The sequence below is a fragment of the Colias philodice genome, chromosome 12 (genome assembly GCF_061535455.1).
Source record: "Colias philodice isolate Cphi_HAF_F1 chromosome 12, ilColPhil1 Martin Lab GWU primary, whole genome shotgun sequence".
NCBI classification, from domain to species: Eukaryota; Metazoa; Arthropoda; class Insecta; order Lepidoptera; family Pieridae; genus Colias; species Colias philodice.
The window spans coordinates 7,128,006-7,184,738 of NC_143097.1; the positions used below are offsets into that span (position 1 = coordinate 7,128,006).

At 35.3% G+C, this 56,733-nt stretch overlaps 2 protein-coding genes and 1 long non-coding RNA gene across 10 annotated transcripts; 2 read left to right on the forward strand and 1 right to left on the reverse strand.

The window, feature by feature from the left end:
- Positions 1-1,771: 1,771 nt before the first annotated feature.
- Spn (protein phosphatase 1 regulatory subunit spinophilin) lies at positions 1,772-55,359 on the reverse strand. Of its 8 annotated transcripts, none has more exons than XM_089701669.1 (24): positions 54,928-55,359; positions 48,130-48,224; positions 29,010-30,534; positions 25,741-25,961; positions 24,982-25,178; positions 24,298-24,318; positions 23,644-23,769; positions 22,819-23,026; positions 22,463-22,551; positions 22,043-22,221; positions 21,339-21,475; positions 20,961-21,112; positions 20,012-20,138; positions 19,496-19,651; positions 17,401-17,556; positions 16,864-16,975; positions 16,459-16,723; positions 6,550-6,757; positions 5,186-5,278; positions 4,392-4,482; positions 3,474-3,701; positions 2,794-2,921; positions 2,052-2,420; positions 1,772-1,883 (listed from the first exon to the last, which is right to left on the reverse strand). In XM_089701669.1, the coding sequence occupies exons 3-23, from the start codon at positions 30,502-30,504 to the stop codon at positions 2,184-2,186; spliced, it is 4,626 nt and encodes a 1,541-aa protein (XP_089557795.1). In that variant the 5' UTR covers positions 30,505-30,534; positions 48,130-48,224; positions 54,928-55,359; the 3' UTR covers positions 1,772-1,883; positions 2,052-2,183. The 8 variants fall into 8 exon arrangements, with proteins under 8 accessions (XP_089557795.1, XP_089557797.1, XP_089557799.1 ...); XM_089701671.1 differs by having other exon boundaries at positions 17,413-17,556; positions 25,741-25,964; XM_089701673.1 differs by having other exon boundaries at positions 2,794-2,897; positions 25,741-25,964.
- Positions 7,619-8,944, forward strand: LOC149484130 (uncharacterized). The gene is made up of 2 exons (XR_016316386.1): positions 7,619-7,682; positions 7,781-8,944. It is a non-coding gene; the product is annotated as an uncharacterized LOC149484130 (long non-coding RNA).
- On the forward strand, positions 31,100-47,967 carry LOC149484131 (uncharacterized). The gene is made up of 7 exons (XM_089701676.1): positions 31,100-31,369; positions 31,552-31,636; positions 44,092-44,168; positions 44,556-44,738; positions 45,505-45,676; positions 46,078-46,157; positions 47,630-47,967. The coding sequence occupies exons 1-7, from the start codon at positions 31,144-31,146 to the stop codon at positions 47,821-47,823; spliced, it is 1,017 nt and encodes a 338-aa protein (XP_089557802.1). The 5' UTR covers positions 31,100-31,143; the 3' UTR covers positions 47,824-47,967.
- Positions 55,360-56,733: the final 1,374 nt, after the last annotated feature.

Consider the following 56,733-nt stretch of genomic DNA (forward strand, 5'->3'; position numbering starts at 1 on the left):
AATATCTTGAACATACGTAGCACCGATTGCGCATATTCGTTTGCGGGGCTAATATACCTGAAGTTAACGCGCTATATACTTACTATTTATGTAATTATTTAAGTCGGTGAGCCGTGAGCCTCTCAGTAGACTTAATACGCACACGTTTGTGTATACGGAGACAGATGGTTTATGTCTACTTCTCCCTACCATTTTAGTTCTTGAACGCCCAATGTTATAATGTTATAATCATATGCGTGCGAGCGTATATGTGTATATGGAATAGGCTATTTGACAGTATAAAAAATAAATTACTTTTTTGTGTAATCCATATATATATAAGGTTTTTGAAGCGATTTAAATTAATAAATGATATAAATAATAACTTATTTATTTATAAATCGTCGAGAAAAAACATCATATTTTTTAAAATGACCACGTGACCGAAAACATCCATGATTGGCTGCATCTGCCATGACGTCACAGCGGCGTAAATAACAAGAGATCCCAACGTTTACTCACGTCGTTGCTGAATTTCGCTTTTGGTTTTGTTTCTTGTATAACTTATTTCTTGTGATTCAAGGTGTCTGTAATCAGTTTTGTTTTTTATGTGTTATTTTTGTTTGTCATGGAACCTAATTTCGAAAAAGCAGACAGTAGAAATCTACCTAAAGTGGACGCTATAATTAGGAAATAATATTGTAATACTGTGCTATAATGGTTGGCATGTTCTTTAAAAACAACCAAGATTCTCCTCAATTGAGAAATGTGAAAACAGCTACGTAAGTTAATATTTCAATCGTCATTCACTACCTTTTTAGTTAATTGTACCTACCTACAAACATGAATCACAATAGCACAATAATTATGAAGTATACATTTTTTAGATTAAGTCCTTTATTTTTCATTTCAGCCATCCAGTTTATAGGATTGACGTGTGTGTATAGATTATTTTCAATATCAATACAAACACGTCATCATAAATTTATATATATCACTAGATTTCCGCCCGCGGCTTCGCCCGCGTTTGCAAAGGAAAACCAGCATAGTTCCCGTTCCCGTGGGATTTCCGGGATAAAAACTATCCTATGTGTTAATCCAAGTTACCCTCTATATGTGTGCTAAATTTCATTGTAATCGGTTCAGTAGTTTTTACGTGAAAGAGTAACAAACATCCATACATCCTTACAAACTTTCGCCTTTATAATATATATATTAGAATATTATCTTACCTCAAGCAGGTAAGTAATGAGACGATTTATACTATGTATTGCAAATAAAATAAACTGCCTACTAGGTATTCAACACCATACTTACATCGAAGTGGTCTTCACAAAAAAATATAACTGTTTTAATTGATATATCTAATATCACTTGGATTTCTGCGAGCTAACTGCAACCACTTTCTACGCATTTTTATATCTTTTGGAGCACATATAAATAGTTTGTCAGGGGTTTTAATAGTCGTATTTCTGCATCCAGGAACTACACACCACCTATAAGAACTCATTTTCTGGTTTTTAAACAGATTAACTTAATTATACTATAATTAAAACAAAAACGAACAATAAGTACTAGGAGCAAGTTGATGTTTACGCCGCTGTGACTTCACCATGGTCGCGAGACGCCATATTCTTCAAAATTGTGTTTTGGCGGCGTATTTGAATATCATGTTTTTATTTTCCATTTTCTCAATGAATAACTACAAAAAATTAAGAAACATGTGTTTTGTGTGCTCTATAAACGTATCTTAATAATTTGAGACAGTTTTCAAAACCTTGTCAAATAGCCTATTAATTGATGGGGAGGTTATTTCTCGGCCTTCTTGTTCACGTGACGTTCTTACGCATCGCGGAACAGCACACGTATATAGGGAGTGGTCTACTTTTCCGTGACTTTAAAGTCTTAACGTTCGTACGAGACGGCGTATACGGGAGAGGGGGTATCTACTTGGCCTTAACATCTTTACATAGCTGATTGTTAGGCGGCGCGTTATGCTTAAGGAGGGGATCGTCTACTTCTTAGCCTTCTTCAGCGCCTTGACGTGTTTATCGTGCGCGTTCCGCAGCGACTTTAACATTCTTACGAGATGGCGTATACCTGTTTGTAATGGATGGAGTTAGGGAGAGGGGGTATCTACTTGGCCTTAACATCTTTACATAGCTGATTGTTAGGCGGCGCGTTATGCTTAAGGAGGGGGTCGTCTACTTCTTCTTAGCCTTCTTCTCGGCCTTCTTCAGCGCCTTGACGTGTTTATCGTGCGCGTTCCTTAGCTCCTTAAGGCGGCGCTTCATGCGGCGGCGCTCGTCCCCATTAAGGCCGAGCAGCTTGAGGTCGGAGGACGCTAATGCGAGCAGCAGCGGCCCGTCCACACCGCGCGCCGCGAACGCGCCCGCGTACCGCTCCAGCCCTTCACCCAGACCGGACACCCATTGCCATACCTATACATTTACGTATATTAGAGACATTTAAGAGCCAACTAACTATACGAATGGTACCTTCACATTTAGTATTGATTTTTGTGAAACTTGTCTAAATCAATATTCACAATAAAACTTTATATCTATAGTGATATGAATATATGATAAAATATTCAAGATAAACACAAAAAGAAATCTCAACTTTTTTCGCTATTAAACTTAAACATTTACTTATGTAAAATAACCACTTCATAATCTACATTTTTCATCATTTTAAGAGCTGTTTTAAAATCCATACAAAACGGGCATTTAACTAAAAGTAACATATAAACAAAGTAAAGTCTAATTTTCTGAAACAATCTACAGGTCCTTATAAATGGGAACGCATGGTCACCTGCTGCTTAGTCCACTGTGTGACGGCGCGGCTGTGCGGCTGCGGCGAGAGGCTCGCCTCACTGGGCGCGGCCGAGAGCGGCTCCCACGGCACCTCGCCGTCCACTACACAAGTCGGAGCTTTCTTCACTGCGCACCACACCATTAAGTGACGTGTTATATGACTATTGTTGCATACATACATACACGATAACGGCAAAGTAAAACATAAGGAAAGTAAATTTTGTTTCAAATTAAAATTTTCAAAATTTAACTTAATAAGAGTATAGGGAAATTCCAATATTCAGTGAAATAGATAAATAATTTAATATTAAGCAAACAATCAATAAAAAAAGAAAATAATAAATAAAAAAAATAATAGAGCTAAAATAATACCCATCTCCCAAAATAAAAGCGAACAAATTCAAAGCGTTAACACAATTTGCTTTGCTTTATTAACACAAAAACAAAAATAAGCACATAAAATTATGACTGCACAACAATATAATGTATCGATAAAAGTAAATATATACTTCGTCTTTTCCCTGAAAAAATCTATAATATTATAAACACAATTAAATGAATAATCAAAATATTAAAATTGGTCCTAACCTGAATAAAAGTTTCAGTATAAAAATATTTCAAAAACCATGGCTACCCTAAACATTCCAAATCGAAAACTATCACACTACATTCATATACCTCTCGCGTTCGCCTCGCTGACCGCCTGCCGTATTTCATCCACCAGCTCGTTTGTAAGCTGCACCGGGTCCGGATGGGCTGAATGTGTCGCCGTGGTTGGCACGTGTGACGCGTGTGACGCGTGTGACGCGTGTGACGCGTGTGGCGGGTTGGGCGAGGAGCCCGCCAGCCGCCGCTCGCGCTCCGCCAGCACTTGCTTGAGCTGCTCTGCGAGTGACGCGGCCGGTCCTAACGGTTCTACGTATTTACTAACCTCCTCCTAATTCTTATGTAATGAGCATGCACTAATACTTTATTTTTATACCCGACTTATTATTAAAAAAATGAGTAAAATAAACCTTCTTGGACAAATTTATTATTTAGAATTGAATTACATATTATATGCTGCATTATATTTTACTGACCGTACAAACCATAAAGTAGCATTATTTATATATACATATTTTTAAATATTAACAATGGATGTATATATTTTAAAGTGCATTTTGTTAGTTATTCACAACAACTGTTAAAATCACATATTTGCAAAAGTGATAAATTACGTTAAAGACGTGTTTATAAAAGCACATCAAGTAAAAATCAAATTAGATTGGAAAATAATGTGTACCTTATGAATTCACGATTGATCGCGACACAAATTAGATCAATCACTTGATAGCAGTTTTTGAATGTACAGAAGCAGGAACAATTACAATGTCACTCGCTAGTAAGTTTGCAAAATAAAACCATTATTAACAATAGACAATATTTTCAAATTATCAATTTTTTTATAAACAATATCTTCTACAATCTCGGTATAATAGCTGGGGAAATTATACTGCAAAATAGAATGATTTGCAAACTTTTCAGCGAGTATCGAGCAAAAGCGACATATTGCCACAGATTATTAATATATTTTCGTCTAACAAGCAATGTTACCAGATAACGGATGGTGTCTCGGATCTCGCGAATACAGAGCGTCGTCTGCCACTGAGCCAACTGAACTGCCGCAACTTTGTCGTGTTTCGCGCTGTAAATATAGGAAAAAATATATGAACACAACATTTTTTCAAGAATGTTACACAAAATTAATTAGTATTGGAAATAATTGTATGTAAAACCTTATGAAGCGACCATATATGTATTTTATTTTGGTGTCTGATTGATATACATATTAATAATTTTATTTTCTTACTTAAATGAATACACGGTATTATGTTTACCTTCGCGCATATTGTTAGAAGCATGGACGTATAAAAAAAGACGGACGGTATATCGCCTAAACATTGAGTGAAGCCTAGTAATGGCGGCGAAACATCCATGTGTGTGTGCCATGTTGCCATGGCAACAGCTGTGTTGATGACAATGGCGGCTGTATTTTTTCCTATAAATTTTGCCGTAATAATTTTGTCATTAAAACATAAAAGAAATAACTTGCTTCCCTGTGGAATGTAATCCCTTGTGATTTGTTATTTAAAATTGTACTGTTGCGACACCATTTAACCACGCAAGACGGCATTTTAAATATTTTTTGTGAAACAGTGACGCAGTTAATCAGTCGGTAGTTCACGACGTAATGGCGGCCGACTAGCTTACTATGGTGAGAGTGTGTGCGTGTTCATTGTCTTTACACGATCGCTAGCTTACTATGGTGGCTTCACGTTGTTAGTTCGTAATACGGCGTCCGTCTTTTTTTATACGTCCATGGTTAGAAGTATAATTAATTAACTTACCGACATTTGAGAAGCGTGTGGTGGTGCACCAGAAGTTGATTCGCTTAAGGATTCATCCGCCGAATCATTGTACGAGTCATCCAGTCCGTCATACTGTAATAAATAATTACACATTTGTGAGTATTAAAGTTAAACTTTACCGTGATTTTTTTTTTAATTTGAAGTTCCCGTACACCGTCTTTTTTCTCTTTAATCGTGTCATAAAATTTAAGGTAAATTACTATGCAGTTCCTTGTAAGATAATTTTGTAGTACTTTTTAACTTAGTAGATAGTGATGGCGTGAACTCTCCTAACCATCTTTAAGTACCAATTCTAAAATACAACACGTTGCAAAATTGCGTGTATTAAGGGCCCCTTTTCCCAAATTTATGTTTCTAAATCGTGTTGTTTTCCGAGAAATCATCATATTTAAAATCCTAAAAAAATATATAGTACAGTTAAACGTTTGATCTAGTGACTTTTTTGGATAAAAACACAATGTTAAACATTTAACTCGATCAAAAAAAAAATCGGAAGTAACATCGATTTTGAAAGCATTTCAGTTTTATGAGAATTAGGGGAACGCTATTTTTATGAAAATTTTACATTACTAATCAGGTTTAACAGGGATATTATTGGATAAATTTATAATTTAGCACTTATTTTTTTCTATATAAAATATAATACGTAAAATGCGACTCGCGCGCACCGCGCCAGTGCCGCCAGAGTCCAGCCGGACTTCATCGAGGGAGGACCTGTGCTAGTTTTGCTCGCGACCACGTTGTAGTCGACGCTCGCGGATTAGTACCGAGCGGCGCCTACAAAGGCGAACACACCACAGTATAAATAAATCAGTAGTTTAATTTTATTAGCTATACTAGGAATATTGTTGATAAATAAATTAACTACTTATCCTATACTATTAAACGAGCAATATTTGCATATTTATATATTTTCAAAAATCTTTGAACGCAGTTCTATTTCTTTTTAAAAATAAAGGAATGTTGTTCAGCAAAATTGTCTATCTCCAGTATTTCTAGTACTTTCCCTCCAGGGCCCATCGATAACATCCACACTGTATATATACAAACAAAAATTTAAATAATATGCAAATATTGCTCGTTTAATATAGTATAGGATAAGTATATAATTTATTTATCAACAACATTCCTCGGATAGCTAATAAAATCAAACTACTGATTTATTTATACTGTGGCGTGCTCGCCCGCCTTCATAGGTCACCGGAGTTCATGTCGCGCCGGCTCCTGCGCAACGCGGGCGCGAGCCGTCTAAGTGCCTAAAATGCCTAAACTTTCGGGACAAGGGACACTTAAGGTTAAATGTAGCCATTATGTAGTCACAAATAACGCCGGTGTGCACTCACCGAGCTCGCGTTGCTGAGCGAGTGCGGCGAGTGCGAGGCGTGCGAGTGCGGCGCGTGGTGGCGGTGCCGCGCCAGGTCCGTGCGCGCGCGGTGCGCCGACGTGTCCAGCAGCGACGAGCGCGGCACGGCCGCGTCCAGCTCGCGGGACAGCCCGGTGCCGGACGGACCGCCTTCAGAGGACACGCTGCCACCGCCGCCACCGCTGCTCCTGGAATGTTAGATAATACATATAGGACGGTAGGTAAGGTATCCTTGCTGTCGAATATTAAACCCAACATTATAAAATACTTTACTAAGTACGGGAGGCAGCCTTGTTGAACACATTATTATATACGAAGATATCACTCATAACAATGGTAATACAATTTATTAATGGCGTGATTTTAACAACAGCAAGAATAGATTTTTATTTTAGCGACACACTTTTCTTTTATATAGAATGCCCTTCAGCATTTTCAATATTAAACATCTTCTAAAAACATCTACAAAAATAAACTGTGCTGTCAGTCATATTACTTTTCATAGACAGGTATAATTCGAACTTCAATATTTCCACTATTCAATATCACCATTGACCATATTGCAAAGTATAACCACAGACTAATAATAATATACTACGTATACAACAGACGGTTCACTCCATACAAAAAAATATGCACTATGAATTTACGCAATTAAAGCGCCAGTGGGGAATAAACGTACTACATGTTCGATTATATCTCTTGGTATTTTGCTTTTAACACACTAGATGGCACGTTAAACACAGACTTGATGTTCTTTTCCTTCCAGAGCCACTAGATGGCACTAATGTAAATATATGTACACGTACCTTTTATTTTCAAGTCTTTGGCGTCAAGTGTCAACTGTCAACTGTCAACATAATATTTTGTACCTACTCGGATTTTTAATTAGACAAAGCTGACTCACAGAGTACCTACATAGTACATTATTATGACTGGTATTTAGTTCAGTTTATTTACGAGATTCTGTCAAAACCAAAACGAGAAGCTTTGTTTGTTTTCGTTTTTAATTGTTGAAAAATAAGTGCTAAATATGATTGAATGACTGTGAGGAAGCTGTGAGGTTATGTAGAATCTACAGGCAGAAAAACGGCAGAAAATAAGCTTTATATGGTAAACTGATATTTTCTCTGAACATAAATTTTTACAAACATGATTTTTAATGATTGGTTTATGGATTTGTAACCCAATATAAGATTGTTTTATTACAGACTTATTGCTTACGTTCGCAATAACAAATTTGTTCAAGAGAGGAGAAGAATTAATCCATCCCAAATGTAAATACGATTCTCCACAAAAACATTGTAGACACAAGAAAGGGATTTCTACATTTGCTACTAAGAAGGATATGGGATCATGAAGGATTTCATCTGTTTTAATACCAGTAAAATGGAATGAGCGCCGTGGCCGTGACTGTGTTTGGTACATAAAGAATGACAAACATTCAACTTAAAATTATTATGAGTGCATTACGGGCAAGGGCACAATAAGTTGTCCTTTGACTAAGATGTACTTAATTTTAAGGAACACTAAAATGGATGGCTAGAATAGGTATAATCGCATACATAGTATTTATTTCTAGTCTGTTGTATAAATAATCAAAGACTACAAAATATATAGTGAACTATGTCTTTAATATTAATTCTACAGTTTACAGTGTAGTGTGTAATCTATTGTATGTGTGCGTCTAGAATATATAGTCCTGTTGTTCTACAGTTTAAGCAGTTCAATACAAGCTTACAGTCGAGTCAAGTGTTTCATTAACCACCAACCATTGCATGGCAACCCTGCCAGTTTTGTAAATTGTAGTCTACCTAACCTGACTGTTGGTTTTGATTTGTATCACACAAAGAATACTATACCAAATTTCAAGAAATAAGAATTAAATATTTGATTAACTTTTACTAATATACAGGAGCTTATACATCAAACAAGACCAAAGCAGGGCTTTGGAGAAAGTGTGTATGGACAAAGACCACAATACATATGGTGCGGACAACTGCATGAAAAGCATGCAGTAAGGGACATTAAATAAATAAATAAATAAAACACATTTATTGTCAAGATCACAACACGAGATACATTTATAAACGAAGGAAAAACAAAAAGAAATAAAAAGAAAAATAATTAAATAAAAATAATCTTATTCCTAAGAACTGTAATGTGGCAGTGAGTGACCTGACAAATGGAGCCAACTCAGTATATGATGGCAAGGTGATTAATACCTCACCACCACTGATTTTCAGTGACCCCAAGTGACTATTGGAGTTTCAGTCTAGAATTGTATATAATGATAATTTAACATGAGTATATTATGTGAAAGATATATTTCTATTAATATGATAAATACTAATAAATAAATACATCAGTTAAAACATGATATACATATATATATTATGTATAGGTAGATATAATATCAGTATGTAATTATGTATATACTTAATGTAAATAAATAAAATTAAATTATGTATATGTTACCGGAAATGTATGAAATCAAGGAATTGTATACAAATCCTAGTGGTCTAAGATCCGAATATAAGTCGAAATGCAACGGCGTGATAATAGAATGAGACCAATTTTATAATAAATTAAGTGTATTAAAAATGGTTTGACTGGAAAAATCCTGGACAGGATATTTTTTATTAATTATAAAAAAAAAATATTTTCATTTTTTATTAATTGCAGTTTCGAGATAATAAAACAAACGTTATTTGAAGACTTTTTAACGAATGGGTCTCAAACTAATAGGAAATGTGTACAATGCCGATGCCACTTAGGAAATGTATAAAATATTGTTTAATAAACTATTTAATGCATACAATATATCCTAGTAAATGTATAATCTTCCTTGGAATTATATATAATTCCAATATCGTATTAGGAAATGTATATAAAGTAAATGATTTCTGTAATAAAACACGTTGTTATTTTTTTTATTATAGCACTTATTGAGACAATCGGGTAACAGTCTTACCGTAAAATAATAATAATATTATGTTCATATTATCTTACTAATTAACATTTCTTAAATCAACTTATATTCAATCAAATCAAATTTTCATTTAAGTATTTAAGGGTGCTATTACCGATTTTTAACAAAAAACGCTATTTTACGGTACCATTTTAACTCAAAGCAATTACACGTGAGAACAAAGTAATAAGAAAGTAATATCTTAATTTAAAGATAATATATTCAGATCTACGATCATCTTATAAAAATTGTACGACGTCATACAAAATTGTCGCTGAAATACGATTTTCCCAGCCAGCAGGGGTCTAAAACGGTACAATTTTAAGAAAATAGCGTACTAGAATAGGCATGACGACAGTATCCATAAATGTTCGAATTAGTGTCTTTAAGGGAAAATGTATAATATATAAATTAAAAATAGTGACTTAGAAATATTAAAAACATTAAGATTAATGAGATTATCAATAAAATAAAACATTGAAATTCTGCAGTCGGCCATTTTGACTGAAACACATGTGACGTCACGTCTACGTAAACAACTTCGCGTCAGGTGTATTTAACCGACTTCAAAAAAAGGAGGAGGTTATCAATTCGGCCGGTATGTTTTTTTTTTTTTTTTTTTTATGTATGTACACCGATTACTCCGTGGTTTCTGGACCGATTTACGTGATTCCTTTTTTGTTCGATGCGGGATGGTGTCGAATTGGTCCCATAAAAATTTTATTCGGATAGGCCCAGTAGTTTTTATTTTATGAGCATTTTTGTCTGTATTTGTAAATGTTGCAAGTGCAAGTTTGAAGTCGGTTGTTTTTAACGCAGTTATTGACTTGTTTGTTGTTATGAATATGTTGAGAATACGCATTTTTATTTATTTTCTATTTTTTCACGTATGCTTTATCGACTCAGAACAGAAATATAATTGCGAATTCACGAATATGTGGTTCGGGTTTCTCTGCGTCAAATTTATACAATCATTTCATATTATTTTCTCACTTTAAACAATTACTAACACTTTTTTGGGTATTATTTTTATGTAGATTCACATTGCAATACTGCACACCACTTATTAACTTTGAAATTAGATTCTATAACACTTAATAATTAAATATTTGTTTAATTCTACTTCGCTATGCATACAGATAATTACGGATTTACGTAAGAGTGACGTCACGCCTACGCCATGACACCTGTGAGATGTTTTAGCACAGTTATTAAATATTTTTTGAAAAATGGCTTTTATCTTCGTTAAATTTAAGTATATTAGCGAAATATAGGGTTTTTCTTGTTTAATAACATTATGGAAGAGGTTTTGAAAATCTTTCGTCATGCCTATTCCATTTGTGTTAATTTTAGTTATTTAGGTACTGTCGACTTCTGGGATAACTAAAAGCCTGTGTTGTATTAACTATAATTACATCACCCACCCTTTACCCATTGTTAACACAGATGAATGTAGTGCTTTATTATGAAATGAATGTAGTGCTTTGTTTATGAAATTAATATGTTTTTGGTTACTTTGTTTTCTTAAAGATTCTGAGTTCTGACCACGCAAGACCTCGCTTGACTTCTGTTTCACATATTTCCCCCAAAAATAGCCTTTGAGCTTCTTGTATAGAGGTCGGGTAAGGCCGCCATCTGTACATTGTTAAACTTGTTAGAAAGTTTACTAATTGTTTCCTGTATGTTGTAAAATAAATAATTTTAAATTCATTCATTCATTTCTGTTAATTTCATATCAAAACTGCTTAAAGTTTTATTGACTACTAGCGGTCCGGCCCGGCTTCGCCCGTGGTACATATTTACGTTTTCTCTACATAAGAACCATCCTCGTACTTCAAGGAATATAATAGAAAAGAATTATCGAAATCGGGTCAGCCGTTCACACGTGATGCCGTGACAACGCGAAACGGGTGCGGACCCGCCGCCTTTTTATAGCTCCCGCCGCGAAGCGCGTCGAACGCGGCAACTGATACACAAAAATAATCCTTATGGCATGATTCTGTAATTCACGCGCGATGACATAAAGCGTATTTCATGTATAACTTTGGTGTTTCTTCACCGATTTACATGATTCTTTCACTATAACCTGCCCAGGAGTATGAGGACTAATTGTGCCAAATTTCGTTAAAATCCGTCGTGTAGTTTCTGTTTCTATAACGAATATACAGACAGACAGACAGACAGATAGACAGACAGACAGACAGACAAAAATTTTACTGATTGCATTTTTGGCATCAGTAGCGATCCCTTATCACCCCTTCATAGTTTTTTTTTAAATATATTTCATGTACAGAATTGGCCTCTCTACAGATTTATTACAAGTAGAACATTTTACGAATGTTAATTGGCTGCATTTATCGAGTCTACATTTAGACCGATTGTTTTGATTGCCCTTCACGCATATTGGTAAGTGTTGAGCTTCTTTTAATCTTTTAGCTTCATGGGGAAGAGGCTGCACAAGCCGCCAATACCAAATAATTTTCCATTCCAATTTAAAAGGACGCAATTCCCAGTATCGGTGTGTTATGCAATGACAATAAATAAGGCTCAAGGGCAGACTTTTCATGTTGCCGGAGTAGATCTCGGTGTCAGTTGTTTCTCGCATGGTCAGTTATACGTTGCTCTTTCCCGTGTTAGCAGTTCTAGAAATCTTTATGTTCACGTGCCGGACGGGTCAACTTTCACCAGTTTACCCGGAAGCTTTGCGCTAAAGTATTTTGATTCTATAGGTCCTTAAGCCTCATGTGAACCTGATGTAAATAATATTACCAATACATTTTAAATTAATAATACACAAGGAGTTACACGCTGACGTAGTCGCGGGCACAGCTATCTATACTTTTCTGCCGGAAGTCACTATTCCACGCGGACGAAGTCGCGGGCAAAAGCTAGTAACAAATAAAGTTATTCGTTATTTTCTATATATTTTTCAAAAAACATCCTTAAACACCAATAAATTTACGTAAATTTACGCCATTGAATAAAATAGCGTAAATTAATCGATCTGTTACTGAAATATTTCGGGATTTAAGCAAACTTGCATGTTATATATAACTATAAGAGAAGACTATGATTTCCTTATATACTTTTTTCTTTCTTATGTAAAAAAGTAACCTCAAAACGACATAAACAGTAAACAAATAAAATCAAACAAATATCATACGTATCAAGGAACGTGACCGCGTCACATTGTCTGCAGTTTTTGTTAAAAATTTTAACGATGTTTAAATATCTTTGTATCTCACATGTGAAACAATGTTTGTTTTTTGATATAAAAAGTTATTAACACTGATAACGAGTCACGGCATAATATTGTCTTATTATTTAATCCACTTTATTACTGTTTGTGTATGAGTTCATTACTTGAGGAGAATACTAGAATAGGTACGTAATAATAATAGTACGCAGAAAAACCGAAATGGCGAATTTGAGCAGAAGTAAGTATTATTTTATATTGTTTTTGCGTGTGTTTTTTGTTGTAACTATTTAGAATCGTCATTACACTAAACGTTCACGAAGTTATACTGTATAGATTATGCAATTAAATACATTATTTTGGCACATTTCTTTCGGTATCATAGGTGATACTTTGGGCACTCGCGTCTAAAAATCGTATCATTTTCAGGGTTGCGGGATGGTGAAATTATTCAGAATTTAATGAATTTAGATGAATCAGAGTGTGAAGATATAGATGAAGAAGACGAGGAAGATCTAAATTTAGAGCAAGAAGATATCTCCGAGGAAGTAGTACCTCGGCCTTTAGACGAAAGTGATTGGGATTCTTCTGACGATGAGCCGCTTTTTTCAATTGCACGTGCTAATGCTACGAGAAGGTCAAGAAACCGTCCTTTGAGATGGGATCATACCCCAATACAAATACCCCATGCGAGGCAGAACTGGTAAATGGACTGTACGAGCCATTTATCATTTCTTTGACTTTTCCGCTGCTGCTGCATGGATTCAATACCGAGAAGATGCGACCAAGTTTGGATTGCCACGGAAACGAATTAAGCAGTATTTAGAGTTCAAAATGGACCTAGCCAACCATTTAATCTACGGAAGTCAAACTCCCGCTCCAGAGTCATGTCCAAGTCCTTCGCTGCGACGCATCTCCCGTAATAGCCCTCGAAGTGGTACCAGTAGTCCTGGAGTATGCTCAGAGCCGGAAGAGGATATTGTAGCACTACCTTCAAACCGGAAGCGTAGGCTTGTGCAGCCTCTTCCCCATGAAGCTAAAAGATTAAAAGAAGCTCAACACTTACCAATATGCGTGAAGGGCAATCAAAACAATCGGTCTAAATGTAGACTCGATAAATGCAGCCAATTAACATTCGTAAAATGTTCTACTTGTAACATTTTCTTATGTTTCAATGTAAACCGCAATTGTTTTCTTGAATTTCATACCAAACATGATTAATTTTTAAGGTTCGTTGATTAATGTTTAAGGTTGATTAAAAAGACATTCAATAAATTTTAATGCCTTTTAATACTATTATGATCCCATAGTATCACCTGTGATACCCCCTATTCTGGGGTTTGCGGGAGGAGGGGATTTTTTTAAATATTTTTCCCGTAGTCTCTACATCAATGTCAACCACTATTCCAAAAATCACGAAAATCCTATAACTTTTGGGGTCCTGGGTCTCAGGAGGTTATAACCAGTAAATAAAATAAATATTTAATTAAAGTTTATGTGTAAACTGTAATTCGATACAAATGCAGGGTTAGAACAGGATTTTAAAATATGTCTCCGGTATTGGAAACGAAAATTATTAATATTTGTCAAACTGGTTAAATGGTGGTGGAATGTTGTTCCAACACTTATGGCTCTTTCAATTTATGCGTTTCGTATCGGACCGCTAGTCGCTACAGTGCCGAAGCTGTGCGTTTGTCGTACGGCGCACGGCCGGTCGTTTGTTTTCATACAAAATGCACAGTGCGGCAACAGCGCGGCGTCCGTACCGCGAACGCTCGACAGCAGGACGGCAATCTACAGATCACCCATATTTGGCAATCTCGCTTCACCTAATGGCCTTGACCCTTGTCTGTTTAAGCCGAAATGAATTAATTACCTACTGCAAAAATTAAATAATTTAGATTACCTGGAAAAGACAAGGAAAATAAACTTTAAACAAGTGTTCGACCGATTATTACCAAGTAGGTAAATAAATTAATGACAAGACAAGGTAATTAATGCTAATAATTTCCTAAAGAAAACATTTTTTTCAAAATTTTCACATAATAGGTACTAGTACCTAACTAGACTCAAAAGTTTATGATAAGTCAATGAATGATAAATAGAATATGTTTAAGTAAAATGAAGTAGTTTATTTTACAATAAATTAATCTTATAAATTACCAACTTTCATTCTACGGCTTCAACCGTGTGCCTTATTCAATCCCTGTTCCTACACCTTGAATCCTATTTATGCAACAAAATTGAGATGTCCTTTTTCAACGTAGGTATGTACCGTGTATGTATATCGAAATTTCCGTCAAAATCGGTTCAGACGCGTGCGGGAATACCTATTTTCTTGTGGTCCCACTATTTTCTATTTTGTCCTACTATGACGGAGTAATTTTCGTATTTATCTACAAAACAGAAATGATTTGATTGTTTGTTTGTTTGTATTGGATAGGATCCGAAACTACTGGATTGATTTGAAAAATTATTTCACCATTCGAAGCAAAAATTATACCTACCTGATGAACATAGGCTACTTTTTATAACGGGAAAATACTTCATTCTTATGGGAATCGATGTCGAAATATTTCATTTTAGGCGCATAAAGAAAAAAAACGCAAAGGATCATTCAAAACCTTTTCTACGGTTTAAATCTCAAAACTTTTTGGTTCATACTTCATATAAATTATAAAGGTAATCTGATAGGATTATTTAGAAAATAAAACAAGATGACGTAGGTAGGTATTTAACTTTAGTTTCGATTTATTATCATTATGATGTTTTCATTATGAATTCTTGATATTCTTAACGACGCGGTTGGCGCAGAGGTAAAGTAACTGCCTACTGAGCTGACGGTCCCGGGTTCGATCCCCGGTCAGGGCAAATATTTGTGTGATGAACTTGATTATTTGTTTTTGGGTCTGGGTGTTATCTATATATGTATTTATAAAATATTAAATTATATTTATCGTCGTCTAGTACCCACAACATAAGCCTTAATTGAGATTACTGTGGGACTAGGTCGATTTGTGTAATATTGTCCTTTAATATTTATTTATAATTTATATACTTATAATTAAATGTGACTAGAAATAATATATACTTACTACGGTTTAAGTATAGGTTGTATTATGTATATTATTTTGTAATGAGATCTTGCAATCAAATATTCACACAATCTCGCAAGTTTTCCGACAATTCATTTTTCGTATGAAAACGATCAATACACTAGGTACCTACCAAATATAAGCCGCTACAGGAACGCAGTTAGTAATAATTAATAACGGCTTTAACCCATTTACAATATTTTTTATAGGTACTGCAAAGGCAATGAGGTTATGTATTAAAAACGTAGTATATTATTATTAGTCTGTGGTCTGTGATATTATTATTAGTCTGTGTTAAAAATGTGAAAAGTAACGTAAAAACGTCTGTAGTGCCATCTAGTATTCGTTTAGCATCGCCAAATCGGAGGAGAATAACTTGTTTATAGTAGTTTCATGAGATGGCGTTGTTTTGAATATAAACTTTTCTGTAAAATTAGTTAAAATCGAGTGAAAATTAAATTAAATAGGTAGGTTCCATTTACAAAAGTATGTAAAAAATTATAAAGAGCAATGAAATTGCAATTAAATCTAATTTTATTTTTTGCTGGTTAAAATGATACACTTAGCGGCATCTATTGGTAGACGGATGGCATTTGTATGTAGTGCACCAGACATGGTATAACTTACATTGTATCCGTTAGTGCAGCATTGTTCGGTGTGCTTGTCACAGGCGCGTGTGACGTCACAGGCACGGGCGGGTGTGCGACGGGCGGTGACGTCACCGGCGCTGACGTCACAGGCACGTTCACGGGCTTCACCTCGCTCGCTGTAGTTACAGTCACATCGCCGAGATCGGGAGGCTCTCGCTGCCTTTTCTCTGATTTATCCACTTTCGCGTACTCATCCTCTATAGGTGATAAATCAGATAGATCGCTGTCTGAACTCCATGGATCTGTGAAAAATATTATTTTTTTTTAGATGAAACAGAGAACACAGAGAGCCCAATCAATTCTATTGTATTGTTTAATATTATGTACATGTAATGTTGAAACGTATGTAAGGTTATTGTATTATTTTAATAAAATTAATCACCATTTATAAGCAGTGGATCTGGATCCGGTTTCCTAGGTAATGGCGGTGTTTCTCGTCGTGCAGAGGGCTCGTGCGGCAACATCACTGGGAGACCAGCCTTCTTTTGCGTCTCCTGTTCACAGAAATTAAGGTTATTACGATGAATAATGTGCAATTTTAACAGATTTTAGTGTGTTTGTTATCTGGGTATGGCGATATTTTAGAAAAAATTTCAAGCAGTTCCCATTTTTTTAAAAATAAAGTAATGATTTCGTTGAGTAAAATTTTCTAACTACAGTATTAAGAGTACTTTTGCTTCATATTACAAAATTCCACCTGTATACAAAAAGCATATTGCGAAATTTTAATTTTCTCATCATGGTACTCCGTTTAATGCACTTATATGGTAGTTTGTCATGCGTACTAAGTGTGCATGTTAAGGCTTAGTACATACATCGCGTGGTCATAGCGCGGCGTCAGGTTAGCGCTCTGTTTCACATTACAGCCTTCTATTTGACAAACCGACTAGACTAAAACCCCTCCCCCGTGTATACCAACCAGCAGCAGCACCTCAAGGCGCGCGACACGCTCGTGCAGCGCCGATAGCGCGGCGGCGTACTCGCGGTGCGCGTCACGCAGGGTGTTGCTCCACCACTCCTCGCGCGCGCGCACCATGGACCGCGTGCGACGCCATTCTCGGAGCGCACGACGGGCCTGTACACGTGTACACGTGTTACAAGTTATTGCCATGGACGTATAAAAAAAGACGGACGGTATATCACCTAAACATTGAGTGAAGCCTAGTAATGGCGGTGACACATCCATGTGTGTGTACCATGTTGCCATGGAAACACTATGGCAACAGCTGTCCTGATGACAATGGCGGCTGTATTTTTTTCTATAAATTTTGCCGTAATAATTTTGTCATTAAAACATAAAAGAAATAACTTGCTTCCCTGTGGAATGTAATCCCTTGTGTTTTGATATTTAAAATTGTACTGTTGCGACACCATTTAACCACGCAAGACGGCATCACTACATAGTATAAAACAAAGTCGCTTTCCCTGTCCCTATGTCCCTATGTCCCTTTGTACGCTTAAATCTTTGAAACTACGCAACGGATTTTGATGCAGTTTTTTTAATAGATTGAGTGATTCAAGAGGAAGGTTTATATGTATAATATCATCCATTAAATAGTGGAGAAGTACTGTTATTTTTGAGGTTTCTAATGTGATGTCGTAAAAAATTACATTTTTTCCGCTTACATTGCAAACGCAGGCTGAACCCTACGAGTTTTATCAAAATAATGTAGTAAGTATTATACACATTGAAAAGGTCTACAGAAAAGTCCGCGATGGTATATGTCTATCTCTTATGGATAACCCACAATAACTTTTTTTTGTCATTTACTTTTTACGACAAATAATGGCTAATTTTCGAAGCGATTTTAACCAATACAGCATTAATCCTTAACCAATTAAATATCTTGAATACATTGTTCATTTAATATAGATCTATATGGCCCTTTACACCGTATGATTTAAGTGAATATTTTCGAAGATATTACAGATTTAAAAATTGCGGGACGTAGCGTTTGCGGCGGTACCGGCCGGCCGCCCGGCTATGTATTTTATACCCGTGCGAAGCCGGAGCGGGCCGCTATGTTTTTATATACAACGTTCACAATTTTTCTGTAGTGTATTTAGAATCAGCATTGCACCCGTGCGAAGCCGGGGCGGGTCGCTAGTTTTAAATATTTTTTGTGAAACAGTGACGCAGTTAATCAGTCGGTAGTTCACGACGTAATGGCGGCCGACTAGCTTACTATGGTGAGAGTGTGTGCGTGTTCATTGTCTTTACACGATCGCTAGCTTACTACGGTAGCTTCACGTTGTTTGTTCGTAAAACGGCGTCCGTCTTTTTTTATACGTCCATGGTTATTGCATAAACTTGGAAATCTTATTAATATTAAATTTACATATTTAAGATGAGATATCGGTATCTTTTGAATGCAAACAAGGTTATAAATCGGTATTTTATAAAACATCGAGAAAATTTATATACAATGAAAATAACATTTTCAGAGTTGATAATTATAATAAGTAGCATTCGTTTTTACAAAGATGATAAGCTATTCCTTCTTTTAATATTATTAAATATTTTATTCCTATATGTAATAAATAATAATATATTGGAATCAGCATTATAGCAAAATTTAGCGCCCGGCAAACTTCTTGGCCAAAAAGTAGCGTGGTGGGAGAAGCTTGCGCATATAAAAATGTACTAAAATTTCCCACCACGCTACTTTTTGACCAAGAAGTTTGCCGGGCACTATACCATAATTCATAAATGTGTTTTTGAAGTGAAAACTTCTTTAGCGGCGTTGGGTATAAAATCTTAAACTCGCGTCAGGACACGTGGCCTGATCGAAAAAGCGTAAGACGAATGTATTTTTTTTTAGCCCTTATATGCCATGCGTAAGACGGATACCATTCCAAAATATCAAACATGCTGAACGTTAATAATCAAGTTTTCACTTCTGCCGGCATTTTCGGAGTGCAACCCGTCTTTTTTTTTAAATATAGTCATTCTAAAATCTCTTTGCATATTTTGATATTATTAAAAAAATTAAACATCAACATGTGGTCATCACCTTTTCATACTTGTCCGTAGCGCGGCGGGCCGCGTGCGTGGCGCGCGCTAACGAGTCTCTCAGCGCATCATCGGGCGGGGCTCGCTGCGCCCACCACTCGCGCATGCGCGTTGTTATCTCTGCGCCGCTACCACCACCCGCTTCCATGCCCACCAGCTATTGAATACATTTATCGTTAAGTAATATTGGAAAAAGGGGAACGAAGTTTTAAATATAAATATCTCCTTTCAGTTCAGTTAGGTTCGGTTAGGTTAGGTTCACTTATAGTTGATAACCTAGACGGTTAGAAATTTCTTTATTTTTTTATGCAATATCAAATAATTTAGAAAACAAGAATGTGTAAAATAGTCGAAATACAATCCTCCAGAGGAATAATAGAGTTTACTATGTTACGTTATGCATATAATTATTCTCAAAGTTGGTCCAGTAATTTTTAATTTATTAATCACAAATTACAAATAAAAAACACCTTATATTACCAAGAAAAATGCACTACGACGTCACTAAAACACTAACCTCATTGACTAGCGCCTTTAGCTGCAAGATGTCCGGATGTCGCACAGCCGCTGCAGCTGTCTCAGCGGCCGCCTGCTGCGAATCCTCTTCCTCCACTTGTTGTCGCCGCTGACGTTCTCGAGATGCCCTATAATTATTTATTTTTTATTAAGGGGCCGGCGGACGACAATTTTTCCATACAAACATAATACCAAAATCATTTTCAGTTTGAGCATATTTCCACTTTATTGTGCTGTTATTCGGAATAAGACAGTATTTATCTAGGTTCCCAAATGATTTTTATTGCAAAATACTTAAATACAACGAATTGTAAACAATTTGTATTTCTCACATTTTTAAAGTATAAATGATATGTTTTCTACTCATCAATTCTGTATTAAAACGGCAATATTCTTAATATAATGTAATTCGAAACATGGCTTATATTGTTAAGTTACACAATATGCAAAAAAAATTGGAAAAGCATCGAGTTTTCATTCATCATTTTTGGTATTACGGCACACATTCAAATTAATCACAAATTTTCATCGGTCGTCGTGCTGTCGCATCAAGCGTGGGGCCGGCGGGAATTGTGCAACAGAGATAACAATATTCGAGCGTATTTTGACTACGCTTCGAATTGCAGTTGCGAGTGGCCTCCGCCGGGTTCTTAATATCTTGTTATATGCTGAGCACACGTGAGCAGAAGTGAAACTTCTTTGCCAAGATTGACGGTATTACGCGACCTTGAAATTTAACTCTTAACGCGCATAACTAAAGAAGTTTCATTTCAATAATACGCTTGTGTTATCCTTTATACTTATTGAAAGGATTTTAAGATTATACTAATTCTTATTTGTCTCGTAAAAATAATTAATAATTATAAGTCCTGACAGTACACAATTTACAATTTCTGAGATCAAAAATAAAACATTGTTCAATATATTTTTTAGTGGTGCAATTTGTTTACCTTTCTTCTCTTTCTTTATCAGCGGCCAACGACTGTCGTATAAGATGCGCCACTTCGCTATTCTCAGGATCTTTCTCTCTACCGATGAGAAATTTAACCGGACCGGACGTGTTTCTTAGTACGGATGCCGCATAAGCTTGTGTAACACCGACCTATGAAAAAAAGTAATTTGTTCTTAAAATTATAAACGTTTTAATTATAACATACATTTTATTATAAGTTTTAGTAGTTACTATCAAGTTTCTACTGTATATATTTTAATCCAATATTAACGTAACCATGCTTTATTGTGCTGACTTGTAGTGTATAAATCGTATAAAATTAGTCTTTCAAAATTTATACTCAACCATTTTAAAAGAATTCTATGAATAAACTTACCAAACTCTTCCCATCGACCTCAATGATCTGATCGTTAACTTGTATACGTCCGTCCCGCGCGGCGGCTCCGCTCTCAGTGATCGTCTTCACAAATATGCCCAGTTTCTCTAAGCCCGCGTCGGCGCCAACACCCATACCTGTGACAGATTATCTTTTTAATAAAACTGGCCAAGTGCGAGTCGGACTCCATACTGCGTGTTCCGCACAAACCTGTTTTTTTTAATATTATTGTAACTTTAAATTTATACTTTACTCAATTTTTCTTTTATCTGTGCTAGAAGACGTTGCTTCGTAGGTTTTGATTCCTTGGCGAATGTGGACAATTTACAGCATAAACGGCTGTAGTGGCTTAGAAGTTTGATTTTTTCAAGGCTTCAAGAAACAATTGAACTGATTATTGGGTATAAACCCTATACTTTACAGTTGTATTCGAAGATCGCAACGTTGCAAATCCTATTACTATTATAAAGGCGAAAGTTTGTAAGTATGGATGTATGGATGTTTGTTACTCTTTCACGTAAAAACTACTGAACCGATTACAATGAAATTTAGCACACATATAGAGGGTAACTTGGATTAACACATAGTATAGGTTTTATCCCGGAAATCCCACTGGAACGGGAAATATGCGGGTTTTCCTTTGAAAACGCGGGCGAAGCCGCGGGCGGAAATCTAGTTACAGCAATAAAGTTATCAAAACACACCGATAATGGACAGTCCGAGCCCGTCAGCGCCCTTGACCAGGTCGACGGGGAACACGTGCATCTTCTCCACTCTCTTCTCCAGCTCGTACTCAGCGGACGCGGCCACCGGGTCCACGTCCTCGTTGCGGCGGTCGTACTCGCGCACAGAGTGGGTTGAGAACACGCGCATTGGATCCGTACTGGAAATATAAAGTAAGAAAATGCCTAAGTGAAATCGCATTCTAGTACAAATGTAGAGTTGATAAAGATTTTTTCTCAATTGTCTCTTTTTTTTCGAAATTATTAATATTATCATCGTGCAAAAAATGTGTTCGATTTGGAAAATGGTAAAAACTAATTCGTTCATGTATGCAAACTATCACAAAATGATTGAAAAAAAGCATATCAGTATGTTAAATTGGCAAATATTAAGTGACATACCTGAATTTAACTTTACTACTTTTCTTAACAAATACTGGTGGGTAATAATCGTCATCATCATCCTCTTCTATAGGAGGAAGACCGGCAACCTGCAATTTAACATTATTTCAATTAAAATTGACTCTATATACTCACTACACTTAAAGTGCACTTACCTCTTTAATAAGGGTTTAACATAACTGCTAACATTAATTTATCTAATCCATATGTTTTAATATTGGTGCTCATTACTTAAAAGCTCATTTTACTACAAATATTTTATTCCCATTCTACAACAACAAAAACAACAACAGACTGCACTATATGCCCTTTCTCACGAGCGACCATAACCATATAATATATTTACACCCACTCACTTCCGTATAAAAGTGTCCATCTTCAAAGTAATGTATGCCGTTCTCCTCCGCGAGTTCCCGTAACGCTCTCGGCGGGTAGGACTCGAACACGCCCTCCGGTTCGGGCGCGGGGGGGGGCTCGCGTGTGACGTCACGCGCTCGGTCCCCGCCCGCGCCCGTGTCCGCCTCCAGCGAGACGAACTCGTAGCTCTCGTCCACTGACTGCATGCTGGTGGGACAATGATAAATCTTAATACTATTATAAAGGCGAAAGTTTGTAAGTATGGATGTATGGATGTTTGTTACTCTTTCACGTAAAGACTACTGAACCGATTACAATGAATTTTAGCACACATATAGAGGGTAACTTGGATTAACACATAGGATAGGTTTTATCCCGGAAATCCCACGGGAACGGGAACTATGCGGGTTTATCTTTGAAAATGCGGGCGAAGCCGCGGGCGGAAAGCTAGTGATAAATAATTTTATATTATCGTCGGATAGGACATGACAATTGGTTTTATTGAATTGAAAACTTACAGATATGGTATATGTTAATATACGCGTATAAACTTTGTAACATTTTGACTATGATATCTGTGATCATATCTGTTATTTACGACCTTTAACAATAAAGCTCATAATATTTTAAACTAATGTATGAAAAAGTATAACACAAAAACAAAGTTTGAGATATGTTTATAAGTTCAGTAAGGAATATTATCAATGATTTTGCGTTTTACACGCTTGTGTCACATAAAATACAATCAAGGAAAAAAGCTATTATTACTAGGTATTTTACATTTCAAGCATACTATAAAATAGTTAATATGAATGCACAATCACCTCTCGTACGAGAGCACAGACTGGTAGCTGTCGTTGAGCGAGACGCCGTTGTCGTGCGGCAACGCGTGCGGCGACAGCATCGCCACTATCTCTTGCGCCTGCTCGTCCGACAGCAGAGCTTCTTGCCTATATCGTGATAAAATATTAAAGATATACTGAATATCAGTATTTGTTAAAATCATTCTATACGTATATACTATACAGTGTGCAAAATTTTAATCGTCCAATGCAGGAAAATCTGAAATTTTATGATTTACATAACATTATATTTCTATAGATGTCTTAAATGTACGAATTCTTATCACGTAAATCGAATAATAATAGATCTTCGATATATATTATACTTTCAAGCTTTCCCATACTGATCGATATGAACGTTTCACTCGGTATTTAAAATTCTTAGCTAATAAATTTTTTCTTATCTACTGACATTTTTTTAAATTTATCCATCACCCACGTAAATAATTTTCAAATCACGAATACCTGTTTAATTCGAAAATAATTACATTGTTGCGAAATCAAAAACACAAATCGCAAGACATACAAAGAAAATAATGTCCGCAATCAAAGCAACATTAGAATAAGTAGAAATTACACGTCTACAAAATGGCACATACATGAAAGTAACAGTTGACGAGAACTAACCAAGCTTACCTAAGTTTTTTCTCCAGAATACTGCAATGTGATCGGGCAAGAATGAAGCGTTGTGCAGGCAGCATGCAAATGATAAAAATACGACGTTTAATTCATGTATGAAGCTGGCAGTAGAACTTATGATTCGCAAATAGTATACTTACATGTATAATAGATTGTAAATAAAGAAATAGCGTGCAACAAAAATAATATTATTATAATATAATAACATTTCCTAGCTACATCAACACAAGAAAGTATTGAACGAGAAAGAAAGTAGCGTAAATAATAAGTCTCATAGAAACAGTGAAGCAACATTAAAAGACAATAGAATAAAAAGTATATTACATAACTATAAAGCAGTAAATCGCGGTGTATCATAATTGCAAAAAATCATTAACTCATGTATTAAACATATTATACCATTGAACATTATAAGGCTTAAGAGTCGGTCAGCCGTCGTGCGAAATTATTAGCAACACTTAGTTATTAATGTAAACAATAAATCGTACTGATTATCTCTTGCTGTAAACAAAGAAGGTTACAAAGAAAAACGAGTTAATCAGTGTTCAAAACTGTAACACATAAACATCATTCATATCGCCTTAACTGCGCAAAACCGGCATATTACGGCTGTAAAAGCATGATAAATATTAATTTAGTTTAATTCATTTATCTCATTTATGTTCGGTATGTGAGTCGCACCTGGAGCTCAAGAGTATCTCGGCCTCGTCCGGCGTCATGCTGTCCGGCTGCTTGGCGTCCGCGTCGTCGTAGCTGTCCGCCGCGTCGCCGCGCGCCTCCGCCGGGTTGTCCTCCGACACGCTCCATTGGCTGGTGGTCGATTTGTCGAGCACCTCTATGGAGCCTTGGCTCGCTTCGCTCACTACTACGCCCGAATCCTAGAAATAAAGGGTAGGGTGAGATACAAGCATAGTTTCGGGCATTCTATACAAAAGTTATTATGTGTCAGAAAAGTCACGAAACTAGGTAGACAGAGTTTAAGGGCTATACAATAGACATATGTATTTACAAATATTAGGACATTCTTTAACCCATAGCATATAGGTAAGGGATAATTAAAAAATCATGTTTTATTATAAGCAACTAAACGAAGCCCTTGCAGCTTAGTTGACCATGTATAGTTCTAATATGGGTAAAGTGGTTTATAATCCTAGCAAAGAAACTATTAATCGGCTTATGATGAACTTACTAAGCCTCATACACAATGCTCTTTAACATAATAATTAATATCCCTACATATTCAATAGCTAGGTACATTATTAAATTCAATATATACACATACATACTTAGATAAAGTATAATTAATTATTTAAGAGAGTACCTAACCCAAAAAGATCTCCGCCAATCTTCTTAATACACACATTCGTACGATCATAAGTTACTATATTTCTCACCACCCTATTCAATAACCACCCACACATACATTCCATTGCTACTGACCTGCTGTAAAACCGACAGCGTATCCGGGTCGGATCTCGCGCGTTCCGCATCGCGTATATCGCGGGTGAGAGGCGGCGGTGGTTCCCTGTACTCAGCGGGTCGCAGCCTGGCCACCACCTCTGGAGAGGGCTCGTTGAACCCGCCCTCGTCCGACACGCTGGGCGTGCGGGAGCGCGTCCGACCCGTGACCTCATCCGCCTCTGATGATTTGCGACCGCCGCCTACTGGAATATGCCAATTTTAGAACCTGTAACTTACATGCCACTAATGCTAGCAAAATAACAAGAAAGTAGGATAGCTAATATTCTATCAGCACTATTACATAATATAAATACAAACAAATCATGTTAACATGTGTTTCATTCATTATTCGACGATTCATTTAACGTAAAAAGCGATCGCTAAAAATTTGCTACAGTACCGACCGTCACTTCTCAGGGTTCATTTTAGAGGTCGTCACAATAACAAGATCACTTTTTTTTAATAAAATGAAGAAAGAGTATAATAGTGTTATAATAATATTTTTAAATGTAACGATGTTATTGCTAACACGCGATGTATTTAGGTTAAGAAGAAATTAGGTTAATACTTCTAATTTTGAAACTAGTTCGACCACAGGTACTCGCATTAGGTCATTAGCGTGCAAGTATCCGGTACAATAAACATACATCTCACAGAATGCTATTTCGATATTCCATTGATTCAACTATTTGGTCATGAAGATATTTTCACAAAAGAAAATTTTTGTTCCAATATTCATAAAAATTTTACCGTAAAAAAAATCTACATAGCAACGTCATATTAAAAACGCAACGGATACGTTAATGCCAATGAAACTAATAAAGTAACACAGTTTAATAAGCGATAGGTAAATAAAATGACAATCATTTAGTCGTTATTGGCTAATGTAGTACATTGAGCGGCTGGCGAGCTTCGTATTAATTAACACCAGTGTACGTTCAATGGGAGCTTTGTTTGCTATTAATTTTCTGCCATAGCTACACTAAGATTAGACTTATCGCTGAAAGAAACTACTACGCCAGCGCACCGCTATGAAAAACTTTATTGTTTCTCAGATAAGAAACGGTTGTACAAACTTGAAGCAATACGGCAACTGATGATCTAATGAAAACATTTTCTCATTTTTCTTTTGTATAAGTACATACTTGAGCTCAATAGCTACTTCTTTTCTTATTCATACCACGGCTTTGTGAATAAGTCATCGTTCTGAAATTTTATTAGGTCAAGTTTCCTAATAGGGTGCTGTCATAAAAAATATCTTTTTAACTCGTATTATATGTATCTTAAAACAAGCTCCCATCCTACACAATAGCTATATGGGGCCTAAAGCTATACTGATAGTGAATTCAATGATTTTGAAGAGAAACAATTAATAACTATAATATAATGAAATCATACCACTCGAGACGTGCGAAAGATAAGAACTTTTGTTAAACATTACATTTTTTTCTTATATTTATTTCAGTCCTTATGCTATTACTGATTCAGGCAGACTTATGATTAATGATTATAGCACATATGAACTAATAAATCAAGGTCATTACCAACACAATCATTAATTATTTATTTGTTATTTACTTATTTATTTTATAAATAAATAGATTTTTATACTGCATTAATAAACTGGAAAATACTAAGGGAAAATACATTATACTTATCAAAATACTTTACGAACGTAAGTTTTACCCGGAAAATGTCTAATCAGATCTGACCATTATTTTATATGACCCAGAATAAAGGCAACCTATTTTCCTGAAGCAAGCAACGCCGCAGGCCAATTTTATTTATCAACCATGAAAGTAAAATATGTATGTATGTATCTGAATACATTTAATGAATCAAATCTATTATGTTAATCAAAAGTCACGCACCGATTAAAGCGAAACATTTAAACATCTCACTTGCTTTCATTGAAGAAAGAGCATTCAATATCTATACATCCGTCTCTGATTATATTATGTATATACGTATGTTAAAGGGAACAAAGGTAACAAACCAATGCAACACCCGCAGAGGCGCATATCGCACGGCCGGTGCAGGCAGACCTGCTTCACTTCATCCCCACGCCATCGCGAATCCTGTGTGTCCGCACTACGCACACTCACCCGCACATTTAACTCGAAACGCCGTATTTTGTATAATTTCAATCAACTGCCCGATAATATTCTATATAATACTGCGCGCGCGGTTTGATTTTTGTATATCATTGTAACTCACTTGTAAAACATACACAATTTTCAGAACTGTCTCAGAAGCATTTTAGAGTCATTCAAGCATTTTTTTAAAATAACGTGTTTGGGTATCTGAGATCTCTAAAACATTTGTGTCAAACTGCTTGATACACCATTGAAACAAAATAAACATGAAACGATGTATATTTTGATGTAAGATAATTTTGTAACTTAATAACTACTTGTAATATGAGCATTCACTTTAAATACAATCTTTGGCAAAAAACTATCAAAAATGAAAGAAAATCACAAAAAACTACAAAGATGGAATCGAGTCCGTTTCCCGTAAATGTGTTGCGAAAATTTAGCCGCAGTTGTTTTTAGATATGTATCTCTAACGTTTTGTGAGATGAATGCACTTATTCACAGTTGAATTCAAAGTGTACTTCACAAACAGAACCGTATATTAACTTATAAAATGAGCTTCACGACACAAGCGAACAACTGAGATTATATTAAGTGTCCCAGTTAAATGCAAAGTAAATAGGTAGGGGCGTACAGGACGACGTCGGTCGAGTTACTGCGTCGTCGCGGCGGAGGCGGCGCCGGAGCATCTAAATCGGGATCGACTCGCAAGTCTCGCAACTCAAATACCTTGACTTCCTCAATATTACATTGAACCCGCTGAGCACGAGACCGCCAAACTAACGTCAATCCACACCCACTTATTCCAACCTCTGACGCTAATTTGCAAGTGTTTGATACACTTCTTCATATGATTTAAGATTTTTATCCGTTTATTTTCCAATTTCAATTTGTTTATTTAATGCGAGCGAAGTTTATACACTCAATATGAGAGAGATGAGTTTATTAATGTTAATAAAAAGGTGGCGGCGCCACTGATAAACCGATTAAAACATTTGAATGACGTTATTATCTATATAAGTAATTTTATTTTAATACATTTACGAGTACTTTACTAGCGTAGTTAAACAAAAAAATGTTATGATAGCTTATCGATAACGAGATAAATATATCTTTATTTTTAGGAAAACATCTAAAATAATAAATACTTACATTGTGATGGTGAAACTGGTGTTGGAGAGGTGGAACGCGGCAGACTGTGCACTGGAGATGCTAAAGGTGACGTTAGCGGTGACCGATGGACCTCATCAATGATGTTCACCGGTGACTCCGGTGTTGAGGATCGACGTTTATCCTTTTCCTCCCAATCCGCGCTATAATTGTTCCGTTCATACTTTTCCTCTTCAAATTCAGTCGGAGATCTTGGAACAACATCACACACATCCGGGCGCTGTGGCACAGAAGGTGCAGGTACGTTTTCCTCTAACACTTCTTGAGGAGACGGTATCGGAGACCTCGGTGGTCTATCATATAAGATTGGTTTAATGTCATTGTTATCGGCGTCTGTCTCCAAAGGAGGTGAAGACTCTTCAGTTAAGGAAGTGACAGGAGATATGCTGTCGGTATGTAAGCTTTTGTCTTCGGGTATTGGTGGTGGTGGAGACCTTGGCATTCGTACAGGTGGAGATGGTAAGATTTTGTGAAATTTGACAGGAGAAACACTTCCTTCACCCACTATAGTAGTTGACGTGGTAATTGTAGATACACGTTCCACAATTTTTGGCGAGTGTGAATACATATCAGTGCGAGGTAATGGTTTAATTTCTTTATCAAGCACATCTTGAACATCAGGCGATACAGAAGTCCTTGTTTCCGTTTTTTGAATCACTGTTGAATAAATTTCACCTTTAACGATAGGCGAAGTTTCAGACCTGACGGTGGGAGATATACCATTATTGGATCTAGGGGAAGGTAATACAGGTGCGATATTTTTTACAGGACTAGGTGATTTCGCAGCATGTACACTTCGATTGACTAAAGCAGAAGGCAGAGTTGAAGGACGTTCCAAGTGCGTGTCTCCAGCGCCCGGCGAGAGGGGTGGAGAGTACACACGAGATGGTACAACATATCTATCCGTAGCTTCTGGCGACTTTCTTTCCTGTGCTATATATTTATTTTCTACTTTTTGTTCATTTTCATTTCGAGGTCTGGATTTATTAAAATGAGACGTCCAATTCCTTTGCTTTTCAATGAGTTCCTTGTTAAATCGTCTATCAGGTTTTTCTGGTTTTGGAAGTACACTAGGTTTAACAGGCTTAGGAGGCGGTTGTGAAGCACCATTGGACAGCTTATCTCCATTAACTGCAGGAGGATATACTGCAGTCGGTGTAACACTACACCTAGGGGGACTTACAGAACCTGCGGAACTAGATCTCGACCGAGAAGGTACTCCGGGTGAAACACCACGCGTTCCAGCAAAACTCGCAGCTGCCGACGGGGACTTCTCAATACGAAAACCACGATTTTCTTCTCCTAATTTTTCAAACAACGCTCGGGCGTTGTTGAACCTAGCCAAATGACTTTCAGTTCTAACAACCGACACATCACTTCCACGCATATCTTCGTCGTCTCTTGACGGCATTCCTTGGAATATATTTGCTATTTTTGAAACTTTAGTGCCGTGTACACGTTTCTTGCAGTCCTCCATACTAGCCGGGTACGGCCGCTTCAATCGAATCTGGAAAAGAGATAATCCAGTGTGAACAAATTTTGTACTTTCTCATGACTTTCCTAATAATAAAATAAATAGGCCATTTCTTTCAATGTAAAACTGATATGAAAGATAAGCAAAAGAGCGCAGGTTGTTGGCGCTCGACGCAAACACTAGCGCGCGGTGCTATCACTCACGACCTGACTCTGCCGTGTGCCGTATAATTTAACTTGAGATAGCGATACCACTGATAAGGTCCTTACTCATATTAAACGATTGTGTACGGAGCTGGCATTGTGTTGTTTTATTGTGTAAGGAATTCACTTCATTAAACAAGTGCATAATTATTATTTCTATCAAATGTATTGACTTACGTGGTGAGCCTGTAAGTTCCATTATTTCAATAATGAGATAACAAAAATAAATCCTTAAAATTTTAATAATGAAAAATAATAATGCACACAGATGTTATGTTCACTTAATAAAACTTTATCTACCGACAGACTACACTTTGTGTGTTTGAAATGGATTTCATGATTAGATTATTTCGATAAAACTTGATAATAATTCAATCACTAATTAATCAGAAATTGTTAATGCAAATAGTTGTTTGTTCCATATATTTTTTTTGAAAATATGTATTTTTCTACTTTTATGTTAATTTTTAGTTTTACATCAGTACAAGTGTTAGACGCGCAAAGATGTGAAAAGGCTCAAGTGTGTATCACCGATTTGTCTCAATCAGAATGTGGTGTAGGTTTCACTTTAACACAAAATAGCCACATATTCGGTTGTTGTCCTGGCTGTACGCCGACAGGTGAAATCGATGTGGGAGACAATGACGATGATGATCATAATTTTGGTAAGTATTCCGAGAAACCGAATAATATAACTATACAATATACATCAACATCCTAAACTTGTCAATGATAATAATTCTTTGATTTTCATCGTCTGTAAAGTCGAACCTTTCCTAAATTAATCAATGTATTTATTTTTAGTGTTTATTAAATAGATATTTATAAACGTTCAATAAATTGTTAGATCATCAATGCCGCCCTCCGGCCAACTGCTTAGCGGACGGATGGTATGCGCCTGTGCAATGCAAAGGCGATGTTTTTACTGGTAGGTAAGTAATAATTACAACAATTATAAAATCAGACAAGAAGTCCTTTTTCGAACATCCGAAACATGAAAACGATTTCTATTCGGATTTACGCAACAAAAAGGAATAGCACAATCATTAATAATTTATAGGATATCGATTAAATACTAATTAAGTTATTAATTTTTTCTAGTAATTCCATAAAGGATTTTACTATTGCACGCCTCATAAGCGAAGCGTTGAGGTGGGTATCGGTCAATTAGGGAAAGCTGGCATGTTCACAGTACTCACACTTATGCAATTTCACTTACAGTATGTTCAAAAATAAATGCGACTCTAGTTTCATTTTAGACTTGAATTGTAAAATGGGTGCGTTGTAGATATATACAGTGTAAACTCTATATAACGTCACTTAAGGGTCCGTGCATTTTTCGACGTTATAGAGAGTGGTCGTTAAATGGAGAGAAAGGGAAAATTGCATGATTGGTCCCGAGACAGGAATATTATTTTGACATTGCCTATGAAACCATGTTATCATCGCTTGATCAAGGTCTTCATATTGAGGTTTCTTCAATTTTTTGGCAAATCGTCCATTTTCTTCGGCATGCAGAATTTTTCTTTATTTTTCTACGACTGCATTTCTGAGAATCTTCGGTATGTCAGTAAAAAAGAATGTACACAACTACATTTTCATTGATTTCGGCAACTTAGTCAGCACAACCTAGTCCTAGTTCCTAGTGGTAATGTCTTATTGTGGTCGTTAATTAGAGTGAGCGTGATGCTATATGGAGTGTATTATTGTATAGACAACAATATAAACCAACCAAAGTCGAGAAATCTTGACGTTATGCGGAGTTTGACGTTAAATGGAGTGTCGTTATATAGAGTTTACACTGTATATGCAAATATAATTACTTATGAAAGCTCTCATAATTTACCTGTAAAATTATAATTTAAAAGTAAATCAATTGATGAAGTTAATTATTTATTCTAATAATAATCAATTGGATAAAAGTATTAGTAATCATTCAATTATCAAATAATAATTAAATTCCTGACTTTGGTCGAGTAAAGATATCTAAGAAATATTATATTTGTAGTAAGTACGTAATACCAATACGCGCTAACAAATATGTGTTACATGTTTATTGTATAATTTTCACATTATTGGTTTTCTCAAACTCAAACATTTATACAATTAGACTTCTTCTAGAAGCACTTTTGAATCGTCATAACAGTTTAACAGTTTTAACATTTACCACCAATTCAGAAAGCAGTATCTATAGAGAAGAAGAAGAATCTATTTAATCATAATCGTAATCTTCTTCTTCACTGTAACTTTCATCGCTCGAAGAACTCGATGTTTCGTTGTCGGAATTTCTTAATCTTAATACATACTATTATAAAGGCGAAAGTTTGTATGGATGTATGGATGTATGGATGTATGGATGTTTGTTACTCTTTCACGTAAAAACTACTGAACCGATTACAATGAAATTTAGCACACATATAGAGGGTAACTTGGATTAACACATAGGATAGGTTTTATCCCGGAAATCCCACGGGAACGGGAACTATGCGGGTTGTTACTCTTTCACGTAAAAACTACTGAACCGATTACAATGAAATTTAGCACACATATAGAGGGTAACTTGGATTAACACATAGGATAGGTTTTATCCCGGAAATCCCACGGGAACGGGAACTATGCGGGTTTTCCTTTGAAAAAGCGGGCGAAGCCGCGGGCGGAAATCTAGTGTTATTATAAATGAGTCAGTGTAATTATCTACTTTTGGTTCTAATTGAATATATTTTTCCTCATGTTCTCGCGTCTTTCTCCAAACGTCACTAAACATATCCAGACTAATAGCATTTGCTTCCTTTCTAAATAATTCTTCCACAGCTTTCAAGTTAAAGTTCACATTTTGTGATGCTACTTTCCCTTTAATTATGCCCCATAGTAACTCTATTGGGTTGAGTTCTGGATGGTATGGTGGAAGGCGCAATACACTATGTTCATGATCTTTGAGGATTGCATCAAGTAGGTAAAAATTGTATATAGTTTGGCTTATTTTGTTTAATAATGTGATAACTCTGATTATTAATTAGTAATTTGATTTTTGAAAAAAAAAATGCCGATTTTAGTCAAAATTTATATTTTTCTAACAAGATCCTTATCATTCAAATTTCCACCTTGGTGAGTAAAATTGACATTTCTAATGAAAATGAACAAAAAATTAAATGATTTTATTAAATACTGTAAAATAGTCTATAATTCTTCCATTTACTGTATCACAAAATTCTTCATAGATTTTTAGATATTCGTACTACACCAATTACATCACCCTGTATTTATAAACAATTGCAAAATATGACACATACATAGGCCGGGAGATACTGACACAAAATTTCGGGTCATTTGTAACAGAATGGCGGTTCTACAGAGGTCTTATTACGCAATGACTAAAAGAAAAATGATGGTCACAACTCAGAACGCTGGTACCGGCGGACTAGTCGCGTGGGTGTTAGTCGAACTCGTCGGATAAATAGCGAAAGTCAAACGATTTGTAACACAAAAATTTTAGAATTCACCGATAGCCCATAAAAAAGATGTAGGCAGTAGTGTCATGCCATACTTTTCCGGTGTAACTTACAGCCCCCCATACCGACGCGATGCGTTGATTAAAAAAAAAACAATTCAAACATTTGTACCAGGCTAAATTTTGCACAGGTAATCATCATCGTGCAGACATTTACGAAAATCGCCATGCCATACTTTTCGGACGATTCCAAATGGCCACCATACCGCCGAAAATCTGCAAAAAAAATTTTTTTTTCGCCAAACAATTTGTACCAGTATTGCATTTGGATTTTTGGAGAGTATTTGATAAAATGTGACCATTATTATATTTGCCATACTTCTAGTAGGGGGAAAAAGTGCTGCCATACTTGAAAATTAATTTATTCGTCACGTTGCAAAAATACGACTGTACAATACGTAAAATAATTTTTTACAGTATGGGATCATTATATTCTGTTTGTTTGTATACAATTCTACCTAGAAAAAAAATCGCAGATTGCAAACATGGGGCGGATGATTGTAAGACTTAAGCCAAGACGTAAAAAAAAATGAAAAGAATTGGCGATTTGTACCAGTACGGCATTTTTGGAAAGTATATGATGCAACGTGACCATTATTATATTTGCCATACTTTTAATAGAGGGAAAAATTAGTGCCATACTGCTACAAATCGTTCAAACTACGAATAAAATCTTACAATAAGAAAAAAATCTTATACACATTCGCCACCTCCCACAGGTATGCCGTATGGCATTATCACACTTCTATTTATAATCATTCAGGAGTTGTTGAAAAAAAAATGTAGGGTGGTACAAATCGTTTGGCGAGAAAAAAAAATTCAAAAATTTGCAGATTTTCCGCGGTATGGCGACCATTTGGAATCGTCCGAAAAGTATGGCATGGCGATTTTAGTAAATGGCTGCACGACGATGGTTACCTGTGCAAAAGTGAGCCCGGTACAAATGGTTGAATTGTTTTTTTTTAAATCAATGCATTCACGTCGGTATGGCGGACTGTAAGTCACATCGTAACTGTATGGCATGACACTACCGCCTACATCTTTTTTAAGGGCTATCGGTAAATTCTAAAATTTTTGTGTTACAAATCGTTGGACTTTCGCTATTTATCCGACGAGTGTGACTAACGCCCACGCGACTAGTCCGCCGGTACCAGCGTTCTGACCATCATTTTTCTTTTTGTCATTGCGTACTAAGACCCCTCTAGACCGCCATCCTGTTACAAATGACCCGAAATTTTGTGTCAGTATCTCCCGGCCTAACATGTGCAATGTGTAAATGTGTTGACGTTCCAGCTCTTCTTAATATACCTATACTACTGTCACTTCGCGCAAAACATCTGATTTTTCAAACTTAAAATGTCTTTATGTACTTATCATACATTGCACTTGTAAGATAATACATACACACACATATTAAGAAAAAACACTATTTTTAACGTTCATGATATTTTTGATGTCATTTTTGTTTTGTTATTTAAACTAGTTAAAAAACAGTTTAAAAAAGTTCTGTCTTGGACGTCCGTGTGTCTGTATGTGCGGATCCTTTTTCTTGTTAACACGATAGCGACCGAAATACTTTACTAATCGAGTCTTTTTTTTTCTCTTACGCTTGAGTATGCTCAGGAATAGAACCCTTTCATTTTTCAGGGTCTGATTCGATGTGGTTTAATTGTTATTAAATAAACAAAAATAATAATTAATAAATATTTATTTAAAAAAAATTATGAGGCGTGCACTTTTGGATTTTCCAAATTATTTATTATTAAAGTAAGATAGAGTGGCATTACATATAAAATAACAAAAATAAAACCGGCCAAGTGCGAGTCGGGCTCGCGCACAAAGGGTTCCGTAGCAGCAAATATAATAAATTACAGTTAAATCAACCTATCTCAAAAACTATAAGAGATACTTTGATCAAACCAAAAATCGTTGAAAGAGTTAATTAGCATGCATCACCTCTATTTTTTTTAGAATTTTATACCCCGTAGTTATAAAAATAGAGGGGGGGGGACATACTTTTTACGACTTTGAGAGCTGATATCTCAAAAACCGTTCACTTTAAGAAAAATGTTTTTTAGAAAACTTTATATCATTTTAAAAGACCTTTCCATTGATACCCCACACGGGTATGTACATCGAAAAAAAAAATTTCATCCCTCAGTTACATGTATGGGGGGCCCCACCCCCAATTCTTTTTTTTACTATTTAGTGTCATATTTTTGTAGCGGTTCATACAACACATATTCCCATCAAATTTCATCACTGTAGTACTTATAGTTTCCGAGTAAATCGGCTGTGACAGACGGACAGACGGACAGACGGACAGACGGACATGACGAAACTATAAGGGTTCCGTTTTTGCCATTTTGGCTACGGAACCCTAAAAAAGGGATTCAATATCAGATCTTCTACAATACAATTTTCATGTGTTCATCGTCGGATAAACTCAAACCATCTATACATATAATAAAATCGTAGGAAAGTCAAAACTGTACATTGAATATTTTTTTAAAAGAATACATAATCCATGATCTATAATCGATATAGAAGCCAAAAATATAGTTTTTAGAATTTTTGTCTGTTTGTCTGTTTGTCTGTTTGTCTGTTTGTCTGTATGTTTGTCCGAGCTAATCTCGAAAAGTACTGCATAGATTGACTTCAAATTTTGCATGAATATTACTAACAGGTCGTGTGAGGTTTTTTTAAACATATTATCATGCTATCACCTCCGGGGGAGGAGCTGTGAACCTTTACTTTTCTTACGTATTCCGTGTACTACGACAGCGTACAATCTAAAGACTCATGTTTAAATGTTGTTTTTGAGTAAGCCATGCTATTATCTAGCTTTACACTATAAAAACTACGTCATTTACGTAATTTGGGCAGAGAAACTGTTTAATGAATCTTAGTACTATAAAGACAAATTTGATTCAGCGCCATCTATGAGATTTCGTAAAAATCAAATCAAACACAATGTTAAAAATTAATAATTTAAATATAATTATGTTATTTATTTATTTAACTCTTTAACCCATAATAAATCTTCCCTTCCCTATAAGGTGCGCTTATATAATTCGTGTGAATATACTACATTTTTAAAAGTGAGGGTAGATGTATATTATTTTAAGTCAAACTAGACACCATTACAGTTAATCTAATATTGATTGTGTTCATTGGTTACATTTTTAAAAATCTTCGTGTTTTAATTTTTTTTTTTATTTTTTTATTTATTTAGCATCAAAAATTCGGATATCGTAGATCCATTTGTTAGTAAAAAAATAAACCTAAGTATTAATGTTAGTTAAATTACATCTAAAAAAAAAAAAAAAAACTAAAAACTAAGTCCACCATAGGACACTCTACGCGTAGACATGTCGCTTTGACGCAACAAGTGTGCGCACAAAGTGTCCCATGATTGGCGCACTTACATCCTCCGCGATGGTCCTTATAATACTGTTGGAACTGCCCCGCACTCTCATTAAAAGAGAAGCTGTTTTTTTGCGAATGACGGCCCAAAAATCCGATGTGTGTGCTTGAGCGAACATCCCGGAGGCGCTGCAGAAGCGTGGCAGTTTCAACAGCATTCGGAAGGCATTATTATACAGGACACGAAGAGCATTTAGCGATCGATCCGCATAGTTGGCCCATAGACTGCTCGTGTAGAGATTCTGACAGAACGCCTTAAAAAGCATTATTTTTACGTCTTTACTACAACGAGCAAATCTACGAGCCAACATATTGGCTCTAACCGCCAACGCCCGTCGCTCCCGCTCAATGTCCACATTGTCTCGGAGGTCATCGGTAAGCATATGCCCAAGGTACTTAAATTGTTTAACTCTTTCTATAACTATACCATTAAGAGCTATGGTGGAAGTACATCTAGGATACCTACCGGTGTCCCCAAATACAACATATTTACATTTGTTTACATTGTATTGCAGACCATGTGCCTCAACGTATTTCTCACAAACTCTCAATAATTCAGACACAGCAGAAGCAGTCGGGGCCAGCAACACCATATCATCGGCATAACTGATATTATTAACGCAGACACCTCCTATGCTGCAACCGACACGCATACTGCTGAGCCCGACAATAAGGTCATTGACATATAAATTAAATAGCTTGGGAGACGAAAGTCCGCCTTGCCTAACACCACATTCGAGCCCATACACTTCGGAATATGAGTTAGACCATCGAACAACATTTTTTTGGTTAGCATACCAGAATTTAAACGTATTTAATATGCCTGCCGGTATACCCTTGTCCCTCAGCTTCCTCCATAAGACGTCATACGACACCAGATCAAATGCCCTGGATAGGTCGAGGAAACAAGCATACACAGGAGTCCTACGCTTGTTGTAGTATTGAACAGTGTGCTTAAGACTCAAAATAGCGCTTTCAGTAGAGAGACCGGGTCTAAAACCGAACTGAGCGTCATGGAGGCTTAAAAAGCCATTAAGATTAGCATCAAGCACACTGTCCAACACCTTGGCTAAAATCGTTGCGAGCGATATGGGGCGATAATTTCCCTTATCGGAGATGTCACCCGTCTTATTTTTAATCACAGGCACGACTACAGTTTTCATGAGTGCCGCGGGAAGATAGGCGTGGCTAATACATAAGGTATAGAACATGGAAAGTATTCTCGGCAAGTGACATCCCCCATACTTTAAATGTTCGACACTGAGTCCGTCATGGCCCGGAGATTTACCTCTACTCATGTTTTTTATGATAGATGCAACCTGCTTAGAAGAGACATGAAGCAGAGGCTCATCCCCACACCTGCCGGGCTCCTCGTAAATCGCGGCCGAAGGCCCCAAAGGTGATCGCACTTTAAAATGTTCTCTAAACATATTAGCTATATCTTCAGGTTTATTACGCCCCTCCACACTCACCGGCAAACTTGGCTTAGTATCAAGTTTAGAAGTGGATTTCCAAAATTGAACAAAATTTTTTGAAGCCTGCTGTTCAGCTAGTATGTCCATTTTAATTTGGTCTTGGTTATTTTGACACCATTTAAGTCGACTTTTAAAAATTTTTCGAGCCATAGACATTTGATTATAAACAGGGCCAGAATTCGGACGCTGATGAGATACCCACAACTTGAAACTAAGTTTCGCCTCCCGGTGAGCTTCTCTCACATACCTATTCCACCCACATAATCTATTTCGTCTATCTTTTTTAGGGTGCCTCGCCTCGCAAGACAATACCGCCGCTTCAGATAGACTCTGTACAATTTCACTATAAAGTCGATCTAAAACAATTCTATGCTCAGCCAAGGAACACGACCCGCCACTGCAACTGAACAGCTCCTGGGGGAGATCAATTTCTTTTAAACGGTCGTCACATATCTCGCGATAACTATCAATTTGAGAATCACTTCTTTCACCCCAAATAACCGAACTCCGATGCAAGTCGCGGGCCATGTGCCGTGGCCTCACAGCACCTAAGTCACATTTAATAAATAAAGGCAAATGGTCTGACATATACACACCCTCGTCTATTCCTACGTTAACAATTGTATGCCAGGCAGACTGAGATACAACGCAATGATCCAACCATCGCCTACATCCGTGAGCCTCGCTGATGAATGTGTAGTTACTCGCAGACTCCCCTAATTTAATCACATCAGCACATACTAAGGACTGATCCGTGCAGAAATTAAGCAGCTCTTTATAATGATTCGATCACGAGGCGGGACTCTAATACAAAAAGGTTAGTTCGTTGATAATTATTATTCCTTCGTCATTTACATGTTGTTAGTAAAAATATACTTTGACTGTTAATACTTTTGTTCAGTATTTATCTGTATGATTATTGCTTGGTAATTAATATATTTTCATGTCGTATACCTAATTATAAACATAAGTGTGATGTGAAACTAGCTGGATTTATTTTTACACACTGACAGTCTTATATTTTGTGTTAATGTTAAAATAGTATTATTAGTGTAAATCATAATATTTTTTCAAAGTTAAAAATATTTCCTTTTTTCTGATGGTGTTGCCATAGAATTAAACCGCGCTGTCGTTTCGTTCACAAAAAGTCATGTTATTAGGACCGAATATGTAGCCGCCTCAACTTACGGAAACGAGAGTAACCTGCGTTGTCTGTTAGTTATTATATAGTCGAATTTAACGTTACATGGAAATTGGAATCTAAATATATGTATACCTACTTATATTAAATCTGTAGAGGTCAATTCTGCACATGAAATATATTTCCTAAATAACTATCACGAGGTGATTAGAGATCGACATCGACGTCAAAAATGTTTGTCCGTCTGTCTGTCTGTATAACCGTTATAGAAACAAAAACTACTCGACGGATTTAAACGAAACTTGGTACAATTATTTTTCATATTCGTGAGCAGAGCAGCAACTCCATTTTTAAGCTTTCGTCGCGTGTGCGTTCTTAATGCGTGTATCTTAATGGTTAAAGCTACACAGAAATCAAGTATGAAAGAAATGTTCTCCATATTATATAAAAAATATCTCCCGACATCATAAATGTCTATCTTTTATGGTTGAGCTTAGGAGTTCAAAGCTTTCTGATTATATTTGTCTACTAGCTGTCCCCGCGACTTCGTTCGCGTGGAATAGTGACTATGGGACCTATGACCATGGGCTCAGGGTGGGGCAACAATAAAAAATCATTTTTATTTTCATGCTCCCACTCCCGCGCCCACTCGCACTCCCACGCCATATGCCACGTTCAGTCCCAATCCCACGCCCACGCCCACTCCCCTTCACAATTAGTACCTACCAGATCAAAGCCAGGGTAAGCGCCCCACCCAGCCCCACCGTGGCTACGCCCATGCTGAATTACTACTTAACATACAATTATTGAGTAAATACGTACAACCATACTGTACTGTTGTACTACCATAAATAATTAAAAGAATTGTTATTAAAATTTCTTACTAAACTGAGCTAAAAAACGTACCAAATTATTAAAGAAAATCAAGAAATGAAATGCCTAACCTATACCAAATAGTTACTACATATTGTAATTAAAAATTATGATTAGTATATAATATCGAAAATCAAAAAAGAAATGCCTAACTAATTCTACGTAAAATTTCTTTTAAATTATGTCATATTATTTTTTAGGAACCAGGGGGGGGGGAGAGGAGCAAATTCTATTTCCTTCCTTTCTTAAACGGATGTTTTTAATAATCTATGGTGTAGCCAGTAGCCACTGATCAGCTTAATCGATACTCAGTTTTTATCAAATCCAGAAACAAATCCAAATTAGATCTTTCCTGTCTCACGCACGTAACTAAAGGCTGAAGAGAGAGAGAGCACGTAACTAAACCGTTTAGACGAAGAAAAGTGTATAGAAAAAGGAATAAATAATTTCATAAACTTCCCGACGATCTTTAAAAATAAATTATAACTTTCATTTTTTTCATTCCCACTTTTACCCCTATGTAGGTATAATAAGTGGATGAACCAATTTTGATACACTTTATCTAAGAACCAGCGTCGGAAAATATTCTGCCTAACAAAAAAAACCGCATCTAATTCGGTTTACCTGTTAGCCAGCTACGGTGCCATAGACAGACACACACACACACACAGAAATACATAGCGGTCAAACACATAACACCAGTCTTTTTGCGTCGGGGGTTAAAAATATAATACGACATAATTTAAAGGACATTTTATGTGGAAAATTTACCTTTACACCAGGGTAGATAATTTTTGAAACAAAAAAAAATCGCAGTAGGATGAAACCCATTAGAAAAGGATATGATAAAAATGTAAGGAAAAATAAATTACGGTCAATCGGAGTTCGGGAAGTGGGAGGGGGGAGTTTTAAGAGAAAAAAATGGTTTCTCTCGATTTCTCGATAATAATAACGCACCTGCTAATTTTTTTCTACATATTTTAATTGTACAGACATCACTTTTCCACAATTTTATTATATGTATTGATGATGATGATTGAGATTATAACACTCTTAGTCCGTTTTAATTTTTATTCACCCGCATCAGTGCCACCTAAAAAATCTTTATATATCGAAATTCGAGCAAAGTTAAGAAAATGAGAAATAAGAGTTCTCAAGGATCGTTAGAGATAAGAGGCTTACTATTGACCGAAAACAACATGTGTTATGCCGAACCTGAAACCGCTTCACAACGAGAATTGCGGCTCACAGCTGACCGCGAACGGCATGTACTATCCTGTGAGACCGAAACCTTCACTGAGGGTATATATAACGTCTCACAGCTGATCGCAAATGGCATATTGTACTATCCCGTGAGACCGAAACCCTCACTGAGAGCGAATTACGTCTCACAGCTGATCACGATCGTCCTATTTTATCTCGAGAATTCTGAAACTTTTACTCAATATGAAGACCGTTTGACAAATAATAGGGTGCACCATAATATTATTCGATCTCTCGAAGATGAACATGAGCATAAGCAATGACTAGAGTAGGGACGCGAATATTACCATTATTTGAGACAAGAACGATTAATAAGTTTGTTTAATGAAAGATTAAGAATTGAAACTATTGGTCTCTTTAAACGGACGAATAGCGAGAGGCCCGTCTTATTGCAGACAGATTTCGACATAGTCTTAATGACTTAGAGGTAAACATAGAAGATCAATCTACAAATTCGGTGGTGTGGTCCGACAAAATAATATAAAAGTGGGTTTGCTTATAACCTCACAATTGATTACAGATCATCTTCTGTATAGGCGATATTAACGTAGTATGTTCTTTTTGTAATGCTTTAAAGTGGAGTAAGGAGTCGGCTTTCGTTTGAAGATACGCCGGAACCTTTGAAATCACTGCTTTTAAGTTTTAGAGGAACATGTGCAATCTAAACAGTTCTTAGACAATATTAGCTCTTATAGTATTGCGTTTTAAATGATCCTTTGGTGCTCAACAATTATCAGATGCTCCTTTCATTCTTACTTTTAAGATACAAGGTCAAGTTTATCATTTGATAGGATCCCTTTTGCCTGAAGGCCAACCTAAGTTTCTTTAAATATATTTTGTATTCGACTACGACGAATAATCGAATACAAGAAATCAATATTTCTCGAATTTAAAACTGAACTCATTTCACAATTTTAGAACATGTTAATTCATCAGGTTAATCCGTATATTATATGCGTTTTAAATCGACATTAGAAGCTTTTCCTCAAGATGGTGATATTAATATAAAATTGGTATAAATGCCGATAGACGGAAGTCTATCAGCACTCAGGAATTCCCTGAGCGTGTTATAACGCCCAGGCCGCAGTATCACAATTTTTCCTACAGTAGGGCGACGAATGTATTTTCGCATAGCAACGGAGGGGAACTCGTGGGGGGTAAAGTGACGCGGGCTACGTACCACAAACATGTTTAGTTTGTGGTACCGAGCGCGAAAGAAAGTCATCGTGTTTTTAGTAAAGTTACTATGTAAACTAACGTAATTTATTACTTAGGTACATATTCTATAATGGTGCGCTCAAACTGTTAATCTAAATTTAATTTAGATTATTATTTTAATTACTAAGAAATGTAGAATTTAAATCACATTCATTCGTGTTTTCCTCAGATATTCGATGTCTATGATTTTCGATGATTTTAAGATTTTCTTATCAGAGTATTCAATTTTAATGTAGTTAAATTTTATAAGAGACAATTAAGAACATTCAAAAATAAAGTGTCACGTATTTTTTTTAAACGACGAATGACGAAAAACGACCGAATCGCGGACGAAGTCGCGGGCAACAGCTAGTAGATAGCTAAAATTAAAAGAATAGGTACACATTTATTATTTCACGTGATGTCAGAGTAAACAAAGCCTCAACTCGAACGTTTCACTGCACCAATTCATTTCTATTGACATTAAATGTTTATACATCACAGATGTTTCTGCACGGATAAAAACGGTAACAGAATATTTGGACAAATGTGGAGGAACCAAGCGAGCGAGATGACTTGTGGTAAGCATCTTTTTATATGAGATGATTTAAATTTCTTACCTGCGCCATGATAAAAGCTGATAAGAGGAAAAACTTCAAAGTAATACAAAAATATATATTTTTAATACGCAAAGGATTTCACAGCAAACAAATAAAATAAAAATTATCCTTAATATTTAACTGTCCCACGGATTGAAAATTGAAAGATAGAAAGACATTTCACTTCAATGTCAAATAAACATTTATAGATGGGATATAATCAATTAAAGATATTACAGACAAGACAAATTTTAATTTAGGACACATTTCTACTTCAAAGTTCACATGTATCTAAGCACTAGCTTCAAGACGCAAACGAACTATGCAATCCAATAAAATATTCATAATTCATGTAAAATATTCATTCAGCTTGTAGCAGGAGTAGGCATGAACTAGAGGAGGAAGGGCAAGTTGTTTCACTACACTGTTCATCCAATGGTGATTACGAGCCATTGCAATGTAGCAATGGCATGTGTTGGTGTGTGGAAACAAAAACAGGTCAACCTAGTGTCATCCCTGTTCCAGAGAATGATATGAAGATGTTGCCTTGTTGTGAGTATCACGATATTTAAGTTTCTTTTATAATTTTTGACTCATTTCTTATGTACTTTACGACCACTTATCACTATATGTATAGTATAAAACAAGGTCGCTTTCTCTATCCCTATTTCCTATGTCCCTACGTCTACTTAGATCTTTAAAGCTACGTAACAGATTTTGATGCGTTTTTTTTAATAGATACTAGATATAGAGTTATTCTCGAGGAGGTGGGTGAAGCCGCGGACAGAAAGCTAGTTTTATATAGTACTAGCGGTCCGCCCCGGCTTCGCCCGTGGTATATATTTCGCAATAAAAGGTAGCCTATGTTCTTTCTCAGGGTCTAAAGATTATCAGTGCCAAATTTCATCAAAATCAGTCCAGAAGTTTATGCGTGAAAACCATACATACATACCAACCTTTCCTCTTTATAATATGTATTAGTATAGAATATAGATAAAACCCATACATGGAACTAATTTATATTAAAAATGTAGAAATGGACCCCTTATTTCCATTTGACGGATTTATCAATCACGGAGCAGGAGTAGGATGTCGTCAATTTTTTACAACAACAATCAATTATTGCCAATTAGATTAATATTGATATAATTACATACGGTCTACTTCTGAAGCTGTGCTCTCAGCCTACACAGAATTTTTATTTTCAAAACCAGTACATAATATTATGCATATAAATATTTTTCAGTGAAAACTCGATAGCTGATTTGCTTGCATTTTATAAAATTTTTAATTTCTTTTATTACTATTAACAATTAAGATAGTGCCTCGACGGTCGGTGAACAGTACTTACGAAGGTGCGAAAGTATAGCGTTCGCATTGGCAACAATACATAAGGAACAATCGGAACATGGAACCAATTTTTATGGAAATCCAACAACGTTCTGTGATTACGACGGAAGTTATGGACCATATCAAATTCAGAATGGAATGTAAGTGTGAGGTATTTTTAAAGCAAGTTGAGTTACTTTACATATTTTGTAATAACCTATGAATCATCAATTTTAAATACTTACTTTACATTATATTATAACTACATATTTTCAATTTATTATATTATCTTTGGTATAGTATTTTGTACATTTTTCCAAATACAATTTTTGCGTGTTGTACACCATTTCATTATGTATGGTCATACACGGTATACAATTTTTATATTATACTAGGACATATCCAAAACGATCACACAATAGAATGCCAATACCAATGTTTAGCAACACCGTGAATAAAGCTCGATTCATTAGACTTAACTTTCACTTGAATAATTTGTTATATATATATATATATATTATGTAGAAAACTAGCTTTTAGACTTTTCAAATATTTTTTCCAGTGCCTATTGTACCGGCCGTGATGGTAAAATTCTTGGATCTTGGCAGGTTGTTGTCAGTGAAATGGCTGGAATTAATTGTAGTAAGTAGCTTATATCATGTGTTTTCACATTTATTCGTAAAACACCTATCCAAACGTACCCTAGCTGAAATACAAAAGAAAGTCGACTGAAATAGAATTTCAAACAGTCCCCACAAAATAAGAGCCTATAAATAGAAATCCATTTCGTAAGGGAAGTATTTCTGTTAGGGAAATTGTAACAGGACTTTAGTCTTCGTTACAGTATCTCGAGTCTTGATTATCAATGGATATCGTTCATGTGTCACGTCGACGCAAGATACGCGGAAACGTATATATCAGTACAGTTAGTGCACAGTGCACACGCATTGCGGAGCGAATTCACGGCGACCGGTTTGCGACCGTGACCCTATTCCCGACATGTTGTGTGACTCCATTCATTCTTGACGCTCTGCTGGAATGTGGGAGTCATGTATAGGATCTTTTACCAAAACATAACTGTTGAACCAGTTCTCAGAAAACGAAAGTAGTCGCGATATCACAACGGCAACGATACGGACATAATATACATGTATGTTTGATAGGTGCGATGCTTTCAATTTGCACTAAACACATGGGAGAGTCTCTTTTTTGTTATATAAAATTAAAAGCATTCCGATGTATTGATTTCTATGTATATTTAATCAAATCAATGTCAAAGTGCGAGGCTTTTCCCATAAAAGACAAGATATTGTAGGCGTAAATTATATAACTGGCGCCACAGCTTAATATGGTTTAAAGACTTAAGCCACTTTAAAATGTAGAATTTTATTAATCTTATATATAAAAATGAATCGCAAAATGTGTTGGTAAGCGCATAACTCGAGAACGGCTGAACCGATTTCGATAATTCTTTTTTTATTATATTCCTTGAAGTACGAGGATGGTTTTTATGTAGAGAAAACGTAAATATGTACCACGGGCGAAGCCGGGGCGGACCGCTAGTTTTATCATATAATTAACTTTTACTCGACAGGTAGGTAGATGAATTGTTTTGTCCCAACCGATTAAGCAATAAAATGTAATTTTATAAAATAATTTAATATAAAAAGTTTGACTGTTTCATAACGGACCAAAATAAATATTAACTACTATAAATAGTAATTAGTGGAATTAATAAAGTGTGTATTAGTGATAATAACTCCTGGTTCAGGCTCTCCTTTTATAATTGTGTAAACACAGGTCACAGTTTATTTATTATTTAATTTAACTAATGCAAACGTTATTTATGTTACATATTTAGACGCAGTTAAATTGGGGTGAGTAGCCCACTTTAAAAAGACAAAAAAAGTCATTGTTGTCAACAAAACATTAAACATTAGATGACGTAAATACGACCTAAATTTATTAACATCTACCTCGATCAGATGTTAAAAATAGTGGAAAAGTTTATTATAATATGTTTTCAGTGCCATGAAGTACGATAACAGTTTTTCATCCATGAGACATGTTGGAAATAACATTTTATATCTGATAATTGTATCAAATATTTTCAGACTGTGCCCGCGATTCATCGATACATTTCCCGGAGCGAGGTATGACAGTATCCGAGGTTTGCCAGCCGAACGGTAACTACCGCCCCAACCAGGTCGCGAACGACATAACCTACTGCGTGGACTCCGACGGGTACGCCATCGAGAATCAAGATGATTGGCCACCCGCTTGCATGAATGCTCTTCTATCATCGTAGCCTTACAAATTAGGTCCCTACCGCTGAGAAAGTTGAAATGGCAACTTTTAGAGAGCTATGTTTCTACACAATAGTTGATTCTTTAGCGCATAAATTGTCGCGCATAAGTTCGCAAAATATTATAATTAATATCTATTCTTTTGATGATTCTTTTATTATTTTAAAGACGGAGCTTCCCGAATCCCGAATGTAGTCCAATTTAAATTTGCTCTAGTTCTGGTAATTTGAAGAATTTTAGCTTTTGGTTAAAAATAATTATTTACTAGATGCATGAGGATTATTAGATTAGTTCAAAATAATACATACATAACAAATGCTCGCGTGTCGCAAGGCATAAGCGTCGCGCAACGCGTGTCACCCGACGCCGCGCGGCCGCCGATCCGCCGCGCTAGTCCTGCCATCTGCAACAAAGATCGGATTACTGCAACCACACTTCACCTTTACCAGCTTATGATACAAGGTCACTCGTATACACACTTACGCGACGTTTGACGACACCGATACTGCTTAGTCTCTTAGACGGCTGAAGATTAGCTATAGCAAAGGTAACCGAGTGAAAGAAAGCCTACATTAACCTAGTGAAAATATTCATGTCGCTAAGATTACGAACTACTACATTAGATATTATATTATCAGTTATATCCCCTAAGGTCCACAGAGTATCGGTACATGATAATATGGACTTTTGTAGTGGAGCTAGAAAAAAGAAGTTTATTTAACTTTCAGTATTTCTGTAAAAACGTGCATTTATGTGTAAATTCCCAATCAAATATATTACAAACCTAATAATATTAATTATATTATGTTTTACCAGTTTCCAATTGGTTGACTATCCTCCCTTTGCATTGGAAGGATATCATTCTTGTTTCCTCCATAAATTTCCTTAAATTACTAGTAAGTACTAAGTAGGTAGTAACTGAATCTTCTACCTTGCTAATGCCTAATATACCTATTGTATTACAGGAAAACGTGTTGATTGCAATTCGCTATCAAATTACAACACTAAAAATAAGTACGGGCACGATCAATATCCTTCCGCATAAAATTACACAAAAAATGACCTTAAATGGTTAATAAAAACGCGGTTTAACAATTATGTATAAATTATGATTACGTATGCGAGTTATTGATTTTATTTCATAACTTTTAACGTTCAATGAAAATGTGAAAAAAGTACGTAAGTACAAATATTTATTACTTGTAAATATATTATATTATATAACTTTTTCGGTAAGTACTAGATAAATAGAGGGATAACTTGATAACTGTACTTAGCGAAAAACTAGCAAATGCATAAAACTAACTTATGCATTTAAATTTTAAACAATCAATATATTTGATACATTTGTTACCACTTGTGTTAGATTGTAGAGTAGGCTTCACAAGGGCAAAATATGAAGGAGCTAATTATTCCATTGAAAAGTTACATTTGGGGTTGCATTTTTTATAGGACGCAATTTTATTTTTTTGATGTGTAGGGGGGTTCAGTGTGAAGCTATCACCAAGTTTGTGGGGTCGCCACCCTTGTCCCACGGCCGCCATCTTGAAAATTGCGGTTGATATGGTTTTTACGATATATCTCTTTAACTATTTATTTGATAAAAAAAATTGTTAACATTGTTTGTTGCAAATTAAATTCTCTACAACTTTGGTCCAGTAACTTTTTGTCGTAGAACTATAAATAAAAAAGTTATAAGCGAAAATGTTCAGAAATTAGAGATATTTATATTTTTCAATAAAACTTTTTTTTATCATTTTACGAAGAAATGATATCAGACCATTATTGTAGATTGTTTTTTGAGGAACAACTTTTATATGCAACATTTTTTCATTAAGTAATTAATAGCTAAGATTTTACAGCGCTCCGAAGTGAGTACTATTTTTCAGTACTCTTAACTATACAGTATACATATATTATGTGTGTACTAATAATAATTTGTCATCAGTAATTGTTTTTAATATTTTTAATAATTAATAATTAATTTTGCAATATTATTAATAATTAATTATTGACTGAACTGACTTGAAGTCTGGAAGCGCGTTTTTTTTACGTCGAAAATCAGGGCTGAAATGTTCTGCAGTGTGCTTCCATTGTTCTGGAGTCTGGGAAAAGAGCCAATAGCCATTATATGTATAGTTAGGAGTACTGAAAAATAGTACTCACTTCAGAGCGCTGTAAAATCTTAGCTATTGACGTAATGAAAAAATGTTGTATATAAAAGTTGTTCCTCGAAAAACAATCTACAAAAATGGTCTGATATCATTTCTTCGTAAAATGATAAAAAAAAGTTTTATTTAAAAGTATAAAAAGCTCTAATTTCTGAACGTTTTCGCTTATAACTTTTTTATTTATAGTTCTACGACAAAAAGTTACTGGACAAAAGTTGTAGAAAATTTAATTTGCAACAAATAATGCTACACATCAAAAACATAAAATTGCGTCCTCTAAAAAATGCAAGGTTAGGCCTAAAAAATGTAACATTTCAATGGAGTAAATAGGATTTATGAAAACGACGTAGAGACGAAGACGCGATGTAAAGTCATCGTTTATCTATTACATATTTTTCTTTATTTATTTTGTTTTTGTTTGTTTGTCAATGCTGATGTTGGATATAGTTTTATAAATCACTAGCCACTCGCTTCGAATCCGCCGTGAAATTTAACAAAAAATAGCCGATGTCCTTTCTCCTGATTTTTTGGTTACTACCCACTTTGAGTTTGTACCCGTGAACAGACAGACATGAATGTCTTAAAAGAAAAACCTTTTAATATTCTATGGTCTTGTCATTCGAACGTAGCTGTAGGCATTTTAGTGTGCTAAGAATTACTTACCATACAAATTAAAACCTAGTTAATTTTTTTTTTTCGCATTACCATTCAGATTTATCAAGCGTATATTTAAAAGCGATAAATAGTAAATTATACAATTTTTAACTCAATCGTGAAACAACTTCAAAACAATAAATATTTTATTTTTCTTCAAATGTTTGTTTACAAAATATAAAACTGTGTTATGATAATATTATTCTGTTATTAGCCTTGTAATCTCAATATCTTATGGCCAACTATTAGCGATAATATTATGATCTAGTGATTTGTTTTAGAAATGAAAAGATGCCTACGTCGATAATTAGTTAATTACTTATTTGCAATGCCGAAGAAATGTTAGCAATTCATACGCATTGAAAAAATCTACCTATGAGTGTAAAGAGTAAATAGATTCCTAATGATATACATTGTATTCCCGGAATCTTGAGTGTACGCTGTTAAAAAAACAATACAGCTTTAGTGGTGTAAAAATAAGACTAACTTTTTATCCCCTGCGGCACGTTCCTTTCTTTTGTCTAAGTGCACTACTACAACATACATGAACAGCCTACCTTGTCTTTCACCCTTATTAGCGAGCGAGCGTGCGATATTTGGACTTATGTTGAAAACTGTAAGTCGCAATAAAAGAAACACAATAATAGCTATGATTAGTGATTACTATTTCTCTTTGATGATTAGGTAGGTATGAGAGGTTTGCAAATAAAACTCAATGAAATAATAAATAAAAAAAAAGACGGGTTGCACTCCGGGAGTGCCGGCAGAAGTGAAAACTTGATTATAAACGTGGAGCATGTTTGATATTTTGGAATGGTATCCGTCTTACGCTTTTTCGATGGTCACGTGTGCTGACGCGAGTTTAAGATTTTATACCCATTACAGAAAAAGTGCTCAACGCCGCTAAAGAAGTTTTCACTTCAAAAAATTGTTGACAGTGTTAACTATTGGTGATATCGATTATCGAAGGGTGATAATATGTAGTATCTAGTCACGATGAGATAATAAAATTAGTGTTCATTTATTACGAAACTCTTAATTAAATAATTTGAATATGACTAAAATAAATATAGGCAATAAATTCCAAATTAAAGCAATCCCGTAACTTTCACAGGCAAAGATTGATTGTTTTGAAAAATAAATCATACGTATAGCGTGTAGAAGGCGTGTTGGAACGTTATCAAATTGGCAAATTAGTTGAAAATTTGAGGCTGTAAGTATTGAAAATTGAGATCGCGCGCGTTCCATCGACACGGCTCGGCGCTCACAAACGAGTTACTGGATCCATCGAGTGGAGGGTGCTAGATCGAGGGCGGAGGGTGGGCTCATTGGCCACTTGAACACGTTACTTCTCTATAGATATCACACGGACAAATATAACTATCAATAATTCACTTTACCTAATAGATTTTAACGCTTATTAATTATCTGGTTATAAAATTATGTTATTTGTTTGTCCACATGTCCACACAGTTGGTTTTGCTATAGGCTATAGCAAACCGTAACCCGTGTGGTCAGAGACCATTATTACATAATAATTAAACTCGATAAACTCGTAAGTATATTTTTTTTTTAATTGAATAAATAAGTATATTATATTCATTCTATAATAGGTATGTACAATGTACATTTGGTATCTGCTTCATGGCCGCAATTTCACTTGCATGAACTTAAAACTGTCGCGAGGTAACCTTTGCCCATACAATTAATCACTCACGCCATTTTACGAGTTTTGTTTTCATGGTAATAAGAAGAAAATACTTTTTGTCATCCACATTAAAATATCTTTTTATCTTTACAACAAAATTCGCCCAAATCGTCATTTAAATAATGGAGATATGGAAATGTATCTAAACATGTTTTTTTTCTCATTAATTAATTAAGTACCTTATTTTCTCATTCAAGCATAGCGTGAACAGGTACTACAAGGGAAGCGCGTGCCATCTCAGGCCACATCTTAGCTTTATATCAGGCGAGATTGTGATCAAGCGCCCTACAAATAGTAAAAAATATATATTTTTATTCATTAGGATTAGCCATTAGCTCATTAATATTAACATCTTTATGTATGTACATAAGTATGTACTTATAGCTGTCCCGTCAAACATTGTTCTGCTGTTCCCTTGCTACTTAGGGAAATAAATGTCGGCCGATACAATTTTTCATGAGAATTGGTCCAGCCATTTTGGATGAGTATGATAACTAACATTGTAACACGGGAATTTTGAATGAATGAAGGTATGAAAAAATTCTTTATACAGCATAACAAAATAAAAGTAATACATACAAGTATTACCATCTGTATGTAAAGAGGGCGATCTTATTGCTGTAAGCGATTTCTGCCAGATAATTGGAATTTTATATTTATATAAGAGAATCTTCTCTTATATTGTCTGGCACAAATCACTTACAGCAATAAGATCGCCCTAGAATATACAGAGAAATATATCGCCCAAGAAATATCTATTTCTTCTAGGCATGTCTTTTACTTAACTCTTCCTTAATGGCTGATAAGATTAAAGAAAGAAAGGCTGAAGAAAGAAAGACTAAACAAATAATTACTTAGACGCAAGTAATATTTTACATGGAACAATTAATTTTGTGTATGTAAATGATGATGTGTCATCCATAATTTTAGCAATAAACTTATTAAATTTTCATACATCCACTCAAGACCATTTTTTTTTTACTTTTCATCCTGTGAACATATTATAAGACCACAGATATTATGTAAAATCATGTGTATTAGTGTTTTGTTATTCAAGTGTTTATATGTTAGTTCAAGGCTTGAATAATATCAAATACCTACTATAGCATAAAAATTTTGCAGCCAAAAACAAAATATAAGCAGCCGAGGTCATTAAATAGTTTCAGAAGGCGCATAGACTTCCATATTATGTATCATTCAGGTTTTATTAATCATTAAGTAATGTACCTAAACTGTTAATTTTGGATTATTGATTACAAAGAAAAGGTATTTAACAAATTAATATTACACTTTATTAATTGTACTTAATGTTAATTTTTCAATACACCAGTTATTATTATTCTATTTCCAAGTGGTGTTAATTGGTAATTGCAGGCTTTTATTAATTACTAGCAATGCCCTGCGGTTTCACCCGCATAGATGCGATATCGTTACAGTGAAAAGTCTACTATAGGTCGGACTATAGGTTTAATTTTTAATCACATGAAAATCACCTTTACCCCGTCCCGCACTACGGCCTTTGTTTTTTTTTTTTTTTTTGTTTTAGTGGGGAAATCTTTCATAGATACCCACGGCCTCCGGGGGAGGGGCCGTGGGTTATGTCGGATTCCTACCGACCAAAACCCCACTGTGTTCCGTCAAGACGCATATTGATAGAATTCCTCCGTGACCCCCGCACTACGGCCTGCTCGAACAGTATACCTACTATTTTCTGTAGATTGACACTTTTAAAAATTCGTTATATCTTTGGAATGGAATATCCAATTCTTTTCATTTAAAAAGTATTTTGCTGGTATTGAAACAGTCTATAATAAAACATCATTTAATGGGATAAGGATTAATATATGTGTATGGATAACATGGTTTGAATACTGTCGGCACTTCTATTTACTTTGAAAACGTAAAAAAGTTGTTGTAGTAACATAACTACTGAAGATGGACATATGGTATCGCGGACTTTCTTGTAGATATTGATCCATTCTATAATACCGTAGAACATTTTTTTGTTCTATCTTCAATAGATTCCGCAGCGCACGCGATGACAGAAGTTTTATTGAGGATTTTTTTACACCTTGGGTTACAATATTGCATTTTTGGTAAGGATCTCTATTTTTTTTGAAAATGCAATATAGCCTATGTTGCTCAGTAAAGATGCAGCTTTCTAATGGTGAAAGAATTTTTGAAATCGGTCCAGTAGTTTTTGCGTGAAAACCATACATACATACATACATACATACATACTTACAAACTTTTCCTCTTTATAATATTAGTATAGATAAAATACAGTTTTATTAATATCAGTAAAATAAATTAAAAGAAAATATAGGAATTAAATATAGCTATTTCAACTAATACATACTTACATTTTGTAAGAAAAGAAATCTATCTCTAGAATGTATGTAGGTACGTGTTTATAAATGCGTACATAAGTAAATTTCTCCTGACTATACGCCTTTATTATCGATTTATGAGTAGGGGATTATAGCCTAACTATATTGAAATTAAAATTGATTATACACATATCGAATCATGTATAATAAGAGTAAACAATTAAATAGAAAAGCGATGCTGACCTTATAACAGCGTCACGTTTTCTCCACCTTGGTGCAATCCGGTTTGCCACATCAATGCTAGTTTAATCCACATAACAATATAAATTTATCACAATAATACACTTTTCACTCGTGATAAAAGGTATAGGCTATTGGGTACAGATATATTTTTTTTAACTACCAAACACACCTTTTAAATAGCGGTCCAACACAAACAGTATTCGAAGGCCTATGAACTCCTCATAGGGTCAATACAGAAATTTGCGTTTAAATACTTTTCCAAAACACTCGTTATACAAACACTTTTGTGTACATTGCAGACTATCCCTATGCTTATCAATTAGGTATATCTTATAAAATTTTATAAAATTCTATACACATCACTGAAGCCGCTCTCTCACGCTCCCCTGTCTTTTTCGGAATTCGGACTCGGTCGCAACTTTGCTTTGGTCGCAACTCGCAACCTACTTGGCACTTCACATCACTCGATTCAGAAATTCTCGAGGAAATTCTACCTATCGGGATTGTCGATTTCTGACTTATGATAATGTTGCTAGTGTAAAAAATTTATAAATTTGCTTGTGCAAAATTTTTAAGGTGCAATTTTTTACAAGAATTTAAAATATCAATAACTAATTAACCTACGTAATTAACCAATTCTCTAAGAGATTTTTACAGAAAATAAAAGAAAAGCAATGTTCGAGGATTTTATAATAAATATCTTGTTAGAAATTGCCTTTATTCAGATTTAAATTAACAAAATGTAGTATTCTTTCACTGATGTAATATTATTATGAATATTATAATAATTTTTGTGTAAATATTTGAATTTGAGTTCATAAGCTCCATACGTGCTCTATACGGCTTGCCGCTTGGTGACAAACGGACGAACATACAGACAAACAGCAACACTACGAATCCTTTTAAACCATCCATCATACGATACGAAATTAAGAATGTCTAGGTAAACCAGAATCTGATGGCAATTAGGGAAATCAAAATTTTGAGTGTGCAACCCTAGGGAAAATGGACTGAACGATCTTGATACTGCTTATTTTTTATTTTGTCCTCAATATCATTACTCACATTACATAAGTGGACAATACTGCACTTAATAATGAGATATCCACTTAATACTATGTAGGTACATACATGTAAAATATACAATTATACAAATTGCTTTTATACAGGTAATACATATTATTATTTACACATACCTATATTTGTATATTCATTACCAGTATGCCATGAGAAAATATCGATATAATGATAATGTAGATCAAAACTGCTTATAATTTTTTATAAAATAAAATAAAAATAAAATAAAATTATATTTATTTTCGTAAGTATTAACAGACACACATTATAAAATTTACTTGGACAGCTTGGACTTGACGAATAGCCGTATTGGAAACTCCTGTAATAAGTTTTCATCAAATTATATTCTAATCAACAAACAATATTATAGTTACCTACATATAATATTTTTTAATTTATAGTATCAAAACGGGTAAGTCCAATTTACCAATAAAATCTTCAAAACTGAAAATTGTGATGTGTTTGACCCTTCTTCATCGAATGTTTTTCTATATACATTATAAACAACACCTCTTGCTTGTGATCGCAGCGGCTTTTTCGACATTTTCGAAGATTTTTTAGACAAAATCCTAAAAATTATTCATCAACTGCAAAAAAGACAAATAATTTGACATCCAATTTGATCTGTTGTCAAATAAGTTGCCACATAAAAATCGTTTATTTCTTAAATATAAATATGCCATCAGATTCTGGTAGACCTATAACAGGTTATTCTGTTGATATTATAGT

What these genes read in the sequence shown, in the direction of transcription:
- Spn (XM_089701667.1), bottom strand. Translation starts at nt 30,504, where the DNA reads ATGGAGGACTGCAAGAAACGTGTACACGGCACTAAAGTTTCAAAAATA. An exon ending in ATTCTGGAGAAAAAACTTAG is followed by an intron (nt 23,770 to 24,297) that starts GTAAGCTTGGTT and finishes ATCACGATATAG; the next exon opens with GCAAGAAGCTCTGCTGTCGG. An exon ending in GCTGCACTAACGGATACAAT is followed by an intron (nt 6,758 to 16,458) that starts GTAAGTTATACC and finishes CTAACATTCCAG; the next exon opens with GAGCAGCGGTGGCGGCGGTG.
- LOC149484131 (XM_089701676.1), top strand. Translation starts at nt 31,144, where the DNA reads ATGTATTTTTCTACTTTTATGTTAATTTTTAGTTTTACATCAGTACAA. An exon ending in TATCAAATTCAGAATGGAAT is followed by an intron (nt 45,677 to 46,077) that starts GTAAGTGTGAGG and finishes TATTTTTTCCAG; the next exon opens with TGCCTATTGTACCGGCCGTG. An exon ending in AATGGCTGGAATTAATTGTA is followed by an intron (nt 46,158 to 47,629) that starts GTAAGTAGCTTA and finishes AAATATTTTCAG; the next exon opens with ACTGTGCCCGCGATTCATCG.